The sequence below is a fragment of the Hesperophylax consimilis genome, unplaced genomic scaffold (assembly GCF_061612785.1).
Source record: "Hesperophylax consimilis isolate HC1 unplaced genomic scaffold, BYU_Hcon_1.0 scaffold_37, whole genome shotgun sequence".
Classification (NCBI taxonomy): Eukaryota; Metazoa; Arthropoda; class Insecta; order Trichoptera; family Limnephilidae; genus Hesperophylax; species Hesperophylax consimilis.
Genome location: NW_028301267.1, coordinates 706,586 through 778,674, shown reverse-complemented (window position 1 = coordinate 778,674; position 72,089 = coordinate 706,586). Strand labels below are relative to the sequence as shown.

Here is a 72,089-nt window from a genome sequence, read left to right as displayed (position 1 = left end):
TATTGATGTAGTTTTTCACTACGGGGCGACGGTACCACTACTACTACTACAATTACAACTACAACTACAACTACAACTACAACTACAACTACAACTTCTACTCCTACTCCGACTCCTACTCCTACTCCTACTCCTACTCCTACTCCTACTCCTACTCCTACTCCTACTCCTACTCCTACTCCTACTCCTACTCATACTCCTACTCCTTCTTCTACTACTACTCCTACTACTACTCCTACTCCTACTCCTACCCCTACTCCTACTCTTCCTACTACTACTACTTCTCCTACTACTGCTACTACTACTTGGTACAATTTATAAATTTGCGTGACGCAATTGATGTAGTTTTTCACTACGGGGCGACGGTATCCGTGTCAAATTATTTTTACCAAACTTTATTTTTTTTTTTTTTTTTTGTTTTTTTTTGGGGTGTTATGCCGTGTCGCGCTAACTCCTTCTTTAGCCGACGTTTCGGATCTACTTGATCTGCCCTGATGATGGACACTGCAACGCTGTCCGAAACGTCGGCTAAAGAAGGAGTTAGCGCAACACGGCATAACACCCCAAAAACAAATAACAAAAATGCTTTTGGCCGTGAGAATCTAAAAACTTTCCATTTATTTTATTTCGTTCAAAAGCACTATCGATTTAAAAAAAATATACTGCCAAAGTAAGTACCTACACATATTTTATTGTTTCTTTGAATTCCATCTGTGTAGGTACCTGCACCTACTATTAAAAATTTATCGAAAAAATATTTACATAACGCAATTAGGCACCTACTCGTTAAAAAATAAACAGATGAAAACCTATGAATAGCTTCCAGGCTAACCTCATCCAAGTTCTGCGCTCCTGGTAGAAATAATAAATTAGCGAGAGGCTATTGATGCAGTTTTTCACTTCTGGGCGACGGTATCCGTGCCAAATTATTTTACCAAACTTTATTTTATTTCGTTCATAAGCATTATCGATTTTTAAAAATATACTGCCAAAGTAAGTACCTCTACAAATTTTATCGTTTCTTTGAAGTAACATCACTATGTAATAAAACATCTCTTCGGTGCTTGTCTATGATTGGCTGATTTCTGATTATACAAAAGCCCGCCTGTTGGCATTTTTCGGGTCAAATTGCAAATGTCAAAAGTTTATCCGGTTACTGTAAGACATTTTGAACCGAGCGCCATCTGTGGGACGGCCGAATAACGTTCCTTAACCTTCGGAGGATGATTTTTTTCGATAATTTCACCTGCAGACTGCGTGTTTGCGGCGGAATTTAATCATTAGGATGACCATGTACATTTTATAAATAAATCGTACCACGTGGTTTCGTCGTTACCACGTGACTATTTCTTTTCCAATGATGCCATTATTCAAAGAAAAACATTTAGACATAAATTAAACCCATTACCCTAAAAATCGGGATATTTCGTACAACTTTTCGTGAAATTTAAAAAACAAAATCAACGATACCCGATCAATTCAGACACGACGCTCGATAAAAATCAATCGTGTTTTTAATTTACGTTCGAGTAATGCGAAAAACGCAAAATTTTCGAGCAAAAAGGCGCAAGAAATTTTTTTTTAATGATTTCGCGTTCGGGGTGCGTTCGATGTTGAATAAAAACATAAACGGTGAAGGAGAAAAAGTTTTACAGATCGGTGGCGATCGATGAAAACGAAACATTGAGAAAATGCACCAAAATTTGGCCGTTTCGAAACCGTGCGTGTTGCAACACTCGCTGATTTGTCGCCGGGAAGCTCTGCCGATTGACCGGCCGCGAATTAACTTATTGGAGTGTCGCCGTCCCGGCCGCCGAAGAAGAGAAAATCAGCGCTCTCGTATGGCGCGCCGCCATAGTTCCGGGACGATTTTGACAACATCGATTCCCTAACGAAACCTCTCGAGTTTCCGGGAATTATTTTCATACAAAATTCGGATTACTCGGTATTTCGGGTTTTCCACGCCAAATTGAACGCCGGGCTCTACGCGCGCAGAGAGGCGTCTCGGTCTACTTTTGCTTGAAGCCTGAAACAAATGAGAGGCAACTTTTTCGCTACTTTCACGCCAAAACAAACCTTAGAGTGTAAAGCGACTTGGGGTCAAGTGGTCGATTTTCGCCTAATTTTAAGCGACCAAATAAAAACAAAGAAACTGTGTATTACTGTATATATACTAGCTTTTTGCCCGTTGCAGGCAACTGATGGGTAAATGTGATAAGCGATCTGATGTTTGAATGTAGATGAGACGAAGAGTGTGGGACTACAAAATTTAAAAAAAGAAATGGATATTTTGAGAAAAAAAAGAGCCAAGGAGCTTACTGATCATTTTTTCACCGAGCCGTTCGGGTTGTGTAGGTCGATACGCGTAATTTGATACCCATATCGTATGTAAGGTTTTTGTCACCGACATTCTTCAAAAGTTGTTATTTTGGAAAAAGAAATGCTCAACTAACACGCAAAGTTTAAAAACTTTTAAAAATGTAATATTTATGTTTGCATGTGAATGATGCAATGAATGTGTGACCACAAATGTATTAAAATATATGTTTGTTTAGAAAGAAATGAATATTTTGAGAAAAAAAAGAGCCAAGGAGCTTACTGATCATTTTTTCACCGAGCCGTTCGGATTCTGTGAGTCGAGACGCGTAATTTGATATCCATATCGTATGTACGGTTTTTGTCACCAACATTCTACAAAAGTTGTTATTTTGGAAAAAAAATTGCTCAATTAACACGAAAAATATTTATGTTTGCATGTGAATGAAGCAATGAATGTGTGACCACAAATGTATTAAAATATATGTTTGTTTAGAAAGAAATGAATATTTTGAGAAAAAAAAGAGCCAAGGAGCTTACTGATCATTTTTTCACCGAGCCGTTCGGATTCTGTGAGTCGAGACGCGTAATTTGATATCCATATCGTATGTACGGTTTTTGTCACCAACATTCTTCAAAAGTTGTTATTTTGGAAAAAAAATTGCTCAATTAACACGAAAAATATGTATGCTTGCATGTGAATGAAGCAATGAATGTGTGACCACAAATGTATTAAAATATATTTTTGTTTAGAAAGAAATGAATATTTTGAGAAAAAAAGAGCCAAGGAGCTTACCGATCATTTTTTCACCGAGCCATTCGGATTCTGTAAGTCGAGACGCGTAATTTGATACCCATATCGTATGTACGGTTTTTGTCACCAACATTCTTCAAAAGTTGTTATTTTGGAAAAAAAAATTGCTCAATTAACACGAAAAATATGTATGCTTGCATGTGAATGAAGCAATGAATGTGTGACCACAAATGTATTAAAATATATTTTTGTTTAGAAAGAAATGAATATTTTGAGAAAAAAAAGAGCCAAGGAGCTTACCGATCATTTTTTCACCGAGCCATTCGGATTCTGTAAGTCGAGACGCGTAATTTGATACCCATATCGTATGTACGGTTTTTGTCACCGATATTCTTCAAAAGTCCCAGCGAGTTTTATTTTGGAAAAAAACATCGCTCTACAAACATGTAAAATGTAAAACTTTTATTGGAAAAAATTATATAAAAAAAAAATCTTCAAACTTAATATATTTAAAAAAAAAATTACCAAAAAAATATATTCATAACGCAATTAGGTACCTACTCGTTAAAAATAAAGAGACAAAAACTTAAAATATGAATGGCTCCCGGGGCGACGGTACCCATGCCCGCCTCTCAAATTTATTACAAACACTCATTCTGGAAAAATTTTTGATTAAAAAATGTTTATTTTACATAACAATAACACCGCTTCACCCTATATAACTTCTGCGCTCTGGGTATAATTTATAAATTACTACTACTACAATTACAACTACAACTACAACTACAACTACAACTACAACTCCTACTCCTACTCCGACTCCTACTCCTACTCCTACTCCTACTCCTACTCCTACTCCTACTCCTACTCCTACTCCTACTCCTACTCCTACTCCTACTCCTACTCCTACTCCTACTCATACTCCTACTCCTACTCCTACTTCTACTAATACTCCTACTACTACTCCTACTCCTACTCCTACTCCTACTCCTACTCCTACCCCTACTCCTACTCCTCCTACTACTACTACTTCTCCTACTACTGCTACTACTACTTGGTACAATTTATAAATTTGCGTGACGCAATTGATGTAGTTTTTCACTACGGGGCGACGGTATCCGTGTCAAATTATTTTTACCAAAGTTTATTTTATTTCTTTTTTTTTGTTTTTTTTGGGGTGCTATGCCGTGTTGCGCTAACTCCTTCTTTAGCCGACGTTTCGGATCTACCGGATCTGCCCTGATGATGGACACTGCAACGCTGTCCGAAACGTCGGCTAAAGAAGGAGTTAGCGCAACACGGCATAACACCCCAAAAACAAATAACAAAAATGCTTTTGGCCGTGAGAATTTAAAAACTTACCATTTATTTTATTTTGTTCAAAAGCATTATCGATTTTAAAAATATGAACTACCAAAGTAGGTACTTGAACAGATTTGATCGTTTTTTTTAATTTTAAATCCATAGGTTATATAACAACACTACGAACCAAACCTAAAAAACGGGCTAAAACACGCTCTCGTACCTGCCTACCTAGGACCTCTACCCGGTACCATCTGTGTAGGTACCTGAACCTACTATCAAAAATGTACCGAAAAAATATTTACATAACGCAGTTAGGCACCTACTCGTTAAAAAATAATCAGATGAAAACCTATGAATCGCTCCCAGTTACCTTTTCCAATTTCTGCGCTCCTGGTAGAAATTAAAAATCTGCGAGACGCTCTTGATGTAGTTTTTCACTACGGGGCGACGGTATCCGTGCCAAATTATTTTACCAAACTTTATTTTATTTCGTTCATAAGCATTATCGATTTAAAAAAAAATAAACTGCCAAAGTAAGTACCTCTACAAATTTTATCGTTTCTTTGAGATCACATCACTAAAATAAAAGCACATCACTTCGGTGTGTCTATGATTGGCTGATTTCTGACTGACCAAAAATCCCGATTGTTGGCATTTTTTGTTAAAATGGCAAATGTCAAATTTTAGCCGGTTACTGTGAGACATTTTGAACCGAACGCCATCTGCGGGACGGCCGAATAACGTTCCTAAACCTTCGGAGGATGAATTTTTTCGATAATATTAAAGGCAGACGGCGTATTTGCTACGGATTGCAATCATCAGTTTGACCGTGTACATTTTATAAATAAATCATACCACGTGGTTTCGTCTTGACCACGAAACGGTTTTACTTCCGTTTACCAATCGAGAAGCTCCGACAATTATACGGCCGCAAATCGCTGTTCGCCAGAGTGGGGCCGTCCTGGCGGCGGAAGCGTGAACTTCCTTACTTTAGTATGGCGCAACTCGAGCGCTTCCAGTTTCTGCCGCCAATTTTTGTCTACGTCTTCTTCCGTACGAATCCGGTTGAATTTCCGGAAATGGAGGATACCTCGGTTTTTCGGGTTTTCCACGCAAAATTGAACTCGAATTCTCTTCCCGCAGAGAGGCGTCTCGGTCTACTTTCGCGTGAAGCCTGAAACAAAAGAAAGGCAACTTTTTTCAAGCACACGAAAACGAACCTAGTGTCCTATGCGACTTTAGGGGCGAGTGGTCGATTTTCGCCTAATTTTAAGCGACCAAATAAAACAAAGAAACTGAGTATTAATATATGTATACTAGCTTTTTGCCCGTTGCAGGCAACTGATGGGTAAAAATTAATCGCGCGGTGTAGTATTTGAATGTAGATGAGGCGAGGGTGTGGGACTGCAAATTTTTAAGTAACATATATTGCCCCTTAAATAACGCCTGCTCGCGTCCCCTTAAGAGTTACATCCCAGTTTTCAAATAGTATGTGGGCTACGCTAGGTTTGTATAGACTGGTTTGTGATTTAATTCTAATACATATTTTCTGTAACATAAATTGCCCCTTAAATAACGCCTGCTTGCGTCCCCTTTAGAGTTATATCCCAGTTTTCAAGTAGTTTGTGGGCTCCGCTAGGTTTGTATAGACTGGTTTGTGTTTTAATTCTAATACCTATTTTCCATGTTATTTTCTGTAGCAAAAATTTGCCCCTTTAATAACGCCTGCTCGCGTCCCCTTTAGAGTTATATCCCAGTTTTCAAGTAGTTTGTGGGCTACGCTAGGTTTGTATAAACTGGTTTGTGATTTAAATCTAATACCTTTTTCCATGTTCTAACCTAACCTTACCTCAAAAACACGCAAAATTCAAAAACTTTTAAAAATGTAATATGTATGTTTGCATGTGAATGAAGCAATGAATGTGTGACCACAAATTTATTCAAATGTATGTATGTTTGAATGTATGTGCCTAAAATTAGCTTTTTGCCCGTTGCAGGCAACTAATGGGTAAATGTACTAAGCCATTTGATGTTTGGGTGTAGATGAGACGAAGAATGTGGGACTACAAAATTAAAGAAAGAAATATACTGATCATTTTTTCAGTACGGGGTGACAGTACCCATATGTAAAAACTTTTAACTGAAAAAAGGTTATTTAAAAAAAAAAAAACAATTGAATAAACCGTTTTTAATAGTAAATTACTTTCCCAAACGTCTGTGCTCCTGGTAGATTACAGCGTCACCGAGCTAATTTTTCGCAGAAATGGCTTTATAAGAATTATCATTAATTTAATTAAAAAAAATATATATATGCAAAACGAAATATGTTACCTACTGGTTAAAAAAATAAAGGGATCATGCTATGTATGAATGGCTCCCGGGGCGACGGTTCTCATGACCGCCACCCTAAATTAAATGATTATTATTAATCGCGAAATGCAAAAACCTTTAATAAAAAAAAAAAAATCGTTACTTCAACCTACTTAATATTTATAACGCAAAAAAATTATTCCTTTTAAAAAAAATCAGAATGTGAATGAAGCATTACCTATGTTATTTTTGATTATTAAATGAAAAATCTTTATCATTGTATGTGGACCCAATTTATTGGAATACGTTTTTAAGTTTGATTAGCCTTAAATATTTGTAATAAAAACTGGTTGTTCCAAAGCATCCATCTATCTATCTATAATTTATCTGTGGTTTTAGTATGACATTTGACATTTGAGCCACTGCCGTCTCTGTTAACATTTGAGCTGATGAATGTTTTTTTTGCAGCCAGCATTTATTTATTTGCTAACAGTTCAATTAAAAACAGTTTATCCGATTACACCTCACATTCAACATATTCATAGTTATGACATGAATACATTTAATTAAAAATGAAACAATCAGGATGTGATTTGTCTACATATCGTTAACGTAGCGTATATTTTCTTTTATAAGTCTTAAACATTTTATACATCGACCCCTATAATGGAAGTCTTTACCTATAATGAAATCCATATTGAAAATGGTGGTGGAAAGAAACACGTTATAACATAAATGCTTAAAATATTTTTTTATTGGGTAACAAAACATTCAATATAAATGTACAGATATAGTTTGTTGTTTACAAAGAATATGCAAAACATGTTAGATTTGACAAATTTAACGTCTGATTTACACAACACTTGAATTGTGACGTCTTTGGGTTAATGCACACTTCTCACAATACATATAATATGGAATAGTGGTTTTAAAGCTGTAAAAACTTTGAACTGAACAACGCGCTAAGACACTTGTGTTTTGTTGCCTCGCGTGTTAAAAGCGTTTTAACTTTTGTATGAGTCAGAAGTACACTGGAATATGCCTCGACAATTTGGAATCCACAGTATAAACCGTAGAAAAGAAATATACACATTTCACTCTCTTTACTTAAAAGTAAGACGTTAAAAATATAATTGTTTACTACCTACAACTACTTGAACTTACATAAATACTTTTTTGTTGTTTGTTTTTGGGGTGTTATGTCGTGTTGCGCTAACTCCTTCTTTAGCCGACGCTGTCCGAAACGTCGGCTAAAGAAGGAGTTAGCGCAACACGGCATAACACCCCAAAAACAAACAACAAAAATGCTTTTGGCCGTGAGAATCTAAAAACTTACCTTACATAAATACATTTTAATTTAGCTCACTGATCTAGCTGAGCAAACCTATTTACCTATGTCAAGCTACCGATTGAAATGCCCTAGTGAGATGTGCAGAGTATGCTTTTTATGTAAAACACTGTTTTTTGAATGAAATAAATAAAATAAAATAACAGATTTTGGAAATAAGTAAAAATCAAACAACGTTTTAATTTCATTAAAGTGTATTTATTTTTTTTAAATCTGATTCGATATAAGTATTTTGAGTTTGAACTTGTTTTACTTTTTAAAGTTTAAACAGAATATAAAAATAGTTAAAATGCTTTTGGGAATCTATTTAATCTGAAACTAAATTTTCCTAATGATAAAAATCAACAGTTCCCTCAAATAGTGACAAATTTAGGTTTACGTTATCATCAAATGAATGTATTTAACCCTGTGAATAAATTTAAAATGGGAAGATTAGTCTTAAATAGATTAAATTTACTGGTTTAAATAGATATAAAACGACAATACCTAATCTAAAATTTCCCTGTAAACAATGTTTTGGGTTGAAACTCCGGCCTGATTTACACCTTGACGACTTCCGTCGACTATTTGAATTTTTAATGAATTTATTGTTTTGACTCTGGAGCAAGCTACATACAATTGCCCATGCGTAAAGACGGGTTCTGGTAAATAAACACCAATCTGATTAAAAGTTTGACCCTGCGATTTATTAACTGTCATTTCATAAGCAAGACTTTAACGTTAATTTTACGTGCATCTACATTTTTGGGACACAGTATCGCTCTGTCACTGAATAAATTTGAATCGCTACAGAATGAGAATCTCCGTAAAGTGCGCTAATAACATCTTGGCAAATCGTACTTGACGGTAAAACTATTTCATGATGGTACGCAACTTTGAGGAGTTTGTAATGTTCCATTCCATTCGTCTGTGAACAAATTTTAAATGAACAAATTGGCCGTCCAATTAAAAACCTTGATCGTTTCCGATTTAAGTAGATATATTAACTGGCAAGCTAGTTATGTACAGTAGAACCCCGTTAATTCGAACCCCGATAATTCGAAAAAACGAGTAATTCGAAATTTTCGCAAAAAAAATTTCCTCTGAAAAATTTTTTCATACAAAATTTTTTTTAATTCGAAATTCGTTAATTCGTAATTCGAAATTTATTTTTGTCCGCGCACGAAAATTTGTTCGTGTAATTCGAAAAAATTTGATTTTTGCGAAAATAAATCATAATATTTCGTAAATCCGAATCTAAAAGTCAGAGGTTTCGGTAAAACGCCGAAAAATGTATTTTTACGTGGTTATACATCGTCCTAATTAGTATTATTATTTTGTAAATCTGAATCGATTTACATTGGAATGTCGTATTTTTTTCAAATTTATTTCGAATATCCGAGTTTAAAGGGCCGATAAAATACATTTTACGCGGATATATGTCGTAGTTTTACGAGTTTACGCCAAATATCTGAATTTAAAGGGTCGACCGCGACGAAACTCGGCCGCGTAATTTCGATTTACGCGTAAATATATCGTATTTCGTCACCGCGACGGAAATCGGACGCGAAATTTCAATTTACGCGGAAATATATCGTATTTTTACTAACTTTACTTCGAATATCCGAGTTGAAAAAATACGGCGCGACGGAAATCGGCCGAAAAATTTCGATGCATGCCGAAATATGACATATTTTTACGAATTTACTTCAAATATCTGAACTTAAAAGGCCGGCCGCGACGAAAAACTGCCGACAAAATTCGATTTACGCGGAAATATATCATATTTTTACGAATTTATTTCGAATATCTGAATTTGAAGAGCCGGCCGCGACGGAATACGGCCGCGAATTCTCGTTTTACGCGGAAATATATCGTATTTTTACGAATTCAAATTCATATATTTGAAATAAAGGGCCGGCCGCGACAGAAAATTACCGCGAAATATCGATTTACGCGGAAATATATCGTATTTTTACGAATATCTCAATTTAAAGGGTAGGCCGCGACCGAAATCGGCAGCGAAATCTCGATTTACGCGTAAATATATAGCATTTTTATGAATTTATTTCGAATATTTGAATTTGAAGAGCCGGCCGCGAATTCTCGTTTTACTCGGAAATATATCGTATTTTTACGAATCCAAATTCAGATATTTGAAATAAAGGGCCGGCCGCGACGGAAAATTACCGCGAAATCTCGATTTACGCGGAAATATATCGTATTTTTACGAATATCTCAATTTAAAGCGTAGGCCGCGACCGAAATCCGCAGCAAAGTCTCGATTTACGCGTAAATATATAGCATTTTTACGAATTTATTGCGAATATCTGAATTTAAAGGGCCGGTTGCTACGGTAATCGACCGCGAAAATAAAGAAATAATTGGTATTAATACGAATTTACAACTAAAATACCACCCAGATTTGAAGAGGCGGCCGAGAAAATCGATTTTCGGCGTTTTTTTTTTTTTTTTTTTTTCATAAAATTTCGAATTACGTGGGAATTCGTTAATTCGAAATTTGATTTTTGATGTCCGCTGGATTTCGAATTAACGAGGTTCTACTGTAATTAGTTCCATAATTATACCATTCATGGATGATTAGTAACTTTAAAATATCAAAGCGTTGAAGTGTCATCATTTTCATCACGCCTTTGGAAAGACATAGAGAGGATTGTGAAATTAGTTCCAGTTCAAAGTAACGCCGGCTGAAGTTCATTCATTCTCGAGGACTTGAAAACGCAGACAGACATCCTGCAAACGAAAAAAATTATGCATATTGTTAATTCATTTATTAATATATAGTATTTTAATGTTTTTAACTTGGTACAACAAAAAAATCTGCAATAAGAGACGATTGATTAGAAGAAATGAGCAAAATTTACAGACTCGGCGATAATGGCGATTGTCAAAGTTTCAAATGTTATGTCAAATAGCAGCCAGAACTAACTACACATAATATGCAGATGTCTTATGTCAATACTAATATGTAATAATTTATAACACAGCCGCTCGTATCAAGAGAAGTTGCGTTACTTTTCAAATATCGCTTCAATAATTATCTAGAAAGAAGAAACATTTCAATAATTGTGCTAGAAATTTATAAATCTATAAATAATAATATTTACCTCGAGAAAGTGTCAAAATTCTACGCTGTCCTTTGTTCAGATTGTCGAGGCTGGTAAATTTGACGGTTTGACGTCCTGTAAATGTCAAATATTATATTAATATACAGTATTATAATGATATTCACTTTTAACTTGGTTCTACAAAAAGATCTGCAGAGAAACGCTCGTTTAATGATTAATTTTGTGAAGATATCCATCGTCAATTACAAAAAGCAGACAGTTAAACGTTTCAGTAGATAAAAGTTGGGCTTTTATTTTATGTAACAGTAATATTATGAACAAATTGTTATATTACCTCGAGAAAACGACATAATTCTGCGATGTGTAATCGCCAACCGTCATCATTCTCCTTTGTTCAGAACGTCGAGGCTTCAAAGCGTCATCGTAGAGAAGTTTCAATAATCTGGAAATGATATTTGATAAAACTTAGGCATATTGTATATAGTATTATAATTTTATATTCACTTTTAACTTGGTTCTACAAAAAGATCTGCAGAGAAACGCTCGTTTAATGATTAATTTTGTGAAGATATCCATCGTCAATTACAGGCTAAAGAAAAGATAATTTAGGAATCTATGTAATCTGAAACTGGAGCCGGCTGCGTTTGCAAAGAATGCTCTCGTGCGATGATTAAACGTTTGACGTTGCGATTTATTTAACGTCATCCAGCGAGCAAGTTCAACTGAAAACTTGTAAAACATTCTGAAAAATTCTCAACTATCATACGTGTACATACCTGTCCAAGAAACGCCATCAATTACCATCGATGAAACCGCCTAGGTGTATTTTTAACCGAAGATCAACACGCAACGCCCCGTGAAGGTGTCCATTGTTAATAGCATACAGTGGAGATGTTTCTAAATCCTGTAATGACATTTGATAAGAGTTAGCTATTTGAATAATCATTTATCAATATATATTGTAACGTTATATTCATTTTCAACTCGGTACAGCAAAAAAATAACATTAAATAAGGATATTTACCTGAACCACCATGTTTTTTTCGTCACGTTATGAATCCATATTTCTTAAAGAATCCCATGATCACACTCGTCGATGACACACAGAACTTCATTATACAGAATAACATCGACTAACATCGTGTCCATTTCAGCGGACTTGATAATATTTAAAACACAAAAATCCGATAGTGGATTTTTAGAAAACAGTCCGCCATTTGCCAAAAAAACCACGTGATATGGCGTCTTAATATAATGATACCACTATGAAAAGAAAAACATTTAGACATTATTTAAACCTATTACCCTAAAAATGAGGAAATTTAAAAACATCTTTCGTAAAATTTAAAATAAAAAATCAACGATACCCGATCAATTCAGACCCGACGCTCGATAAAAATCAATCGTGTTTTTAATTTACGTTCGAGTAATGCGAAAAACGCAAAATTTTCGAGCAAAAAGGCGCAAGAATTTTTTTTTTAATGATTTCGCGTTCGGGGTGCGTTCGAAATTGAATAAAAATATAAACTGTAAAGGAGAAAAAGTTTTACACATCATCCCGATCTATAAAAACGAAACGTTGCGAAAATGCACCAAAATTTGGCCGTTTCGAAACCGCGCGGGTGGCAACACTCGTCATTTCTGGCAGGGAAAAGTCGATTACCAATCGAGAAGCTCCGACAATTATACGGCCGCAAATCGCCTTTTCGCCAGAAGTCGGGGGCGCCCGAGGAAGACATGGCACGACCAAGTGAATCAGATACTTGAGTCGGGCCATGTCAAGAGTCAGAACAATAGAAGAGTATGTATGAGACGATGTATGAATGTGAATGAGGCAAGGAGTGTGTGCCAAGACCGAGTTGTTTGGCGGTCCGTCCTCTCTGCCTACCCCTGCGGGGAAACGGCGTGATGGTTAGTTAGTTAGTTAGTTTAGGAATAATTTTTAATAATAATAATAATAATTTTCCTCCTGGCGGCGGAAGCGTGAACTTCGGTACTTTAGTATTGCGCGCTTCCAGTTTCTGCCGCCAATTTTTGTCTACGTCTTCTTCCGTACGAATCCTGTCGAGCTTCCGGCTAAAAACACTGACTGGAAATTCACGTTTTTGCACGCAAAATTGAACTCGAATTCTCTTCCCGCAGAGAGGCGTCTCGGTCTACTTTCGCCTGAAGATCGAAACAAATGAGAGGCAACTTTTTTGCTACTTTCACGCCAAAACGAACCTAGTGTCCTATGCGACTTTAAGTTCAAGTGGTCGATTTTCGCCTAATTTTAAGCGACCAAATAAAAACAAAGAAACTGTGTATTACTATATATATATATATATATATATATATATATATATATATATATATATATACTAGCTTTTTGCCCGTTGCAGGCAACTGATGGGTAAAAATTAATCGCGCGGTGTAGTATTTGAATGTAGATGAGGCGAGGGTGTGGGACTGCAAATTTTTAAGTAATGTGAATTTCCCCTTTAATAACGCCTGCTCGCGTCCCCTTAAGAGTAACATCCCAGTTTTCAAAAAGTATGTGGGCTACGCTAGGTTTGTGTAGACTGGTTTGTGATTTGATTCAAATACCTATTTTCCATGTTATTTTCTGAAACAAAAAATTGCCCCTTTAATAACGCCTGCTCGCGTCCCCTTTAGAGTTATATCCCAGTTTTCAAGTAGTTTGTGGGCTACGCTAGGTTTGTATAGACTGGTTTGTGATTTAATTCTAATACATATTTTCTGTAACAAAAAATTGCCCCTTTAATAACGCCTGCTCGCGTCCCCTTTAGAGTTACATCCCAGTTTTCAAATAGTATGTGGGCTACGCTAGGTTTGTATAGACTGGTTTGTGATTTAATTCTAAAACCTATTTTCCATGTTATTTTCTGTAACATAAATTGCCCCTTTAATAACGCCTGCTCGCGTCCCCTTTAGAGTTATATCCCAGTTTTCAAGTAGTTTGTGGGCTACGATAGGTTTGTATAAACTGGTTTGTGATTTAAATCTAATACCTTTTCTCATGTTCTAACCTAATCTTACCTCAAAAACACGCAAAATTTAAAAACTTTTAAAAATGTAATATGTATGTTTGCATGTGAATGAAGCAATGAATGTGTGACCACAAATTTATTCAAATGTATGTATGTTTGAATGTATGTGCCTAAAATTAGCTTTTTGCCCGTTGCAGGCAACTAATGGGTAAATGTACTAAGCCATTTGATGTTTGGGTGTAGATGAGACGAAGAGTGTGGGACTACAAAATTAAAGAAAGAAATATACTGATCATTTTTTCAGTACGGGATGACAGTACCCATATGTAAAAACTTTTAACTGAAAAAAGGTTATTTAAAAAAAAAAAAACAATTGAATAAACCGTTTTTAATAGTAAATTACTTTCCCAAACGTCTGTGCTCCTGGTAGATTACAGCGTCACCGAGCTAATTTTTCGCAGAAATGGCTTTATAAGAATTATCATTAATTTAATAAAAAAAAAAATATATATGCAAAACGAAATATGTTACCTACTGGTTAAAAAAATAAAGAGATCATGCTATGTATGAATGGCTCCCGGGGCGACGGTTCTCATGACCGCCACCCTAAATTAAATGATTATTATTAATCGCGAAATGCAAAAACCTTTAATAATAAAAAAATCGTTACTTCAACCTACTTAATATTTATAACGCAAAAAAATTATTCGTTTTAAAAAAAATCAGAATGTGAATGAAGCATTACCTATGTTATTTTTGATTATTAAATGAAAAATCTTTATCATTGTATGTGGACCCAATTTATTGGAAAACGTTTTTAAGTTTGATTAGCCATAAATATTTTTCTCAAAACACTGGTTGTTTATCGATCATCGATCTATTTTATCATCGATCTGTGGTTTCCATAGACTGATGTCTTAGTAGCATGATGGAACTCAGGGGCATTTAACTAAGCTTTGGCCTCGAAACTCATTTGAAACCGCCACGCCCACCTCAAAATTCTTATAGAAAACGAATAATATGGCTAAAAGCTCAGATCTCATTGGTGAGAACAGAAGGATTGGTTTGATCTCTCGCTCTCTACCATAATGACTCGTGTAACAGAAAGAGATGACGGAATTTTGACGTTTGACAGATGTTTGACAGTTTCAAATCATTCAAACAAAGTGGTTTATTTATACACGCGGGTTGTCATTTTCTGCCGAAATACTATCATTTCCGTCGAAAATATTGCGTGTTAAAGTTGTTCGTGATAAAAATACAATATAAGCCAGTATAGTGTTAGCGAGTTACAAACATATTATATTCAACCTACCTACGTAAGTTCAAGTTTAAAGTGAATTAACAGTTTTAGGTTATTCGTTCGGTTTTTTGAACAATGCTTCATACTTGACATTATGTCTTCCTCCACAACGTATAAATGTTATTTATTATATCGATAAACTTATTCATGTTATTGATTAGTGTTATCCTGTATTATCTTATTGTTTTGGTGAAATTAAAGATTTTTAATCATATGTAACCATGAGTTCATGAGGCTGAAAAATGTCGGAATTTTTCGTCGTACTGTCGATGTTTTGGAAATTTTCTTCAGTGTTTTTGCAAATTTCTTGTCATTTTGGGTTTCTACTTCTCAGATTAACAAGTTTCATCTTAAGGAAATGCACTGTAAAAGTTTATTTTCTTAGTCAGATGAACCTTTCCCTTGGAAAACATTTCGACATTTTTCTGCTTCAAGGACATTTTTATTTTTATAATAGTTTTTTTGGGCTAGTGAATGAATAGAGTAGGCTGAGAGCAATTATGTTGTCTATGGTCGCATCTTTTTTTAAATGGCCTTGAGTTTCCTCTACCTTGTCTACTGCTTTGCTCCGCACGGTAGGTACTGCTTGTATATCTGTGGTTAAGTACTGTATAATTCTGTTGGATACAAAAAGCCGGAAGATATCGATCTAGAGAGTGGTATATTTATGATGGAACTCATCTTATAACTTTTTGTTTATTGATTGTCTACTCTTCCGGTCGCCTGAAACGCTTTCTGCCTTTTCCAGTGCGTGCTAGTACAACTGGAGAACAAATTGATTCACTCATTTTTGTTTAATTTTCAAAATTACCGTTAATAACTCAAAAAATCACGACCAAATCAACTTCAAAACCACTCACAAAAAACGTTTTCCTTGTTATGGTGTCCATTGCACAGAAAACAGCCCATTGATTGGTTAAAAAACCAATATGGCTGCCAATTCCATGGCCCTTATTGGTTGTTGAGTACGTTTTGAAAACAAACGATTTTGGATTTAAGTACGTTTTGAAATTGAAGACGATTTTTAACAAGCTATAACTAAGGATTTAACCATGTTTTGGCACTGAAATAATATTTCAAACATAGCTGTGATCCAGGAGAACGTGTTGGCATTTAAATCTCAAAAAAAGTCAAAATGGTGGTTAAGTACCTTTTGATTTTCAACTACTCAAGTAACAAGTTGCCTAAAGGCCGTCTAGCGACTTCCAAAGTGATGGAACGAGTGATCAACGACAAACTGCTCACATACCTCGAGAAGAACAAAATTATCAACGACCGTCAATACGGATTCCGGCGGAACCGCTCGTGCGGTGATCTTCTCGTGTATGTGACGCATGTTTGGGGGCGGTGCCTGGAACGTCACGGTGAGACCCAAACGGTCGCACTAGACATATCCAAGGCCTTTGACCGGGTCTGGCACCGAGGAGCGACAGAATGGCTCCTCGTCACCCGGCAATGTAATACGAGTCTGTTGGTAGCGTTCGGTTATGTTCGGTAGAACTCGAAGCTGCCCGAACGCAAACACCAAACACCAAATATCAAAATATCAAATAAAAAACGGGCGCCCTGCCGAAGAAATATGCGCAAATATGTGATAATATCTCAAATATCTCACCAAACACAAGAGCATTGTCTCTTTATAGTGAGGAAAGGCTACTTTCATTTCTATTGTTTTATATCTTTTTTTATCCTGTATACTTATCTATGTAAAAATATATGTTTTCAAATATTAAATAAAAAATAAATTAAAAAATATGTTGTGTTGATTGCGGAATCCATTCCGTACAGGCGCCGAATGATGTAACGAACAATAATTTTCGGCCTTTGAAGCTTGAATAATGAAGCTTGGAGTTTTGAGATTTGGATGAGGAGGTAAGAAATACTTTTTATTTTTGCACTGACGGGTATTCAATAAATGCATTTAAATAAACAACAGGAAATTAAGAGCTTGGAGAGGTAAAATATTATCTTTAATACGCCTGCTGTGTCTCATTCATGCAATCCTCATTGTAAATTGCAAAACATATTTAAAACGCGTTCAATTTGTACCTTGATATACTACCTTGGACATCTTAGTTTCTGTTTTACACAATGTCGCTTATATTATAACACCGCGTATCTCAAAAAATACGAAATTATCTTTTTCGACTATATTTTATATTTCTTAATTTTTTAATTCTTTGATACGCGTTGTTACCAAACTTCGTACAAAAGGGTTGGTGATTGATAAAAAATTGTTTGTAGTTTTAAAATAAAGTCGGAAAAAAATAATTTCGTATTTTTTGAGATACGCGGTGTTATAATACAAGAATCTGCTCGACAGAGATAGCAGCATTGATCTCCTACACGGCGTGAGACTCGAGGAACACGAGCGGAAAACCCGTTTACAGTTGATTTTGCTCACTGCCGGCATCTGTCTTTCCTCCTCCCCAAAAAATTCAAAACAGATAAAAGCTTTTATTGGCCTATGCGCTTTATCGCGGATTTTTCTGCCATAGCCGCACCCTTAACAAACTCACTGGCTCTAGAAATAAAATAAATAAATAGAGAGTAATATTTCTTGGTCTCCGGAGGCGGACAACTCTTTTAAGAAATGAAAGAAGGCTTTAATTTAATTGCCCTGATTTTTCACTGCCATTTACTATTCACTGTGATGCAGGTAATGTGGGCTTAGGCGGTGTACACACACAATTTTTTGAAGGAGAGGATCACCCGGTTCCATACTTTTCTAGGTGCTTTAATGCCCATGAGCCAAACTGCAGCGTGACGGAGCGCGAACTCCTAGCGGTTTTAGATTCGGTATAAAGTATTTGAGCCTGTAAGAATGATGATTTTACAAAAATGTAATATTTTGTTATTGATTCAGGTTCATGCCATAATTATTAGTAAGATTCCGAAATTTCAGTCCGTTCGGCGCAGTAGAGCGTGAGAAAAACGCTTTCAAAGTTCGGACCCAGGTCTTGCATTTGTGCCCGTAAGTATGATGATTGTTCCAAAAATGCTAATTTTTGCTGATTTTGTAATTGATTGGACTCAAGGGCGGATCCAGCTTTGGCGCCAGGGGGGGGTCACGTAGTCGTGGTCAAGTTTTTTTTTTTTTTTAAGAAAGACAAACATTCCCGGGTTACGAATAACCCAACAATAACTCCTACCACCACCACAGAAAGCCGAAAATGCTTGCTTGTGTTGTGATGGAGGACTTAGGTCCGGTCAGTTACAGTTACAAGAAGTTATAATTTAATTTTGATAATAATATATACAAGTAAAAAGTAGGTATTGTTGGATATGGTAACTCTAGATATATCATTAAGATTGTCTTTTGCTCCGCAAGCCCGGGCGGCGTAGGCTCGTGTAATGTCAATTGTCAACCAATACAGTACAGATTACAATTATTAATCGTGTTCTTATTTCACCACAATATAACATGGTGTCAGGTGTGTCTTCAACATAGTATTGTGTGTAGGAATCTTGCAACTTTTTGAATTTCCTTTTCCTCGTTGTAGTTATTCGCCATCATATATAAAAGAAATGATTGCTTAAAACGTTTCCACTCGCCAACCATATCCGTAGCATTCTGCATTTGCAGAATTTGACTCGACATTATTATTGTAACACTTTGCTTGTCACGACAAAATAGACAAATAATAACAGCTTGTTGACCGTTATTTCTTTGCTTCCTGGTAAAGAATTTGAATCGTTCCACTGTAATATTCACTGTAGGTATAAAGTGTCTATCCAGTCTATCGAAGAGTAGAATAATGCCTTCCAGCGTGCTCTTCTCAATAGTGAGGCCGAATGAATTAAAAATTTGAACTCCTTTAGGACCAATCGTGTGCAGCAAATGTTATTAATAAATGTAAGTACTGTACTTCCATATTTAAGAGGAATATAAACGCTGGAAATATTTCGATTCTTGTGCTTTATAAATTTTAAAACCGAGCGCCTTGCACCGTCATATTTTGGCCTGATTTGCACGAGGCAAGTAATTTGAAATAAATATTGTTGCCATGACGCGGTGCTTGCAATACGTAAGAAGCGCCCAGCGAGATCTCCGTTCGCCGATGCTTCCATACGCTTGTTAATACCTTGTTACCTGGTGGATGAATACCATCCATTCTATTTTGCCAGCAGCGGCCGAGCCGGCAGCGTAGTCAATATTATCGACAATCCTCAAACTATGGGGAACGCTAATAAAAGTAAATATTTATAAAATTTGAATTGATTTTATTTATTTACAATCCAAACAAAAATATTCTGAAAGTGAATTATTAATAGGTACATATAAATATTAATAAAAAGAAACTTGATTAAGTTAAATATAATATGTATATATATTAACAAAATGTAACTAATACGTTCTTTTACAAAACTAGGTATATGTACTTTTATCAAATTTACATACACTTTATCAAATTTCCACATCTAAATTTTTTGTAAAATTTATTTACAAATAAATTTTTTGGAAACAAATCAACAAACCAATCTCAATATTAGAAATGATGATGGAACAACTCACAGCTAGGTTTAAATATATTCTACAATAGATGCATCAATTTATGGATACATACACTTAAAAAAAGGTTAAAATAAATAACTTGCATCTAGCTATTCTGAATTTATCCTAAAAGAGCATAATTAAAACAAATACAATAGATATCGCGGGTTCGAACCCCGGCAAACAAATCTCAGTATTAGACATTTTCAAGGAACAGCTCACAGCTACATATATTTAAAAATTATTCTTATAAAATATTAACTCTGATCTACCAATACTGAATTTACATAATCGGAGACGGAACATTTTCATGTAAATCATTCAAAATCCATCATTAAAAATAATATTATGCATTTCTAAAAAAAATTACTAACGTTTTCGTAATCTTAGTAAAAAAATCTATCCACACTTTTAGCCTTCATTTTAATTGATTCTGAAGAATTTGTTACAAATATTAAAAATGTGTCCACTTCCGAAGTTATTAATTCATCATCTAGAAAAATAAAATCTGGTACTTACCGCTAAGTCCGCTAACTTTATAGTTATACACGGGTTATAAAGTTTTAAAATCGTTGAACGTAAAATATAGTAATTGTAAGGTATTGTTTTATTAATCTAAAATATAAATAACTTGCATCCCTCGTGCGGCATAATTTTTTTTTTTTTAAATTCAATTATAATTTCGCCGAAATAAATTAAAATGTTAGCCTTGGGCAAAACCTCGATGAACGAGGTTGTGTCTCGCCTTAAGAATTGCTTTAGGAAGTATAGGAAGGCTGGTAATTCGCGCGGGCGCGTTAGACCTGTCCAGACCTGTCAAAAAACTTCCGAAAGAATAAGTTCTGTAACTTACTAAAATTACGTTAAGTGACTTTTGGTGTCATTTACATTTGGGAATTTGGCCAAACTCGCCTTCAAGAGCGATTTACAGGAAAAAAACTTACGAGTCTAACCCCAGCCTTAGAACATTAACAAATAACATTTGAGTTTAAATACACATACACTGGCATAATGAAGAAACTGATTAGATTACTTACCATTTCTTGTAATGAATTGAATTTGCAGCAACAATTTTTAAGAACACTATTACTTATATTGGAACTTATTTTTTTTAACTTAGTAAACAAATAAAAGTAAACACTTTATTAATAAAGTTTAGTCGTTCCGATTGAGGTTAGGTTTTGCTAGACGCTAGACGTTAGTCGAAACAAAGCGCGCGCAAGCGTCACACGTGGTTACACGAAATGTGTCATAATAATATGAAAGGTGGCGGCCGAAGCGCGCGCCGGTGGCGGTGCGCGGTGACGCAACATTCGAATTTTTGATGTGTTCGTTCCCGAATAATGCGTTTGCCGTCAAAAAAAGTATTATATTAAATTAATTAAATATTGAAAGTACTTGAATAAAATTTATATTGTGACAAAAAATATATAAAAACATTATGTTTAACAATTTTAATTAGTGGTCCACCTAGGTCCTGGATGGGCCCAGGACCTAGGTAGTCATGACCCCCCCTGGGCTGGGGCCCAGGGGGGGGGTCATGACCACCGTGACCCCCCCCCTGGATCCGCCACTGATTGGACTTCAGACCATAATTCTTAGTAAGAATCTAACATTTCAGTCTGTTCGGCGCAGTCCCCGAGAAAGCCGCATTTGTGCCCGTAAGAATGATGATTCAAAAGATGCTACTTTTTGCTGATTTAAAAAATATTTTCTCCTATTAAAAAAAAAAGCCAAATAAATAGAGAAGTTATTGGTACAAGCATGCATTCTTCGTCCGACAGTTCTCAGGAAAAGTAAAACGTTTTTTTATTAACTACATTCTATATTAGGTGTCCCCTAAAAGAGTCTACCTATATAACTCTTCAAACTCGTGGCAGAATTGCTACTTGCTTGCAATGCTGACAAGGTTTATTTGTTTTTATTTATTAATTTTACACATTAATTTTTTTGTGATTTTCTCAACTAATATCATGCCCATATTGCATTGGTAGGTATCACGATGTATTAGTTGAGTAGTGGGGAGTAAAAATGAAATTAAATTATTGTCTTGAATCTGACAAATTGAGGGAAGTATATTAGAATACTCTGCATAGACTAAATTAGACTAGACACGGCATAAAAATAAAAATAACCCCAACACAATTTTAGTTTGGTTCACGTGCACATTTATGAAAAGGCCCACGCACTGTGTCGCAATGCGAAATGGGCACTATGCATTGCGTTTTACCTTTTGTTGGTCTAGTAGACTCTTCTAGAGTAAGCTATTTTGCTTCTCAGCTATGCTGGGCAGGTTCATTTTTTCAATCACAAAAATAGCCCAGTTCCAAATATTTAAATTTGAATTATGTCCATATTACAACACCTCTGACAACAAATTCTCCGTGGTTTCGCTTACGAGTTTGAACGCTTGTACAAGGAGTTTAAACAGAGTTGGGTTGTTAAGTTCATCTCCATATTTGTGACGTACGCTACGTGGCGTTATTTTTAAAATGAATTTAACTAGACAGGGCTAATCTAGATACTCTGCCATCCGGCCGTCCTTTCCCCATCCCCTTTTCCATCCATTTCGACTTGTTTCCTTCTGCCACGACCAAGACCTTTCGGTGACATTCTTTAAATATTTCATTCAACCTCATTTTTATCAATTATTTCTGATTATGGCAGACACTAGTGTGTTTGTGCCCAAAGCTCTAATTATATGGCTATTGCGCTAGTACTTCCAAACATAAATATAATTTGTGAAAGTGTTTAGCAATCTGGCAATACTTCATTTACTGTCAAAAATGTGAGAAGACAATTTCTGTATATTTGACAAATGTCATAATACTCAAACTTTTTTCCTTAATACACTAATTTTATGCTATATTGCTTAGGAGAATATTACTGGACAATTTTTCTTTAAAATAGACAATTTCTAACAGAATTTGGGTGAGTTTGAATTCTTTGTTCAAAATTGTTCGAACACACGTTTTGTCGGATTTGGTCTGTATAACAACAAGAAAAAATACGATCATTTATAGCGATGCAATAAGGATAATTTTAAAACAAGCCTTTACACTATCCATTTTTTTATGGACCCGAGCGATGTGCACGACTACAACTAGGGTGACTGGTCACCAGAGATGTGCTTTATTTCAAATAAATCCATTTCAAATGGTTTTGGGTACCCATTTTGCACACCTCTGCTGGTCACTGACCAAGTCTCAGGGTTCTAACACCGCCTTCGAATAGTGGGTAAACTTGTCGAATTCCGCTGAATACCAAGTGCTATTTATAATTTTTGTGCATATTAGCATGAATGGAATTCGACAAGTTTATCAAATTTTGTTATAAGTTCTCCAGGTTTTGTAATATAGTGTTGAGGATGTGTATTTGCAGACCTTTACGTAATGATAATTATTTACCTCGTAAACTATCGCTGTCACACTTTTAGGTAAAGATTATGGATATTACACTTTGTTTCAACAATGACTACAGAACACAACATAGGTTCTTAGTTTGGATTATATTTAAATAATTTATGCATATTTAAATTGAAATTATACTTTCACCTAACATTAATCCATACTAAAAAAAGGCCAAGATGGCGGCAAAGGAATAGTTTTATAAGGGAAACTTTGAACTTTGATTGAATACAAATGGTATTTTAATGCGTCTTTTACCATCTCTCCCGACGTATATAGTTGTTTCATGTAGGAATTAAGTTGAAACGAAGTATAATTTATGGAAATTATACTTCGTTTCAACTTAATTACTACATGAAACAACTATATACGTCTGAAATATAGATTATGGAATCTGTGCCTATAAAAATTAAGGTAATTAGGTGTCTATTTACCAAACATTCGAACATCGCATCGTACGCTGGACCGAAATCAGTATTTTTGATTATTCAAAGCTCAATTCGATGGCATCATTTTTTGGCTAAAAGGATTATGAACTACTCTATAATAATACCGATGAGAACACAAATTTGTATATGTAAATATATGCCAAACTTATCTAAGCCATACCATTCAAATGACATTAACATTGACGGCCACCGTGGTCAATGGATAAGGCTCTCGAACCAGGTAGCTAGAGGTCTCGGGTTCAAATCCCAGCTGTGCAAGTAAATTTTATGTGATTAATTTGCGTTATTTCACAAATTACTCATTTAAAATAGTATATAGAATATTTGCGGCAAGTTCCAGAGTGGAAGATACTCTCAGTGTCGCCCAGGTGTAAGACCACAATTCAGAATTGTTGCTTGAAATGGCTTTGGCCGTGTTTGGTGAACAGATCTGAAAAGCCAGGTACTTCCCCACCTTCCTCTTCCAACCCCAATTGGGGATGCCGTATTCCACTGGCTCCAGACGGTTGGGAGCAGTTTGGAATCTTGCGAGATTTCAAATTTAAAACATGATTCAATATCTTAAAATCAATTTTGAAGAGATTCAAAAAAAAAATCTTTGTTTGTCTCGAAATAATGGTTTATGGATAGTCTTAGTTTGGTTTTAGTATTATGTACTTGCTGTGTATTGCACACTGTAAAGATATAAAATGTTGTTGTCCAGGTTTGAGATGCCATGACTCTGATCCAGACGTGCCCGGGACAGTACTGCGGGCGCTCGCAGTGGGAGAATGGCACGTGGGGCGAGTGCGGTGCCTGCCCGCGGGGCTACCGCGCCAGCTTCTCGGGCCACTGCACCCCGTGCGTGGAGGAACTGCTGCTCTACGACTGGCTTTACCTCGGATTCATGGCCCTCCTGGCCCTAGTGCTGCACTGGTTCTTCATCGACATTGTTTACAAGAGAGAAAGGTATTGTCCATTGCCTAACAAATTATTGTAAAAGTTTTACTAAAACGGAGATTCAATAGATTTAAGCTAAATCTTACTAAATTGGAGATTCAATAGATTTAAGCTAAATCTTACTAAATTGGAGATTCAATAGATTTAAACAAAATCTTACTAAATCGGAGATTCAATAGATTTAAGCAAAATCTTACTAAATCGGAGATTCAATAGATTTAAGCTAAATCTTCATAATTGGAGATTCAATAGATTTAAGCTAAATCTTCATAATCGGAGATTCAATAGATTTAAGCTAAATCTCACTAAATTGGAGATTCAACAGATTTTAGCTAAATAAATAAAAATTCTAAAAATGTAGCTCTTCTAACCTAACATAAATATATTTTAATTTCCATTATGATGTATAAATTTATATCATTCAAATTGTAAGTATCTACCTATCAGTAGAAAGATAAATTGTCTTTAAAATAAAAATAATGTAAGTATGCAAATTTACATAGTATGGTATAAAAGAAAATAATAATATTTTTATTAATAGATGTATTTAAAATTTTTAACAATAGCCAAATTCCAATTGGGTAGGATCGACATTTATTGAGTATATTAACTGCTGTAATGTCAATTTCAGAGAAATGCCTATATGTCCGATTGTGTGAGTGATTGCCACTAGAAGATCATAGAATGCATTGTCATCCACAACGAGTTTATTTGCCGAGGTTCAGCTCGATTGGAAGTCGGAAAGTGGGTTAGTTTCCATATCATTCAAGAAAACAAGAGTGAAATTCAAATAAATGTACAATAGCGCCTGTTGCTTTTACGTCCAACAGATTACCCTGTTTTTCAAAAGGCATGTTTTTACCTATTACAGGTGACATCTATATAAGATAGGTATATAAAAACACACTCGTACTCAAATGCAACGTTGTGTCAAAACTTCAAAGCAATCGGTGTAGAACTTTAAGATTTAAGATTTTGAACAAACGAACATTGATATTTTTTATTTATATAAATAGATTATGCGGGTAAATAAAACTTAGAAAACTAAAAATTGTATTTTAATGTTTATATTTTAGCTTTCAAATTTGTAGTATCTCAAAAATGTGTGTTTTGGTTTGGTGAGTTTTGCCCCAACGGCGATGAAATCATGTAACTGACAAACAAGCAGTATCAATGCTTACCATTTATGTAGCAGCATTAGCTCTGTCTGGATAGTCCACGCAATACGCACGTTTCATACCCAACTAGCAAATAAATGATTAAGCAGTCAAAATAGCAAAATAAAGTGTATGAAATCAATTGTGACTCTAATAACACATTTGGACCCTCCCATCAATGTAATTAACTTTCTAGCTAATTGGGAACAGCTCATGCACTAGCTTCTTGGTATCTGGACATAGTTGTTAGCTCAGAACTCGCTACGAAGCCTTCAACGCATGACGAGTGCAAACAAGTATTGAGCAATGGTTTGAAATATTATTATACATAGTTACAATTGATTTTGTTGGTTGGGAACTGCCTCGAAAGCTAGGAGCACAGTGTGTGAACAGGGCTATTAATGCAAAATATGTCCACATTCCAAGAGATTCAATTTAATTGATTTGATGAAGTTCCACTCCCAGCTTCAATCGCCACCTGATAGCCATGCACGTGTGTGCGCTGTTTGAGGTGGCCATGGCCTGTGTTATCACGCTGCTGTTCTCCGACCCGCTGGGCTCGCTGAGCGTGCGTGCCTGCCGCGTGGGCGGTCTAGCTGACTGGTACACCCTGCTGCACAACCCCACGCCCAACTACCAAACCACGCTGCACTGCACGCAGGAGGCTGTCTATCCTCTGTGAGTACTTCTATTAAGTGTTTTATTTAAGTGATCTTGGCTGTCTGATGTTCTCCGACTGGCAGACCGCGCAAGAGTCCAACAGATCCCAACCGTCTGTAGCCAGAGACTATGGCATCCCCAATTGGGGTATGTTGTGAGGCTGAAGGTGGTGGAAGGGAAATGAGATGGGGAAGAGGAAGGTGGGGAAGTACATGACTATTCCGATCTGGTCACCAAATACAGCCAAAGCCATTTCAAACAATGTTTCAATTCTGAATAATGGTCTTATACAAGGGCGATACTGAGAGTGTTTTCCACTCTGAAACGTGCCGCAAATATACTTTACGTTATTTTAAATGAGTAAATTGCGAAATAACATAAATTAATCAAATAAAATTTACTAGCGCAGCCGGGATTTGAACCAGCTTGCTAGTCGAGAGTCTTATCTCTCGACCACGGAGGCGGGTCTTACAATATATCAAATGTGGTGTGTTACAGGTACACTCTGGTGCTGATAATGTATGCGCTGTGCATAGCGCTGCTGCTGCTGTACCGCTGCGTGGTGTTCGCCACCTTCCTGCCCACCGTCTCCATCCTCGCCGTCTACTGCGGTCTCTACTTCCTGCCTATCCTCATATTCATTCACGCCGTGGGAGCGGGACTCATCTGTGAGTAGCATTGCAATCAATGTTGGTTTCATATTTTCAATGAAATTACTTTTTTATTTATGGAATAAAAAGCTTTGTACCCCCAAGTTACTTGAAAAAATCCTTAATAAAAAATAACTTAACCACTTTGTGCGGAAAAGGTAGTTCTACCCATTCCATCTACTGGTGTTTGATAGTGAGAAGGGTAGATCTATATTTAAAATAAACATTACTATTTCTAAATAATTAAATTTTAATATCAAATGTGAAAAATGTTGTCAAAAATGCTAACCAGATTTTTACTTAATTTTTTACTCCAATCATATAAAAATTGTTTTGTTTGGGGAATTTGTAAGACAACTGTAAATTCACTTTTATCTCGTTCATTTAAAAAATAATTTTTAAACCGATTGTTACGATAGCGGTGTGAAATATGAATTATTAATTTTGGCAATTTTTAGGATTTTATTAATGGATTTCAGTATAAAATTATTATTTCTCTATCTAATGTTAAAAAAATTACGTGTTTCTGCATGAAAAAAAGATAAAAATATTTTTATAAAATATAAACGCCCGGTCATTTATGACCCTCAAACGCTGGAGGGGTTAATAGCGTAAAAGATATTGCTATCCGATATTTCTATATGAATATTGTATACCAATCTCTTTGGAAAGGTCCCAACTATACTTTCATAGCTGGGTATGGTTAGTAATACGTAGAAAATTACATTCAAATTTGTACATTATTTAAAGCTAAATCTATAATTTTGTACGTAACCTTTTATTTCACCCGCTACACATTGCCGTCAGCGCATGAACTGCCCGCTTAATGTGCGTTAACAAACGGATTGCAATCTTTTGAGAACAGGCGTCAGGTGGGAGTGCTGTCCTTGTTCTACCGGTACTTTAATGGAAGATCCTACAAGGACGGCCGGCATAGTCCAGTGGTAACGCATTGGACTGCCATTCCGAAGGTCGCGAGTTCGAACCCAGCGTGCGCAAATAAATTTTATTTGATTAATTTGTGTTATTTCACAATTAATTAATTAAAATAATATATAGTATATTTGCGGCACGTTCCAGAGTGGAAGATACTACCAGTATCGCCCTGGTGTAAGACCACCATTCAGAATTGAAACGTTGCTCCAAATGGCTTTAGCCGTGTTTAGTGACTAGATCTGAATAGCCAGGTACTTCCCCACCTTCCTCTTTCCCTTCCCCACTTACCTTCAGCCTCACAACATCCCCCAATTGGGGATGCCATAGTCTCACTGGCTCCAGACGGGAGCAGTTGGGACTCTTGTGAGGTATTCACTATAAAATAAAAAAAAAAAAAAAAAGGACCTAGTGTCATTGATGGCTTCGGCACCGGATACACGCCAAACATGCATTGACATTTCTACACGGTTTAACATTTGTCAGATGAGAATGGGAAATAAATCTATATCACAAAGTCACTTAATGACAATGAATATTGTAAAATTGCAATGATTACTTTCAGATTACTCTTTCCCCTACATCATCATCATCTTGTCCATGATGTCGTCAGCGTCGCACTTCTCTGTAAAGATCGACCAGTCTGTCGTGGCCATGCTGGTGTCCTCGGTGACGGAAGTGCGCAACGTAGTCATCCTGCTGGGCCACTGGCTGCTGCACGCCTACGGCATCGTCTCCATCACCGGCCTCAAGGACCCCGTCTTCCACGGGGCTCTGCTGACCCTCGTGCCTGCTCCTGCTGCCTTCTACATCCTCACCTCCAGGTTCACTGACCCCATGAAGATCCACAATGAGTGACGGTTACCCAAACGGAAGCTCAAACAGCCGCAAATCAATTGTCACACTACCAGGCTCTTGTTAACGCTCTTTAGTTTGATGTGAAGGAAGTTGTTTATAATATTTTTCTTTGGTTTGATGTGAAGGAAATTATTAAGGATGGATTATTTCTCAGAATTTGAACAATTTGTCAAAATTAAACGAGTTAAAATTCAGGTTATTATTTCATCATGGGCTTGTCGTTTTACAGTACTTAGATAATAACAGAACTTGAATATTAACTTTTAAATTTGATGAATTGTTCAAATTCTGTGAAACGACATTATAAAATAGTTTCTTAAATAAATAAACCCTTGAATGGACTAATCCTACTTATGACGTTTGTAAGCTGTTAAGACAAGAAAGTGAATAGTAGGATTTACACATACGCTTCGGAATGAGCGTTCCGTGCGCCCCTTCAGGCGTGTAGAAAAATCCCACGATGGCAGCGCTGTAAACCGTTATACTAATGTAACTTTATTTTTCTACACGCCTGAAGCGGCGCGCGGAACGCTCGTTCCGAAGCGTACATGTGGGAGAGCCTAATATGTAGATGTAGTTTATGGAATCCAGTGTTTCTCCAATGTTAAATGTACATGTGTAAATATTTTATGGATAATAAAAACATATTTTTATCAAAAAGTGAATTTAATTTAATGCTAGCCGACGGCGTTGCTTGACTTTTCTCTACTTTCTATAAAAATAATATGCATGTATTATATTTATAAACCTTCTGGTAGAAATTCTGTAAATGATACTGAAAATCAGTTGTGTAATTGAGAAGAACTAAGCGCACAAACAGACACGGATAGTGACTTTATTTTAGTATAATAGAGATATCATATTCACTCCCTTGCAATACTGATAATGACAATGTAGTGTTAGACCCTTTTTCTACAGGGATACACAAGTATCTGATACTCAGTGATTTAAATATCTTGGCGACCACTGCCATACAACATGTGTGGAGGTTTGTTCACAGACACACGTCGGTGATGCCAGTCTCTCGAGACCAGCCGGCTAAAGTCGTTACCACTCGTGTCATCGAGACTTTAAACATAGCGGAGCAATGAATATGATAGTCTCTTCTTCAGTTCATTCAAGTTCTCATTGCTTGTCAGATATTTTATAAAAATGCGTGTGCTTTAGATCACATGCTAGGAACAAAATGCCAGCATCAGCAGAGGAGCGAGTGAGGTTACGAAAGCTAGTTATGACGTTTTGAGAGATGGTGGTGATGAGGGTCTTTTGATTTCAGTAGCGACGTGTATGAACTATGCGTGTCAAGGTGTTTGCGACGTGAATACACAACATTAGTATCGGATACTCGAGTATTACTGAGGAAGAAAGGCCTAAAATAAAACAAAAAAGAATATTTAAAAAAATTCTTGCGGGTTCAATTCTCTGTTAGCTAAGTCCTGCAACAATTTCATTTGATGGTAGTAGGAGGAATTTAAATATATATTGGTTGGGCAGCATTGTGAGGCGGGTTGAGATAAGGTCTGTAGGAAGGAATTTATTAATGCGTCTTAATATGGTCTTGACGAGGCCCGGATTATATGAAGGAGGAAAAACAACGAGAAAATACGAGTCGACCTGCACAAAAATGAGTCGAAGAAACTGCCCATTCTAATGAAGCCAATTTCAACTGTGTTCCGCTCATGCCTGTCGAATTTCACGCACTAGTGCTCCGGGGATCAATGGCTGTATTAGAATACCTGTAGAACAAACTCAGCATGCCCACAATGCGTCTGTGCAGTAGAGATTACCAGGTTATTTGTATCTTTCTCTAAAATAAAGTGTATTAAATTTCCTTGTATTTGGACCATAGTTTTTGCAGGTGTACATAAATATTCATACAGTAAGTAGGATTGAAATAAGATACTTTTTTTACTACCCTAGTGGCAGACTTTTAAGTGAGAAGAGACAAGTTATCAAGGAGAGATTAAAAAAATGTATCAGAGAGCCATATATCAATTAGGCATCCACGGTGACTTACTCCAGTGGATCACTTCATACCTTAGGAGTAGAATTCAATGTGATTCAGTTGAAGGAACTTAGTCCAGCTTCTTTTCAGTGCCCTTTGGCGTACCTCAAGGTTCTCATTTATGGCCATTATAATTTAATGTGTGTATTCATTATTTTAGTAGTATGCAGAACAAATTGAAGTTATAGACTACTTGCTACAACACGGCCCAAGTAGGACAAATCAATAAAATATTACAAAAATGTAATCTTCTAATATATAAAGGAGAGTATCTCTTTGTGGCGGACAGGCGCGGGTGGCGTGGTTTTGTTTTTTATACAAATCTACAGTTTTATTCCGAGGTTAATGAAATTTAGCACACTAGATCTTTAAAACGGTGACCGGATAAATCATCAAAATGATAATTCATCTCATCTTTAAAGTCATGGAAAGTGATGAAACAAAAACTTTATTAACTGGGTTAAGTAGGTTAGGTTAGGTTAAAATTTTATTTTTTTTCATCATTTTTAATGACTTTATATCACGTTTTAAAGGTGTGTTGAATAGTCACTGTGTTGAGTTAGCATGGAACCCTTTAAAACAGTTGGGAGGCCACTGTCTACATTAGATTTCGAAAAACCACCCCATCCCCATTCCCCACCCCTTACAGCAGGCGTTCAAAATAAGAAGAAAATTACAGTCTACACCTGATTTTGAAAAACTTTACATAAATCCCGGGGACTTCAGTTGTATATTATCTATCTAGAAGTACCACGTTCTGGCTATGTTTTTTATACAAATCTTGTTTTATCCCGAGATTGATCATACTTTACACACTTGACCTTCAAAATAAGAGGACGGTCACTATCTACATAAGATTTCAAAACACCACCCCTATGAAATTGGATGACATTACAGTGGTTAATATACAAAATAAATTTCAGTGCTGTATATTACATATGAGGAGAGAAATAAAGCACACATCGAGGCTGTTGAAAACCTACGATAAAGAATTTCAGTGACTATCATATACAAATAGGTCTCATAGCAGAAAATACAAGATTTGACAAATACAATAAAACAAAAATATTTGGTTATCCATTACATTGTTTAATTCAATGAACACAATAATAAAATTACATAATAGAATGAAAATTACAAAAATATAGCAATTAATCTTAATCTTTTAAACACAGTTCTGAAATCTGTGCAGCAATAAATTAACTAAATTCAAAGATATTATCTTACATAAAAATAACTATTTCATTTATGGTAGGTATCAAATTCTATAAAAAGACTCTAGCTTTAAAAAATTACAAAAACTATTTAAAACCAAATACAAATTAATTGAAAAATAATTTATTGACTTAGAAAAGTTTAAATTTAATTGAAATTTGTGCAACAAGTGACAATTTAATTCAATTTACAGAAGACAAAATTAAATAAAGTTAATCTAGGAAAACAAAATGTTACATACTTAAAATAAATTGAAAAGGTACATAAACAATATATTATGTAAATTAATCATCTAAAATAATGAGGCTATTAACAAAAAACTTATCCTGGTATTTCAGTGTTGTGAGAATGTAATGTTAAAATAATCTTTCACAGTGTAGAATAATGGTGATTGGTTGGTAAAGGAACTGAAAATATTTAAGCGCAGGAAGCGTCGCAAGAAGTTAATAGCCCTCAGTGTTTTTTTAATTTTTTTAATGGTAACATTTCAACCATCGCCCCTCACATCAAGTAACAAAACATAACAAGTCAATATTATACATATCTCTCCAATATTATCTTTTAAATCTCTACTCTAATTAATTTCCGAAATGTATCAAGAATAACTATTTTCACAATATTTCAAAAATGATTCTGTTTGTTAATAAAGTAACAGAATTTTTCTCAGTATTTTCCCAAGTAGATGGCACCATATTAGCCAAAATACAAATCATTATTTAATGCAATGTTAGATAGGTACAGAAATAAGTGTGTCGCATTAAAACCAAAACTTTTTGCAAATACAACAGTCCCAATCGTTTGAAGCCAGTGAGATAATAGCATCCTCAATTGAGGTACGTTGTGAGGGAGAGGCTGTATGATGTTTTGTATACTCATTTGCTTCTCTGTGCACATTTATATTGGTATTTACTTGCGCTATTTTCTAATCAACTAATCTCATTTATTAATGGGGGCATGATATTCAGGCTAATATGGTGGTAGGTAGTATTTAATTTTGATGAATTGTTTGTAAAACTTTGAAAAAAGCATATTTGCTTTGATATTCTAAAATACACATGGAAAAGTCTTCTTTTAAATTACATTTCGACGGCACCCTAAGAGGCCTTACACACCTCCCTGTAATCGAATGCGATTTAGGGAGTGGTGGTGGGGGTAAAATTGGCATCTTTTCCACACACCCGTCCCTGCCCCAGTGTTAAACTGATCATGCAGCAAAGCAACAGCGCTTTCTTGAGTGCAATTATGTAAAAAAAAAAAAAGATTTGGGTTAAGAATTGATTGGTGAATCGCTCGCAAGAAAACTAACAAAATCAACATGATTTTACTACACACTGGGTGACTCAACACGGTCCCGATTTTGGAGTTAGTGCCGATTTGTCTCACGCGATGATCAAGGAAGCGATCTAGGGTGCTCCCCACCACTGCCCGATATTGCCTCCGATTGCAGGGAGGTTGTGTAAGGCATTTAAGATCCATATAGTCAAAAGTTGACATTCTTAAAAATTTGTAAGTGCACAGTTGGAACTATGCATAATAATATTTCCGAAATGCTGATATGTTAAACTTACTCTTACACATATTATGTAATTAATGCCTAAAATAAATAATAACATACATTTTTATGAACAACATAAGTAACGCAGCTGACGGCAAAACTATTGAAGAATGTCTGAATTATTATATACAATTGAGAACAATCATAACTATTGTGCTGTGGGAAAATATTGTTACATTTTGGGAAAAACTAAATCAGTTTGGAGTCCAAAAAAAAAACCTAATAAATTGCAATTTTGAATTTTTGCCTTGTCTTACTCTATACATGCCGTGATCTATGATTTAAGGCCTGCGCTAATGTAAATGTCAAATTGTCGTCATTTGTTTTTCTACAGACTAATCAATGATCAAATAGCGTTAGGTTAAATTGAAACAGTTATAAGATAGATTTCCATTATTACAAAGATTTCCGTCACCAATCTGAATTTTTGATGTTTGCAAGCAGAAAATTTGTTTTAATATATGCATATCCTCATTTGAGTACTTTATTTTAAAATATGTTATTTTATATTGTTCTTTAGATATCTGTCTACATTTCCTATACATGTACACTAAGGTAGAAATGAAATTAATATTGTCACCTGTATTTTATTTTTTACCAAGAATATAAGTGAACAAGGCAGAAAAAAAAAAATAAATATGAAAATGTATCAAAAATATAGAAAATTAATGTTTCTATGATAAGTTAGTAAAAACATGGCATGTTGATTCCTTCCTAGCAGAAGAAAACAGAAATTCGACTGTGATTCTAAATACAACTTTAATCACTTTTATTTCTAATTTCTTTTGCCGAATAGAAGAATAATTATGCTTATTTTTTAATAGAATAGTTAGTATTCTGCCATCATAAGCAAAAAGGCAGCTGGAAATTTGCAAAGGTCACATAATAATAATAAGTATATATTAGAATGTGAATTTTGTAGATTCCCAACTATTTTTTTGCTTATGAAGGCAGTACAACTATACTTGGATGCAGTTTCAACAAAGTGCATTAAATATTTATGTTATTTATTGGTTGAACAACAGAAGATATAGGTCTAGGATTAGGGCAGAGACTGACTGCGGAGGATCGGAGCAGGACGAGAAGGACGAGAGACTGGAGGCGAGTGGTGCGGAAATTGACTGCAGTCGCAGAGGACATTTGTAGTGGAGGTTAAACCCGACCCAGACCCCGCAGTACCATGAAGCTGGATGATGATGGTTCATAGAACAAGACATTTACTTATACTATTTTACTATTCTGCTTAGTGCAATGTAAAGATTTTAAAATGAATTACAGATAGAATGTAAATATAACTTTTTTTAAAGTAAATAAATCTCAGATTAATTATACATATTAAGACAAAATTTTTACATTAATTTAATGTCTACATTGGACTCTCACAACATTTATTCTATTTCCTGTAGTTTTAAAGCAGACTATAATCTGGTTTCTATTAAATATTTACAAAATACTATTCAAGAAAATAAATTTGTTAAAAAATATTTTCCAACAGTATTTTAACCGAACCACTTTGGACATTATTGATCATAAAGTTAAAACTACAAAGAAGAATATAATTTTAGAGTGTCATTCTAAGTAAAACACTGAAATGTATCGAGTATCAATCTGCAGAATAAGTAAGCCAAAACAGATATAAGATTGGTTAAATTTAAATAAACCCACATGACTTTATTTATATACATTAAAAATGTTAATTAGGCTATTATTTGCATTTTAGATTATTAAAGAATCCATAAATTTTAAAAACTTTTTTGCAGATGATGTAAGAAAACTCTTGGAATTTAAAATGTGTAATACGACAAGTGTGTAATACCAATTAAAGTGTGTAATACCAATTAAAATGTGTAATACCACTTAATATGTGTAATACCACTTAAAATGTGTAATACCACTTAATATGTGTAATACCACTCAAAATGTGTAATACCACTTAAAGTGTGTAATACCAATTAAAATGTGTAATACCACTTAATATGTGTAATACCACTTAAAATGTGTAATACCACTCAAAATGTGTAATACCATTTAAAATGTATAACACCACTTAATATGTGTAATACTACTTAAAATGTGTAATACCACTTAAAATGTGTAATACCACTTAAAATGTGTAATACCATTTAAAATGCATAACACCACATAAAATGCAGTTTTGCACCGGTTAATGAAAAATGCATCTTAAGGGGAAACTATTAAAATATATCAGTATTTTTTGCATCTATTATTATATTTGAAACGATTTACGTAGTTAGTCATGTCATTGATAAACACTTTCACAAAAGTTGTATTTTTATTATTGTTGGCTATTTCCTCATACTGCAGAATGATCCTCAATTTGTCATACAATAGTGTAACATGCCACCGAGCTTCAAGCCTTATTCACCTGTTTAGAGACTTATATAAATATGTTTACCCTTTCAGTTCATTTAGCACTATTCATATTAACATCACAATTTTAAAGCTTTTTTTCACAAAATCAACTGTCGCATTGTTTAGTCATTGCAACAGCCAAAATAAGTAATAAAAAAAATATAACAAAATTGGAATCACTCCAGTTCAATTAAGTTCCTATCACAAACGTTACATTCAATCATCGATTCACTAATCAAACATAATTATTGCGGAATCAAATTCTCTTTATAAAAAGTTAAACATACACACCTAAGGAAGATCCCTCTAGTAAAATTAAAAAAAAAAAATGCTTTCAAATCGTATAAAGTTTCAAAATTTAGGTCTATTTGACCATTTTATTTGTTAAATTATAAATCAAAGGGAATTTTGGTTTGTTACCATTTTGTATCAATATAATTGCGTCTTAGATTAAGCCTTTACTGCTAACTTAACTATGTTTTATGACATGACGATATCAGCAGAATTTAAAAGCTGCACCTATCAAGTTACGCCAAGCGTCTGAAGCGAGCAACGTGTTGCAATCGCACCGATAGCGCACTAAAGTTCTCTGGAAAACTTTTTACCATCTAGTTGTGAGTCCAGAAAACTTAGCTAGATCTGAAAGCAGCATTAAATATTCACACAGACAGAAGCCAAAATAGGTACCTATCGCATAGTCACACCATCTATGTCAATAGGTACCTATCGCATAGTTACACCATCTATGTCAATAGGTACCTATCGCATAGTCACACCATCTACGTAAATAGGTACCTATCGCATAGTCACACCATCTATGTCAATAGGTACCTATCGCACAGTTACACCATCTATGTCAATAGGTACCTATCGCATAGTCACACCATCTATGTCAATAGGTACCTGTTGCATAGTCACACCATCTATGTCAATAGATACCCATCGCAAAGTGACACCATCTAAGTGTTTTAGACTTTATAAAATTCAACGGCAATAATTTTGAGAGCAAAAATAGACGATTAATTTTCTTGTGGCGGGAAGCCTAAAAAGATTAGCTTTTTTTTAGTAACACCTTTTCCATCTGGCACCTTTAAATCTTAAAACAAAAATGGATAAATTGTAATAAATATTAAAAATCCATTTAAGCTATAAAAATGATCTTGAAACGGCGCCGCTTATCAGCTTTTTTTATCAGAAAGTAAACAACCGGCCTAATTCAATATGGTTTAATGTCTGTGAACCGTAAACCGTTAAATAATAATATCTTCATTTGTCAATTGTTGAAAATATTCCAGGTAATATTAACACTAACTGGGATAACATAAACCAAAAATGAAAGAATCAATACAAAAGCTGACAGAAATATAAGTAATAAGTACATTCGTTTCTAATATTAGGCCGGAATTTCGATTGGTGCAATATGGAGGCTTCTTTTTTATTTAAAGTATATTACTAATTTTCGATTTTCTAAATTGTAAAATGTTATATTATAGTGACATCTCTCAAGGTGTTCTCTTTTTGGTAAAAAAAAAAAAAAAGAATTTTTCATTAATTATTTTTATATGAAACAACAAAAAGTGAGGTGATAGTAACATTTGTAATATATGTATTTAATAAAATCCGTGAGTTTTTGCATATTTTTTAATTATCACTTTAGTCATAAAAAAAAGTTAGGTAAAAAATGGAAATTTAATATTTCAATACTCATAATGTTTATTTCTGATCATAAAATTCGAAAGCGTATTTTATCACCTTTCAAAAACAGTTTTTAGTTTTCGGATACAATCATTTTATTTGGATATTATCGCAAAACGGAATTACTCCGACCTTCTGACAGTATTCGCCAGAGGCCTGAGGGGTTAACATAATATTTATCATAAAATGTAGTTCCAAACAGTTTTTGCGAGTATCTCGAAATAAACAAATATTTTCAGAGCAGGTTTTGTAACTCCACAATTCATTTCAGACCTCTAAAAGAAACAGCAGCTCACAACGTGATGAAGATGTAAAAAACAGATCTTACCGCTTGGAAACTTGACCACCGCTGTCATCGGATATCAATAAATATTGTCATTCTTTTACTAAGAGTTACTTGAAAGTTAGAGAGAAATGTTCATTTGTTCTGTTTATGGTAACGTTCACTTTTGTAAATTATGTGGCATTTAAGCTTACCATCCGTAGGAAATGAAAATTGGAAACAAGATTTCAGTTGTGTTGCAAGTTGCAACCTGCCAATATGTATAGTGTTGTCAGACTGCAATATAAATTCAAGCTGCCGGTTGAAAATTTAATTGCGAGTAAGTTTCAATGTAAGTAGCATAAGTCGAAAGTTTAAATATAAGTTGAAAGTCAAACTTCAAGTCGAAAGACCAATTGCAAGTTAAAAGGCAAGTAGAAAATATTGGATTGGCGTCAATAGGTTGGTTGGGATGACGAGTATGGATGGTTGCTTTCTGCGAGTCAGTTATTGGGTCTCCCGGCAGTACCTCTGACGCTGCACGCTGCGGAACTTCCTCCTCTCGGCGGGTTGAGCGCCGGGCAGCTTCCGCATCACATCCGTCCGGGTATCCAGGTTCTGCTGCGGGTCATACGCCGGGCAATCTGACTGCAACACACACACAAACTACCTTTATTTATATTCAACACACATATGCAGAACATCTATATAAAGCCCCAGTCTGATTGTGAACACCATAAAAGAGTCACAAATGTCAGGACTATGGTGGCCCTGTTTATTTTATTTATCTATTATTATCTTTACCTGTTATTTATGGAAGTGGTGGTGTTGACTGGGAAGTGGGCTCATCCATCTTATCTAATACACTCACTATCTCTAACCTTTGTTTATTTTTCAAGACTTGATAAATCAACATGTATTTCAATTTTAAATGTTATCAATTGAACTATTTAATATTGTTTAATGAAACAATTCTCTGTTCTAAATTTTGTATTAATTTAGACTGGTGATATGTAGTGAGCAAAATGTGTGCATTTTTAGTTAACTTCTTACATTTGTTAATAACAAAATAGTCCATTTAATATATGTTTAAAAAATATAACTCAATGTTATTTATGGCTTTTGTCAGGTCACATCCGACTTCAAAAACGACAGCTTTAATTTTTATTTTATTAGATTGTTCAAAAGTCAATTTGTCCGTTATACAAAAAATGCAAGTGTTAAAAACTTATATTTAAATTTTTTCAATAAATTGTGCTGTTCTTTTAAAAATACAATTAAAACGTTTGAAAAATACCAAAGGTCTTGGAATACGTTCTGAACCAAAAAAAAACTCTATGCAAGTTTAGTAGTTAATAATTTAGTAATATTGCGGGGTAATTTTATTACTTGTAATTAATTGATCTGAAAGAAAACTGACCATAAGACTCCTAGGCCCTAGATTTTCTGGTCCAAGAAAGAATTTTGCACTAAATATGTCCAAAATATGCAAAGTTAAGCAATAAAAAAAGGCCTGACGGGTGGAGGGGGGGGTGGGATGTTAAATTCAAACATGGTCATCTCTACTACTAATAGTAAAGACTAATCTTTTCAAATTTCCAAATGGAACTCATTCCAAAAATAGCGTGTTTCCTCAGAAACACACAAATATCCATTCCTAATTTGAACAGCTCATATTTTGAACAATTAAATGACTATATGCACTGCCATCTTTATTAAGACAGACCAAGCTGTAGAAACTGCACCGACCATTAAGAGGTTTTGGTTAAAGCGACTTCTTGCACTGGATTTAGCAGATTTAATTTATTTATTTAGTCATTTTCGGGAAATAGACAGTTTACATTTAATCAGTTTGTACATAAGTATTATATAGTAAAATAAACTAATTATGGATTTCCTCCTTGTGACTTTAACTGAGACAGCATAATATGGAATAAGTTATTGAAATTTGTGAGAAAGGAAAATTAATTAAAAAATTTATACAAAACAAAAGATAATATAAAACGAAAAATTTACAAAACAATACATTTATAGCCATGGAGAGAGGTTGTAGATATAAATCAAATCATAATAGAGATATAAACATTATTCACAAACCATCAGAGAAATATTCTTTTATGGAGTATTTTTTGGTAAGTTCGAAAATGAAAATATCAACCTAGGATAATACGCTATTGTAATTAGTGCATAGTCTGTTCAGGTAAGAATTCTGCTTTGAGTTCGTTTTGCTTTGATCAACCCTGAACAGGACACAAGAGCGTGTTGAGCGCAGGTAAATTGAATGGAATCTTGTTTAGCAACTCTGGGCATTGAATATTATTGTTAACTACTTTATACAGGAATAGTGCATCCTTATGATGCCTCCGTACACTCAGTGAATTTTAGTACTAAATCCTGCTAAACCCAGTGCAAGAAGTCCGAAAACAGGTCTCTTTATCTGTCAGTGTAGTTTCACCAGCATGGCTTGTATTAATAAAGATGGCAGTGCTATATGCATAAATGATAAAAAAAAGGTTCAAATATGCACTAATGACCAAAAGGTTAAAATATTATGCATTTATTGCCGGCGTTTATTGACGATTAAAATAGGCACAAATGCAAGTACATCACCTGCCTCACGAGAGGATGTCTGTTTTTATGCATACAATCTGGCTAATATTATCTCTTTAGTGTTTCCTTCAAAGGATTTTTTGATTTAATGTCAAATAAAAAAAAAACAAGATTTCTAGGTTAGCTTACGTCATCCCAGTTCTCGTCGGATGGGGGCACGTAGGGTGCGGGCGGGGGTACCACAGCGGCCGGGCGGCTCTGGTCCTCCACGGAGTAGGCAAACTGGTCAAACCCAATGCGCTGCGGGCATACCGTCACGTGGTACTGGAATAACATCCATCATTAGTAAATACTAAGCATCCTTAGGCGTAATATACAGTCTAACAAACAAATTGCTGTACATACATAAATATTAGTAAACATGTCAAAATCAAATGGAAAAATTGGAAATGGCTGAACACATCTCAAAACCAGAACTTCTACTATAAAAAAATAAGGCAGATAGGTAATACATAAACAGATTTTAGATGATATTTTCATAATCAAAAATATTTATTTTATATTGTTATAATTGTGAATTTCAGAATACTCTCGAGGTATCTATAACGATCTAAATATTTCTTATTTTTGAGTTGACGCAAAAAAATATATTGTTTTAGAAACTAGATAAAATTATCTTTGAAATGTTTTTGTTTTAAAACTCCATTTCCTTACCCATAGTTTGTGAAGACTCAACAATGAAGGTTTTTCTACTAACAGCCTGACTAAAAAACGTGGTGTAAATATTTCGCGGCGCTTAAGGTCAGAAAATTATAGACCAATCTCTAAATTAAATGAAATGGGTAAACTTTTTGACATAATAGTTTTTGATAACATTTTTCCTTGTAAACGACCTCATATCAAAAAATCAACAGAAACCAATCTGTACGAGTTTGTTGATACAGTCCTTGTTGCTATGGATAACGGATATCAAGTGGATGTGGTATACACAGAATATTCCAAAGCCTTTGATAAAATTCCCCACAGTATCTTAATTGAGAAAGTCGAAGTAATAGGTATATGCGATGACCTCCTTCTTCGGTTAGCCTCTAATCTCAGCAATCGCACGAAAGCAAAGGTTAAACAAACATTCAACCTTACAAAGGTTCTGCTCTAGTTTCGTCCCCGTTACCTCGGGAGTTCCCCAAGGATCTCTTCTTGGCCCCCTCTTATTAAATATTTTTATGAATGATGTTAACAAAGCTATCAATAATTCTCACCTGTATGATTGTCAACATCATTAACTCCGAGACGGATTGTATAGAGCTCAAGGACGACCTGGACTTTCTGGTCAATGTATTGTTTAAAAAAATTACCTTCTTTTGAATACAGATAAATGTAGCATCATATCTTATTCTCGAAAGAAAAATACAATATTCTATCCCTACATAATTAAGAACAAACTTAAATAGGGTAAATGTTACTAGAGATCTTGGAGTTCTATGAGAACTTATAATCTCCTTCCATTTAAGGAAGGACATTATTTTCACTTGTTTTTTTTAAATGTAAAGCCGCACTAGAGTCCCAACTGCTCCCAACCGTCTGGAGCTAGTGAGACTATGGCTTTCCCAATTGGGGTATGTTGTAAGGCTGAAGGTAGTGGGGAAGAAGGGGGAGAGGAAGGTAGGGAAGTACCTGGCTATTCAGACCTGTTGACCTGGCTAAAGTCATTTCAAGTTTCAATTTTGAATGGTGGTCTTACATCTGGGCGATACTGAGAGTATCTTCCATTCTGGAATGTGCCGCAAAGTGCTATATATTATTTTAAATAAGAAAATTGTGAAAAAACATAAATTAATCAAATAAAATTTACTTGCCCACGCTGGGATTTGAACCTGTGACCTCTGGCTTGCTAGTCGAGAACCTAACTCTTCGATCACGGAAGCCTCTTGACCTTTTTTTGATTAAAACAGTTGGAAAGGAACACTTGGAAGGTAGGAGTACCTAACTGAAATAAGTCAATAACAAAATAATGTAGAATACTTATAATGCCTTTAACTTCTCACATTTCCTATATATTCTGATGGCAGTATGCTACACTAGCACCTCCTAGGGGTGCGAGTTTCAATCATACATTTGAATGAATTTTATGCCATACTACACTAGCCCCTCTAGCGGCCAAAGTTGCCAACCAAAAGTAAATACTGCTAATATTTTACTGGAGTTGGGAGTATTATTAACATTCTGACGGCCTTCGTCAGTAGTCAGAGAATAATATAATGAATTATAGCAACTTACCTTCAGTTCCGGCTCATTCAGCCAGTGGGTCCTGTCGAAAGGGCAGTTCACCTTTGGTAAGTTTGGGTGCGCCTTGCGACACTTGTCCAGGTGAAACTGCATCCTGGCCGTTGCAATGGTATGGTCACTGTTATACGGGCACTGCATATAAGATGACGTGTCGTGGGGCTATTCAAAACAATGCATAATTACCAACCCATCATTTCAATTTAATTTTATAATGTTCTGAAAAATAACAGTCTTACTTGTGAAGATTCCCTAATACGCCGTTGCAGTGTTGGTATAGCTAAACAAACTCGTATAGCTCGGGTTAAAATTGTTACACATAATAATATTTCGCTAGATTTTTTTAGACTGGAATCACTTTTTGTTCTAAACCTTAGAAACACAGTCATTTTCGCATTTCGTTCCTAACTTCACATGGTCTATTTTTATTTGAATCGAAATCCGGCCAGTTCGATTATGCGTCCATTTGCTTTGGTAAATCGATTTAAAATATCCCACCGATAGTGCTGCAAATGAGTATTACTGCTTTTTTACATTTTCATTATGTGATCAGTAAATTAGGTCAGTAAATTTATGCATTCTTCATATTGCCGGTGCTATCCTGACACTATAGTAAGGGGCCAGCCGGTATAAATCTGACAGTTACGGCCGTAATACGCACGATTATGAGTAATATTTTCCACTATCACAACATTATATGACTGTACAGGGTGCGCCAGAGAAACTTACTTATTTGAAAGTTCAATAAAAACAAAAGAACTGTAGTTATTGTTGTAATTCTTTTTTTATTTGAAAATGCAATGTACCAAGTTTTTTTTCATACTGTTTTAAAAATTACATCTTTTAAATGGCGACCCTCATCGCGCATACACTGGTTAAGTCGTTTTTTGAAGTTTTCGTCCACTCTTCTCAGCATATCAATCGGAATATTGGCAATAGCATCAGGAATGTTGTTCTTCAGGTGATCTATGGTCCGTGGTCGATCGACATAAACAAGGGATTTCAAATAACCCCATAAAAAAAATCACATGGAGTCTCGGAGAGAGATGAGGCGGTTGGGGAAATGTTGTCGCAGCAAATTCATGCCCGCTGCTCTCTAGACCACAGCATAATGGCAACTGACGAGAATGGGAAACAAACTTGGGGACGTCCTCCTCCAGATGCGCCCCCTCCCGCTCCTCTACTTGCCCAACTCAACGGTCGGGAATTTTTTCAAATAAGTAAGTTTCTCTGGCGCACCCTGTATAATATTTATACCGCAAATATGAATAAGTCGGTAAAGCTTTAAGAGCAGAATTCCCCGCTCGTTGTGCAAAACAGCTGTTTTCATTTTGATGAAAATATGTTACAATGTTTAAAATTATCTATCTATCTATCCCCCATCCGTGAAGAAGGTTTTTACCTGAAGGGCGTGCTTTTGAAGATATAAGGACTGGAAGATGTTTCGCCCTCTAGAGATTTCTAGAACAAGTATTCGAGAGCATTGCACAACATTCCGGAACATTCTGGAATATTCGCGAATAGTCTAGAACGTTCGGGAACATCCCAGATCATAATGAACTAAAAATGGGATTAAAGGCCGTTATAAATTTTATCATAAACTTTTAGTAAATTCGTAATCGTGACAATACAATGGTATCTCTAAATATTATAAAACAAAGTCACTATTCGCGTCTTTCTGTTTGTGCGCTTAGTTCTTCTAAACTATACAACAGATTTTGATAGGGTTTTCACTATCATTTAAAGAATTTCTTCCGGAAGGTTTATATATATAATATACTGAAAGTAGAGAAAAATTGAGTAACGCAGGGTACATATCAGCTAGTTCTAAATATAGGAGAATTAACAAAATACTCATTTTAACAACATCAACGATGTCTAAACCTCGTATTAGTAAAGAGCTTCTCGAATAATTTCCAGTCAGTGAGTGAATATCAAAACGGGAGGACGTCCGTTTTTGCAGGAAAAAAGTTACATCAGAAAAGGGCTCATACTAACGGCATCATTGCATTACAAGTTGATTTTTTTACAACTACCTAGCAAGTAAGTTCTTCAATACCTGCCTACTAATTATTAGAAACCATATATAAGTAACATTTTTTAAAATCAAATAACGAAATATTTAATTTGTACAAAGAAACATCTCTATCTCAATAAATTTTAAAACTTTCTTCGGGTAGTTACCTACCATAATATTGAAAAAAAAAAAAAGTGAGTAAGTCCGATTTATTAAACAGGACGATTTCACATTTGATAAAAGAATATTGACTGCACCATTATGGGCCTCACAGACGACTCAATATGATTGAGCGGTATATTAATTTGGTCGAGATGAACGTAAGTATGCAATAAGGTTAAAACTAAATGGTTGACACAAAACAGTTAAACCAACCAAATTGAGCGGTCTGTATGTAAAACGGCCACACATTTAAAAATCGTAAATTGGGGGAATATTTGTATGCGAATGTACGAAATAAATTATGGTTTGATGAATTAATATATTAATAAATTATATTGAATGAATTACGGCTTTTTAGCGTAAAGATGGGAAAACGTGCATTTTTTTCATCGTTGATTTTGTGGCGATACACCGATTAATTCGCCAAAAACATCAAACCAACAGAAAACATAATTATTTTGGTATTTTCCATTACTAGAGGGTACAATCTATAGTATTTCGTCTCGCACAGCCGGCAGCACTATTTTTCGCTTCCCCGTAGCAAGTAACCTCATTTCTTTCACCCCCGAAATATTATCCCAATCTTCGTCTTTTTGTTCTCAAAATATAAAGGTACAATATGTGTCAATTGGTATCAAAACTGGTCAACTCCACTTTAGGTGAATTTTCAGGAAACACCAAAACAAGTGCTGGATTTGACTATTTTTCATACAACAGCAGCTTTTTAAACCGGTTTCTCTTACAAAATATGCGGATATGACTGCTTTTGAAAAATAAGAACTGTTCTTTTGTTAATAATGAATACAGTTCAATACTTAGTTTATTTTTTTTTAATTTTGGATCTGACCAGTTTTGATACCAAACAACTCATATATTGATGACACCACATTATGGCAAAATAAGTAGATATATTTTACCTACCTACTTTTCAAAGCATATTGCAATAATAACGCAATCGAAAATGTTAATAGTGAAAATAATACCAAAAAACATTTGTTTCATCAGTAATATGCATTGTGGCAAATGTATTTTGCATTGCACATAAAAATTATTACTTAGTCAACAAAATAATCATAGCTTTGGGTATTTTCGGCCAATGAATTGAAAATAATTGCGAATTTGAAATTATCATTTATTAACATACTTACCACGTTTGCGGATCCTGTGCCATCTGTGAAATCCGATAAACGGAATTCCATGTTTGTGACAACTTCTTTGTTGGTGGACTGACTGGAAACGAAAAATATTTAACCTTGGGTTCAAGAAATCAAGCAAGGTAACATAGGATAAAAAATTTCATTTAAAGTTGTCAGTGCCAGCCTGACAAAAGCAACTGTCCTGATTCCGATTGGAAATAATAAGGTTTGCTGAAATTGCACAAAATATTGCGAAGACGAAAATTTATAATCTTATAGGCATGACATAAAGCACTATACAAAATTAAAAGGTATATTTTAGTCGAAGTGTGGAGTCAAGATAAATGATTTCTTTGAGAATAAACAAATTCTAAATTGAGATAATAACAATGTTTAAAAATAAAACTCACAAGAACAGAAACAGAAACTCCGAACTTCCAGCGAAACAGCTGAAAACACACCGGTCACAGAAGCAGTCAGTAAAATGCTTAGAAGAAAAATTACTGAAGAAGTCCATAGAAATGTCGAAAGAACAAAAGTAGACGGGCTTTCAACTTGGGAGTCGGGATTCGAACTTTGACAGTTGAAGAACTCACTTGTCTTTTTTCCGTTCGAATACGAAACAACCTAATTTTATTGCCTTTTTTCGGTTAAAACTATATTTTTTGTCCTCTTTGAGTGCCTTTATTGCTGACCAAGTCCAGTAAGTGTTATTTTATATTAATATACATTCCTTTTGCCCCAATGGCCTTTGCCATGGGTAAAAAACCACCAGATCCCGTCCCGGGTGAAATGCAGATCACGCCAAACTCTGGGAATTGAATAAAAATGCACTTTCTAGATGAGAAAAGTGTGTAGAAACTCATTAAAAAAAGAATTAAGGCGCGGAAGAATAAATTGAGGGAGATACAGCCGATCAAAGTTTAATAAAATTGCACTTCGCGATCTGAGGGTAATATTCGGTTTATGGGAGTATAACCGAAATTGAACTTGATTTAGACTAATTTAGGGCTGGGGAATCCGAATCTGAAAGAATTAGGTGGGGGTCGGCACTATTAACTGAGTTATAGGGTTTTGAAACTTCGTACGCGATACATAGGAACCATGTTTTATTTGTCAATTATGACTTAAGAAAATCAAATTAGCAACTATTTACTTTTGAAATTTCAGTAGTGCCAACCAAAAAAAAAAAGTGTTGCCATATAATAATAATATTTTTTTACAAAATAGGTTAGGTGTTTAGTTTGGGTTAGAGTAGGCAGAAGAACATGGGAAAAATGTATTAGAATTAAATCACAAACCAGTCTATACAACCTAGCGTAGCCCACAAACTACTTGAAAACTGGGATATAACTCTAAAGGGGACGCGAGCAGGCGTTATTAAAGGGGCAATTTTGTGTAACAGGAAATAACATGGAAAAAAGGTATTAGTATTAAATCACAAACCGTCTATACAAACCTAGCGTAGCCCACAAACTACTTGAAAACTGGGATAAAACTCTAAAGGGGACGCGAGTGGGCGTTATTAAAGGGTCATTTTTTTGTTATAGAAAATCACAGTTAGGTTAGGTTATATATATACATAAATTAAGTATTTACAAGATTTTAAATAATAAACTACCAATCTGGCAACACTTTTTATTTTTTGGATGGCACTACTGAAATTTCAAAAGTATTAAAAGTTTTTAATTTGATTTTCGTGACAAAATATGGCGGCGGACTGTCCGAATATGGTGATAATATCAGATCGCGAAGTGCAATTTATTAAATTTTGATCGGCTGTATCTCCCTCAATTTATTCTTCCGCGCCTTAATTATTTTTTTAATGAATTTCTACACACTTTTTTAATCTAGAAAGTGCATTTTTATTCAATTCCCAGAGTTTGGCGTGATCTGCATTCCTCCCAAATTGCACTTCGCGATCTGAGGGTAATATTCGGTTTATGGGAGTATAACCGAAATTGAACTTGATTTAGACTAATTTAGGGCTGGGGAATCCGAATCTGAAAGAATTAGGTGGGGGTCGGCACTATTAACTGAGTTATAGGGTTTTGAAACTTCGTACGCGATACATAGGAACCATGTTTTATTTGTCAATTATGACTTAAGAAAATCAAATTAGCAACTATTTACTTTTGAAATTTCAGTAGTGCCAACCAAAAAAAAAAAGTGTTGCCATATAATAATAATATTTTTTTACAAAATAGGTTAGGTGTTTAGTTTGGGTTAGAGTAGGCAGAAGAACATGGGAAAAATGTATTAGAATTAAATCACAAACCAGTCTATACAAACCTAGCGTAGCCCACAAACTACTTGAAAACTGGGATATAACTCTAAAGGGGACGCGAGCAGGCGTTATTAAAGGGGCAATTTTGTGTAACAGGAAATAACATGGAAAAAAGGTATTAGTATTAAATCACAAACCGTCTATACAAACCTAGCGTAGCCCACAAACTACTTGAAAACTGGGATAAAACTCTAAAGGGGACGCGAGTGGGCGTTATTAAAGGGTCATTTTTTTGTTATAGAAAATCACAGTTAGGTTAGGTTATATATATACATAAATTAAGTATTTACAAGATTTTAAATAATAAACTACCAATCTGGCAAATGATATTTAATTTTTAGAATTTTCCATGCATTGATATTATTATATGGCAACACTTTTTATTTTTTGGATGGCACTACTGAAATTTCAAAAGTATTAAAAGTTTTTAATTTGATTTTCGTGACAAAATATGGCGGCGGACTGTCCGAATATGGTGATAATATCAGATCGCGAAGTGCAATTTATTAAATTTTGATCGGCTGTATCTCCCTCAATTTATTCTTCCGCGCCTTAATTATTTTTTTAATGAATTTCTACACACTTTTTTAATCTAGAAAGTGCATTTTTATTCAATTCCCAGAGTTTGGCGTGATCTGCATTCCTCCCCCCGTCCCCCCTGATCCTGACCCTGTTAATTTTGATAATGACATTGCTAGCGAGGTTGAAATAATGACTGATTCCTCTACTCCCAAAAAACGAAAAGTTAGCGTCCTTCCGAAAAAGGAATCTTCTCAGGTTACAGTTCCTGTAGAGACTGTCGCTCCTCCACTCGCTTCACTGTACCCGACTTCAGCAAAAGCCCCCTTCATCGTGTATGTGCAAAACAACACACAAGGCCACTCACTGCATCCCCTTGATTTCGGTAAATTTGTTGGAAAAAAACCACTTGGCATTTCCCCAGGTGGTATCAGATCCGAAGGAAGATTCCGCATTTGTGTAGAGTTCACAACTGCACTCAATGCCAATAAATTTATAAATTCCATTGACTACCTCTCTGCCAAAAAATACAAGGCTTACATCCCTTCATTTAATGTCTCCCGCATGGGTCTAGTGAGAGGTATCCCCACAGACCTATCCGAGGAAGAACTCATCACGGAACTTATTATCCCAGCATCTTCGGGGAAAGTTTTAAAGACTAGGCGGCTGAATTATAAAGATAGAACTTCCGATTCTATAGTTTGGAAACCCTCCCAAACTGTAGTTCTTACATTTGAAGGCCAATCTCTTCCCTCTCATGTGTACCTTTTCCACAACTCTCTCCCAGTGGAAATTTATTCATACCCGACAATTCAGTGCTTTAACTGTTGTCGGTTCGGCCATTCCAAGCAATCATGTCGTTCTTCTCCTCGCTGCTTTAAATGTGCAGAAAGTCATTTAGCAGAGCAATGCCCCTCCCCTTCCAACCCCCCTACTTGCATCAACTGCTCAGGCTCTCACACAGCCATAAATCCATCCTGCCCCGAACTTTCACGCCAAAAAAACATTAAAAGTTATATGGCTTCCAATAGCGTATCATACTTCCATGCTTCTAAAATAATAGCTCCCTCTAAAAAATCTTTTGCTGAAGTCGCCTCTCAACCCCAGTTAACTCAAAACATTATTCCTCCAAACTCGTCATACAGGAAGACTGTAATGACAAAATCTGCTTCTCGTCCTCTTAAATCCCCCGGATATGATCATCTTGGCCATAACTCCCAGCTCTTGTTCCCAAATGGTAACATCAGCTCCCCATTTCCACAAAATACCGTCTTTCCTAACACCAATTCTTTGAACTACAATTCCTTTATCCCTGATTCAAATCCCAATTCCTCAAACAACATCATTTCTAATGACAATTCTAATATTATTCAAACTCTCATCATGTTACTTATTTCTATAATTAATAACAATAATTCCCTACCGTCCAACGCTGCCTCTATACTCTCCTCCTTAAATTCTCTTGTTTCCAATGGCTGCCCTGACAGCAGGGATTCTTCAGTGGAATAGTAGAAGCGCCTTCTCCAATAAGGCTGACCTCATCCGCCTTCTACAATTACACACAATTTCTATTGCTGCCATCTCTGAGACTTGGTTTAAACCATCTCAGCTCTTCAAGGTGAGTGGCTACCAATGTCTGCGGGACGACCGCATTGATGGGAAGGGTGGTGCAGCCCTTCTAATCAAAAACTCCCTGTCCTTCACCCCTATTTCCATTAAACCCCCAGATTCATCCTTCCAGTTAGTGGCAGCTACTGTCTCTAATATTACGTTTGTATCCCTCTACATTCCCCCTTCTACCCCATTTGACATTTCATTATGGATCCACATGTTTAGAAAAATATCTTCTCCCCTGGTCATTCTGGGTGACTTCAATGCCCACTCCCCTCTCTGGGGTTCTTCATCAACGGATCCCTCAGGAATCAAAATAATTGACTTTATGGACTCCTTGAACATGTGCCTTCTAAATGACGGATCCCCAACAAGGTTAAGTCTACCTGGGCAGAGCCCTAGTGCGGTGGATATAACTCTTTGTTCCCCAAGTATATATCCAATAATTCCCTGGAGAACTTCATCAGACCCCTGCGGCAGTGACCACTATCCAATTATTATAAATCTGGCTCAAGGGTTAAATACTAACCTCTTTAAAAGAAAGCCAAAATTTATCACAAAAAAAGCCGACTGGTGCCATTTTAGAGAATCTGTCCAGGGTCACACCCTTTCCCTGCCTACACCTTCTTCAGATAACTGCACCTCCTCTTACAAATCTTGGTCTGATTCCATTCTAAAATCTGCAGACAAATCTATTCCCAAATCATCCCCTGTAAGCACGAAGGCTCACCCTCCCCCCTGGTGGGATGAAGAATGCCTTCGAGTGCTGAAGGAGAGGAAAGCGGCCAATAAGATATACTGCCAACAGATGACAATGGAAAATTTCTTGAAAGCCAAGAATGCCCAAGCTGTTGCTAAACGTACATTCCGTTTTAAAAAAAAAAACAGCTGGCGTAATTTCTGCACTAATATATCCCCTGCTACTCCAGCGGGGGAGGTTTGGTCCATGATTCGCAGGTTTAGGTCTTCCTTTTCCCTGCCGAAGTCATCTCATAATTCTGGTATTTGGATTTCTGACTTTCTTAACAAAATTGCTCCCCCTTATGTACCTAATCTTGACGAAGTGCCTGTTTTATCTTACTTCCCAAATTCTTCATCTTGGCTAGATGCTCCATTTTCCATAGACGAGTTAAAAAGAGCCACGGAAGACCTAAAAGACTCAGCTCCGGGCAATGACGAAATCTTGAACATATTCATCCGCCACACTGATGACGATTCCCTTTCCTACTTTCTCTCTCTCATCAATATCTTTCTGGACTCTGGTATTATTCCCCCGGACTGGAAAATTCAAAAAATCATTCCCATTTGCAAAAGTACCAAAGATCCAAGTCTAGGCTCAAGTTACAGACCGATTGCTCTCTCTTCAACACTTTGCAAAGTAGCTGAAAGAATGATTAAGAATAGATTAGACTGGTTTGTAGAGAAAAATCATATTCTTCCCCCTTCCCAGTTTGGATTTAGAAAGGGTAAAAGTACCCTTGACAACCTTTCCTCTCTTGTTACAGATGTCAAATTAGCGTTATCTAAAAACGAATATTGTATTGCAGTATTTTTAGACATCTGTGGAGCATACGACAATGTAAATATACCCATTCTTAAAGAAAAGTTACTGGCGATTGGCATTCCTCCTAAATTGGTTCAATTCATTATCAATTTGCTCTCCGAAAGAACTGTTTTTGTAGATGGATCCGAATCCTCTCCCCACATAAGACAAATATTCAAAGGACTCCCGCAAGGGTCTGTCTTAAGCCCGATTCTGTATAATATTTACACATACGATCTGGAAAAATCTATTAATTTTATGTGCAACATACTCCAATATGCTGACGACTTAACGTTTTACAAAATATCCGCCAATCTTTTCATCGCAGCATCAGCAATTAACAACGCTCTTAGAAAACTCTTGGCTTGGTTAAATAGTAATGGTCTTGAACTTTCCCCTGCCAAAAGCAAAGTTGTCATCTTCACTCGTCGACGAAAGCTTCCGGATATTCAGGTAATATTTGGCGATGAAGTGATCCCTATCTCGAAGGAAGTTAAATTCCTTGGAATGTTTTTGGACTCCAAGCTTACTTGGAACTCTCATATAAATCACGTTGTTACAAAATGTGAAAGCAACATCAATCCCCTCAGATTTCTAGCAGGAGTGTGGTGGGGATCCCACCCAGCTTCATTAAAACTTCTATACAATGCCCTCATCCGAAGCCATCTCGATTACGGATCTTGTCTGTTTGATCCAATGTCCACTTCAAATTCTCATAAATTAGATAAAATCCAGTCAAAATCACTTCGCCTTGTCTTAGGAGCCATGAAATCTTCTCCAATCAACGCAATGCAAGTGGAATGTTGCGAACCTCCCTTACATATAAGAAGGCGATGCCTAGCAGAAAAATATGTTTACAAAACATGTTCAATAACATCCCATCCCTTGATTCCTATACTTCAATCCTTAAAGTATGAGGTTAATTCAAATCACTTTTGGAAAAATCATACCCCTCCCCTTTTTTATGATTGCTACAACTCTTTCCTGGATTTATCTACAAACACCTATCTCAATGAATCTCTTCCCTTATACTCATACCCCTATGAAAGCCTTACTTTCTATCCGAAGGTCCATCAATTTATAGGAATAAGTAAAAAAAACATTAAAAACTCAACTCAATTAAATAATGCAGAATTTAACACAATTATTGAAAACAACTGGCCAAACTACATAAAATTTTTCACAGATGGCTCCAAACTCAGTCAGGACTCCCATTGCGGGGCCAGTGTCTATGTTCCTCACAGAAAATTGTGTTTCCCACACAAACTTCCCAAAGAATGCTCCATTTTCTCTGCTGAATGCATAGCTATCATAGAAGCTCTTCTACTCGTCAAATCATTAAATATTAAAAACGCACTCATCCTTTCAGACTCGCTTAGCTCACTACAAAAAATAAGCGCATCCCCACTCAATTCCAGTAGCGACTCTCTAATCTGCTCGATCAGGGACCTACTGCATTCCTTGTCACTGGTTCATGCATCAGTGGTCCTAGCCTGGATACCGGGACACCTCGGTATTACTGGGAATGACATGGCTGATCATATAGCTAAGGAAGCCACTGCCCATGGTCCATTAAGTGATATCCCTATTCCGGTTAGAGACCATTTCCCTATCCTAAAAATTAAGTACCAACTCCAATGGTCTTCTGAATGGAAAAAATCTTCTTTGATAAAAGGTCACCAGTACTCATTAATTCAACCTTCTATTCCTGTTAAGCCCTGGTTTCACAAATACACTACCATGCCTAAAAAATATATTTCTTCCTTAACCCGAATGCGGCTGGGTCACACTTGTTGTCTTAGCCATCTTGCCAGGTTCCACATAGTCAGTTCGCCGTACTGTGATTGTGGGTCAGAGGATACTCTGGACCATAATTTTTTTGAGTGTCCTATCAATGACCAATTTCCAAACTTCATGCATGAATTGGTAAAACTTGATATTAAATTGCCTACCAGTATTCCCTGCCTGCTTAGTTTAAACACTCCTGAAATTTACCATTTGTTGGCAAAATTTATTTATAAAAATGGCCTTAATATCTGACCATAATAATAAATATAAACCAAATTTCTTTCACTTTCATTTGTATTCACTTGTTCAGGTTCCTATTTTCATCTATTTTTACTAATCCCAACTCTGCATATTTTGACTGAGTTAAAACACTATTCTTTATGCATTTGTATATTTTTCTTGATTCTTTTATTGTATTTGTTTATATTCATATCATAGAACTGTTTTAAAAAAAATAATGCTTCTAATTTTGGAAAAATCTGTTCTTTTAAATAACAAAAAATGCCCACTACTATTGTGCACAGGTTCCTATTTTTATAATTTAGTAATTACCCATTATTACCAGCTCTGTATTGTTTTTGTCAAGTTATGTTTATGTTACACCCATGTTATGTTTATGGTAGGTTTATGTTTATGATATGTTATGTTCATGTTATGTGCATGTTATGTTATGATATGTTTATGTTATGTTCATAGTATGTTTGTGTTATGTTTTTCTTTATGTTGTTAGAAATTGGAGTTTGGTTGGCTTTGCATAGATGTCGCTGTGTGTATATGCTTGCCTTTCCAACGGACTGAAGTTAATAAATAAGTTGATAGTTTTTTCAATAGATGTCGCCATAAATGCTCCCCTGCTAAAAGTCAATAAATAGGTTGATTTATAATTTTCTTCCTCTTCTGCAATAAACATTTCTGGCGAAACAAGTGGGTTTAAATTTCTACCTGGATCCAAAATTATACATTGGACCTTCGTGCCGCATCCGTATTATCGATTGAATCGCGGATGATAAAAGAACCAGCAACCATCTTCAACATCCAACATCAGAGGGGATCTTCAGAAAAACGGGCAAGTGACCATATCCCATATACCTACCTTATTTTCCCAGGCAGGAGAGCATGATTTATTACACAGCCGTATTTCTTTGTTTGTTTTAAAATTGAATCGGGCTGATTGTTACCAAGTGTTGTTTGAATTGATTTCATACCCATCATCGAAATTGTAGTAAGCAATAATAATTGTTACAACAATATAAAAAGAAGTTAGAATACAAAGCAAGTATTTTAAATTTCTTAAAAGATTTATTACGAGCGGTTATATTTGAAAATCCGTTAGTTTAAATTTCGAAAGTTACCGCGAGTCGGTAAAAACACCAACCCAGCCGCGAAGCAAGCTGACGCATGCGCGGTGGAGATTGTGGAGAGAATAACAATAGTGTCAAATTGTTTTCTTTTTGACAGCCATCGAGCTGTTGCATTTATAAAATTCAGATAAAATTCATTGTTTATCGGTTAATTAGTAAAGTTCTGTGATCAAGGACAGTGCACGTGTAGTGATTGATTACAAGTGATTATCATTTGACAATACGTTCTGTGAATACCTCCTTTCTTGATATTTAAAAATGGATCTCAAAACTTTGATTAACCAGCGTGGAATTTGCAAGACGAAATTAACTAGGTTCAATGAATATATAAACGGTGATAATTTGTCGCAATCTGAAATTGAAGTCAGATTGAAGAAACTTGAACCAATTTTAGACACTTTCGACTCATTACAAGATAACATAGAAGCAATTTCGCCGGAAGAATTAACCAAAACAGAAAGGCAAGCATTTGAAAATTTATATTATAATCTTGTTGCTAAGGCTAAAGATAAATTGTTAAATAAAGTTCAGAATACAACATCACATAACATACGTTTGCCTATACTTGAGTTGCCAAAATTCAATGGGAGTTACGAAAATTGGTTGAATTTTCGGGATACTTTTGTTGCCTTAGTTGAAAATAATCCATCTTTAGAAGTTATTCAAAAATTGTATTATCTGCGATCATGCCTCGAAGGTGACGCAGCTAAATTATTAACCTCACTTCCAAATAACCAGGAGAACTATCATACTGCATGGGAGATGTTAACTTCTCGCTATCAAAATATAAAAATTATTATACATAAGCACGTTGAAGCATTATTTAAATTGCCTGAAATAAAATTTGAAAATTCCGTAGCATTAAGGAATCTTATCGATGAATCCGAACTACATTTAAAATCGTTAAATAAGTTAAATATACCCACCGAAAATTGGGATATCATGTTAATATATTTATTGTCGCGAAAACTAGATAGTGAAACTCGACATCATTGGGAAGTATTTGCCACAAAAGAAAATCTACCCACATATAAAGAGTTTATAAAATATTTATCAGATCGAGTTCAGATTTTAGAATTTGCTGGAATTACTGAAGGAAAATTTAATCAAAATAAAACTTTTCCTTTCAAATACCGAAAAGAAGCTATGATTTCTTTAACGCCTCAAATGGCAAAATGTATTATTTGCAAAGGCGATCATAAGGTTTATAATTGTAAAAAATTTTTAATATTAAATACTAAGGATAGAATTATAAAGATACGTCAAGTAAATGCGTGTTTGAAATGTTTGTGCTTGGGTCATAAGCTAAAAGAATGTAAAAGTAAATACAATTGTCGTATATGCGAAAATAACTCGCACAATACTTTGTTGCATTTAAAAAAGGAAACAGATAATTCGAAGTCTCAGGATAAGGATTCACCATCAACATCAAATAATGAACCTTTAGTTACAAATCACTCTACGAAAATATCTAATAGTTTTGTTTTGTTATCTACCGCCGTTATTAAAGTGTTGAATAATAACGGAAATTTGATTAAGGCTAGAGTTTTATTGGATAGTGGTTCTCAATCCAATTTTATAACAGAAGAATTTGCAACAAGGTTGCAATTAAAACCCAAAAGGGCAAACATACCGATTACCGGAATCCAAAACAAAATATTGAATATTAAAAATAGCATAAATTTAAGAATTTTCTCGAACTATTCACCGTATGAAAGAGACATAGAATGTCTCGTTTTGAAAGAAGTAACAAGTCATCTGCCGCAAATTTCTTTACAGAAAAAGGATGCCAACATACCTGATGGTCTTCAGTTAGCGGATCCTGCCTTCTATGAAACAAGCTCCATAGATATGCTACTCGGAGCGGAAATCTTTTGGGAAATTATGAAGCAAGATCAACTTCGAAATGGAGACTCAGGACCCATATTACAGAGAACTGAATTCGGATGGCTGGTGTCAGGACCCATCGTCACAACAAAAATAAAAAGGCCAGTAAAATCTTGTCAACTATCATTAAATATAATCCATAAACAGATTGAAAACTTCTGGAAATTAGAAGAATTCCAACCGGTGAAGCACCGGAGCCATGAGGAGCGAGCGTGCGAGGAGATTTTCAAGGACACTTATAAAAGGAATGACAATGGTCGTTTCATGGTAAGCTTACCACAGCGCCCCTGTGTTAAACAGTTGGGAGAAACGCTGCCCATGGCGGAAAAAAGACTTTGCAATTTGCAAAGGAAATTTTCTTCAAATCCTGACCTGATGAAAAAATATAAAGAATTCATGCAAGAATATATAGACTTGGGTCACATGACCCGGTGCGAAGCACCTTCTAATGAAGATTGTTATTTTTATTTGCCACATCATGCAGTATTGAAAGAATCGAGCACTACCACTAAGACTCGAGTGGTATTTGACGGTTCAGCAAAATCATCCAATGGTATATCGTTAAACGATGCTCTCATGATAGGACCTGTTTTACAGAAAGATTTAGCCGCACAATTGATATGTTTCAGAAAACACCAGTACGCGATAACAGCCGACATTGAGAAAATGTACAGGCAAGTATTGGTGCGACCCGAAGACAGAGATCTACAGCGAATAGTATGGAAAAATTTCCCGGAGGAGGAAATTCAGCATTATCGACTTAACACCGTTACCTACGGTCTGGGGCCGTCATCATTTTTAGCAACTAGATGCCTCCAGCAGCTGGGAAATGAAAATATATCATCAAACCACAAGGTCAGTCAGATTATAAAGAATAATTTTTATGTGGATGATTTAATTACTGGAGATGAAACTGAAGAAAACTGTTTAATAATTAAAGAACAACTAATATCTATCATGGCATCCGCTGGGATGAACTTAAGGAAATGGCGGTCGAATTTGCCCTCGTTATGTTCGAAGGAAGAAAACATGTCAGATATGATTATTAGTACAGATTCAAATGACAACAAAATATTAGGCCTGTCTTGGAACAATCAGCAGGATAATTTCCTATACACAGTGAAGTTATTAAAAAATCCAATTAATAGCAAACGACAAATACTGTCATGCATTGCGTCCATATTTGACCCATTAGGATTAATAGGTCCTGTTACTGTTATTGCTAAATTATTGATGCAAAAATTGTGGCAGGCAAAGCTTCAATGGGATGAGCCTATTCCATATGATATGTTGAAGACATGGGAAGCATATGTGAATGAACTGCCTCAATTAAATAATTTAAGAATAGGTAGAAAGATAATATGTCAAGATCATGTAAATTTACAGCTACATGGATTTTGTGACGCCTCAGAAAAGGCATATTCGTCCTGTGTTTATATGGTGTCTACTGACAAATTGGGTAAGAAGTACTCCAATTTGATAATGTCCAAATCACGGGTAGCGCCTTTGAAAAGTGTATCTCTACCCAAGTTAGAATTATGTGGAGCCGTATTACTGACAAGACTGGTGAACTACATTAAAGATGCTCTATGTACTCCGGATATACCTACTACATACTGGTGTGATTCCCAAATAGTACTGTGCTGGATCAGGGATCAGCCAGTAAGATGGAACACTTTCGTTGCTAATAGAGTGGCGGAAATCCAGGAAACCAGTCAGCCGGAGCAATGGAACCATGTACGGTCAGAAGACAATGCAGCAGACGTGCTTTCCAGAGGAATCGGCGTTTCACAGTTATTAATTTCCAACATTTGGTGGCATGGTCCAGATTGGCTGACGTTGGATTCAGCGTGCTGGCCAAATTCCAACTCATTTTGTATTGATCCACCAGAGATCAAAACAAGCTCGGCACTGTTGTCTGCTGTGAAACAGGACTGGGACATTTTTGATAGATATTCCAATTTTTCCAAATTACAGAGAGTAACAGCATACATTAATAGATTTAATTTTAATTGTAGAAACCCTTCGCAGCGCCGCTATAGTAAATTGACAGTGAGTGAGTTGGAAAATTCAGTAAACAAATTAATATCTCGGGCGCAATCATACTGTTTCAGAGACGAAATTCGAGCTTTAAATAATGGAGGTAATATACCTAGGAATAGTGCACTAAAGTCATTAGATCCTTTTATTGAAAGGGATCTAATTCGTGTGGGGGGAAGGCTCTCCAAAGGTAAAATGGTAACCGAAGGCCAGCAGCACCCAATTTTGTTACCTTCGCATCATAAATTAACAGAGCTAATTGTAAAACACTATCATTACTTGAACTTACACTCGGGAACGCAGTCATTATTGGCGTTGATTAGAATGAAATTTTGGCCGATTAAGGGAAGGAATGTTGTAAAAAAAAATAATAAAAAAATGTATAATTTGTTATAGATGTAATCCCAAATCCGAACAGCAGTTGATGGCCGACCTGCCAGCTGAAAGAATAACTGAATGTAGGCCATTTCAGATAACAGGAGTGGACTACTGTGGACCAATATTAATAAAGTCGGGTATTCACAGAAAATCACATAGCGTTAAATCATATATTTGCTTGTTCGTATGCATGGTCACTAAAGCCGTGCACTTAGAAGCTGTGCTGTCCTTGAGCGCAGAGAGTTTTTTAAACTCTTTGAAACGGTTTATCTCGCGTCGTGGTAGACCAAGCAAAATGTTCTCGGACAATGCAACCAATTTTAAAGCGGCTAATAATGAACTAAGAGAAATTTATAATTTTTTAAATATGTCTAATGATAAAATTGATAATTATTTATCCACATTAGGAATACAATGGCAATTTATACCAGCTCGTGCGCCGAACTTTGGGGGGCTCTGGGAGGCTGGGATAAAGTCAGTTAAGCATCACTTAAAAAGAATAACCAGTATCGCTTCATTAACTTATGAAGAGATTAATACGGTGTTGTGTCAAATTGAATCTTGCTTAAACTCCAGGCCACTGTCTCCCTTATCAAATGATCCTTATGACCTTAATCCCTTGACTCCCGGTCACTTTCTAATAGGAACTAGTTTGGCGGCGATTCCAGAACAAAATTTGGAACATATCACATTCAATCGATTAAACAATTACCAAAAACTAATCCAGATTGTACAATTTTTCTGGTCGAGGTGGCGGAAGGAGTACTTAGCAGAACTTCAAACCAGAAGCAAATGGACCAATAGGAATCAAAGGCAGATGCGGTCTGGCGACATGGTCGTAATAAAGGAGGACAACGTCCCTTCTTGCTACTGGAGGCTGGGACGTGTGAGCGCCGTTCATCCTGGCGCTGATGGAAGAGTTCGCGTGGCGACCATCATCACGTCGAAAGGCATCATCCAGAGGGCCATATCAAAGATCTGTCTGTTGCCAATAGATGACAACGAGGAGCTGAAAATGTCGACACCCCCACCCAACGGACCAGACGCTGAGTAAGCGCAAAATAAAAAAAGGTTTTGTGCAAAACAATATAAAAAGTTTCGTGATAAAAACAATATAAAATTTTTGTGTATTATCATAAATAAAAATAAAAAATAATAATAATAAATTAAAAGAAGATAAGGAAGAAATAATAATAAATAAAAGGTAAAAACAGTGCATAAAAAAGTGGATAACAATAAAACTTGCGAGTTTGATAAAAAATGTACAAAATAAAAAAAAGGATTGTAGATCCGTATATACCAAGAAAAAAAAAAAAACACTTTAAAAATGAACGCTTATAAACCGAGATAGCCTGCTGGCTATATGTAATTTCAAACTACACAAATACATCTGAAGAAACTAATTATAAATGTGGTAATGAACTATAGAAAAACACAAACCCTTAAGAAGGATGACCAGGAAACCAGCGCTCCATGTTGTGTTGTCTATATTATTTGTTTTATGTTTGATTATTGTTATGATTTCTGTTAGAACAAGGTTATTGGAATTATCTTAGTTGTTAAATTATAGTATAGAATAGCTTAGTGAATTGCATGAATTTGATTTGAACGAAAGTAATAATTTTAATCTCATAATTAATTTGTATAATTTTAGTTAGTTTGAAATTGTCATTTCGTTTTTAGAGTAGTCTTATGTTTAAACTTATGCTTAGAAATAGGTTACCTATTATTTCAAATATTTATTGTTAATCAATTTTTTTTGTATTAACAGTAATAGTAAATAATTACTATTTTTGTTTCTTCCAAATTAATTTTGGCATATATGTAGATATTTAGCTGCTTAATTTTTATTCTTATGTTTTGGGGTTTGTTTCAGAAAAAATGACCTCCAATCCTTTTTTCGGGGGGAGTTTATGTTAGAAATTGGAGTTTGGTTGGCTTTGCATAGATGTCGCTGTGTGTATATGCTTGCCTTTCCAACGGACTGAAGTTAATAAATAAGTTGATAGTTTTTTCAATAGATGTCGCCATAAATGCTCCCCTGCTAAAAGTCAATAAATAGGTTGATTTATAATTTTCTTCCTCTTCTGCAATAAACATTTCTGGCGAAACAAGTGGGTTTAAATTTCTACCTGGATCCAAAATTATACAATGTTTTATAATCACATTTGTTTACTCCCATATTCTGTGTTTGTTTATAAGATTGCCAATTTCATAATTCTATTTTTAAAAAACGCTACTAATTTTAGAAAAATCTTTGGTTTAATAACGAAAAGCGCCCACTTATATTGTACACAGGTTCCTATTTTTATAATTTTGTGATAATCTACTGTTACCAGCTCTGTACCGTTTATGTTAAGTATGTTATGTTTATGTTATGTTATGCTTATGTTATGTTTATGTTATGTTATATTTATGTTATGTTATGTTTATGTTATGTTTGGTTTATTTATGTTACGTTATGTTATGTTATGTTGTTTTATCAATGTTGTTTTGTCAATCATGTCAATTTTATCCTGTAATTTGTTGTATTTATTAATAAGAAAAATGTTGTAATGTATGGCCAAGATCACTCTTAATGGGTGAAAGCCAAAATAAAGAATAAAAAAAAAATAAAAAAAAAAACTTGGGAGTCGCTATATGCACAGCGACTAGTCGACAGGGGCGTGGCCAACATATCCGAGCATACCCGAGTGTGTTCCGAGTAAATTGTTTCTCACTGCCTGTAATGCAAAATCAGAGTGGTTTATTTATGGCAAAATCAGTGAAACGCGGTGGGCAGGGGCATTTAACTAAGCTTTGGCCTTGAAACTCATTTGAAACCGCCACGCCCACCTCAAAATTCTTGTAGAAAACGAATAATATGGCTAAAAGCCAATGATATATAACACCCATAGTGGACTAGATCGCCAACCTGGCGGCCATTGCCGTAGGAATTTGAAGCCATCTTGAAAGAGTCAGATTACGGCGGGAATTCAAAATACATGCATTCTATCGTACATTAAGAACATATTTTTATGTAGTATATTATCAGTTATAATATACTACATTATATTTTTATTACTATATTATTAGATTCATGTAGTATATTATCAGTTATAATACACTACATGAATATACATTAAATAATGTTAAATTAATACCAGTATCACATATTCGTGACTTGGGTGTAATATTCGATGAAAACTTGTCATTCATTGAACACATCAACTACATATCTAATAAGGCTTTAAAGATGCTTGGCTTCCTTTGCAGAACTTTAACTAATATTAACTTAATTTTAACCCATGAGACGTTGTTGATTTGCACGGATCGAACCTTCTACAAGCTTCCATTTTTTCAAAGACAATAACAAGCACTATTTCGTTCTCTTTCTGACATAAAAGAAATAATTAATTTTTAGATGAGAGGAAGAGAGATATATGCATTTTAATAATGTGCGGTCGTTCTGGGACAAATATGGTCTTAGGAGAGTATAATGCGCGCACGGCATTTGGGACTGTTTGGGTCTTAGAAGGTCCCAAGGGTTAAGTCCATAGATTGTATGAAAACCCTCTATATTTCATTAGTCAGAAGTCAATTGGAGTATAATTCACCTATTTGGTCCCCTTTATATAAAGTTCACTCCAATAATATAGAAAGAGTTCAGCACAAATTTCTTAAGTACGTAAATTTTAAGCTCGGAAGTCCTATTGATTACATTAATAATGTCAGTTTGATAAATCAATTGCATCTAATAACACTGTCTGACAGGAGAATTATTTCAGACCTGGTTGTGTTACACAGAGTCATTAACAACTTAATTGATAGTCCTGCCATCTTTGCCACTATTAAACTACATGTGCCGACTAGGAATACAAGACAAAATATAACATTTTTCTGTAATACATACTCGACCAACTATCAGACACACTCACTGACCAATAGGATGCATGATCTGGGCAACAAGTATGGGGGCGCTATTGATTTATTTATTGACTCCATATATAGAATTAAGCATAATCTACACCAACACTTTGTTGAATCCTACAAATTAGAGTAGCGTTGGTAAATTAGTTTTAATGTTTTGTCTTATATGTAGTGTTGTTGTAATTTCTTTTTTACTTTATGTTACTCTTACGTTTTACTAATATTGCTTCATATTTTTTAATATTTTCTTATTATACTTGTAATCACAATTTTACAAGTGTGTATTTTGTACCTTCTTTAAAATGGATTATATCTATTTACTGTCAATATCTCCTGTATAATACATATTCTCCTATGTACACTGCATCATGTATCACTTCTATGTAAAAGCCTTTTTAGGCGTATATATATATATATATATATATATATATATAAATAAATAAATAAATATTTGTTTAAACATCTTTTTATGAAATGTATACTATATTTCTAATTAAATTCTAATTTTCTCTTCTTGTCGCGTCTGTTGGTGCAACCCCATGCTGCACACGCCACAACCATGGTTCAAGCAATCCAAAATATTTAATTAAACTTGATAAACTTGCAATCAATTCTCTATTATACACAAGCAGGCAAATCACGGCTGACCTTTACAAGATGGCGGATCGGCTCTTCAAATCACTACGGGCGCTGCTATACGGGAGGTAGGGTGATTGGCGATCTAGTCTACTATGGGTGTTATATATCTATGCTAAAAGCTCAGATCTCATTGGTGAGAACAGAAGGATTGGTTTGATCTCTCGCTCTCTACCATAATGACTCGTGTAACAGAAAGAGATGACGGAATTTTGCCGTTTGACAGTATCAAATCATTCAAACAAAATGAGAGTGGTTTATTTATACACGCGGGTTGTCATTTGCTGCCGAAATACTATCATTTCCGTCGAAAATATTGCGTTTTAAAGTTGTTCGTGATAAAAATACAATATAAGCCAGTATAGTGTCAGCGAGTTACAAACATATTATATTCAACCTACCTACGTAAGTTCAAGTTTAAAGTGAATAAACAGTTTTAGGTTATTCGTTCGGTTTTTTGAACAATGCTTCATACTTGACATATGTCTTCCTCCACAACGTATAAATGTTATTTATTATATCGATAAACTTATTCATGTTATTGATTATGTCATGTGTTATCCTGTATTATCTTATTGTTTTGGTGAAATTAAAGATTTTTAAACATATGTAACCATGAGTTCATGAGGCTGAAAAATGTCGGAATTTTTCGACGTACTGTCGGACAATCATGTTTTGGAAATTTTCTTCAGTGTTTTTGCAAATTTCTTGTCATTTTGGGTTTCTTCTTCTCAGATTAACAAGTTTCATCTTAAGGAAATGCACTGTAAAAGTTTATTTTCTAATGGCCTTGAGTTTCCTCTACCTTGTCTACTGCTCTGCTCCGCACGGTAGGTACTGCTCAGGGGGGTATAACTCCGAGAAAAAAGTGGGTCAGAAAAAAAAGACACGGTAATCTCTATGGGTGACTTGTGACGTATATTTTCCACAAACCAATACGAACTTCATGCATGTTTATAGGCCGCTGTCATTGGCCGATTTTAGGCTAGCCAATGGGTTGGCTCCGAATGAGAATTATATTGTCTATGGTTACGCCTTTTTTATAGTTTCTATCCTAGTCGATGGTGAGTATGTGTAGTAGTGACGTATATTTTTCAGTTACTGACTTTTATCTTTGGCAAACATTAGGACCCACGGGCTCAGTACTAAAAACCCAAAGATATTGATCTAGTGAGTGGTTCATTTATGGTACTGCTTGTATATCTGTGGGTACTGTATAATTCTGTTTGATACAAAAAGCCGGAAGATATCGATCTAGAGAGTAGAGGTGAGTCGTACTAGCTCTTCTTGGTACTTGGAACAATTGGTACAAATATGAATAAATACCTAGTCCAAATACCTGTTCCCTAGTATTTCACTTGCTCATTACATGGGGGGGGGATTGTTAAAGAATTTCTAAAAAAGTAATTCCCGTAAAAAAATGTGATTCCCACAACGACTTTTCAAATCCATTATGGGGGGGGGGGTTGCTAGAGGATTTCAATTTCAATGGAGCAAAATAAAATAAATTTTTAAAACTTTATTTATTTCTCTCCGAACGAACCGGTTTCGGAGATTCTCATCTTACCTAACCTAATTAATTTGATAAATGAGTCTTAGCACGGAAAACTTGCTACCTAAATAAGAGGCCCCAAGATGTTAAATTATTAAATGACTGTCATCCCGTACAACGAAAGCGAATTTTCATTTTATAATGAAAATTAGAATGTTAAAATTTAAATTTCCTTGATATCTAATGGATTTTTTTTCCGAGGTGCAAAGTCTCTTGTTATGATGCAGATTGGTTTTATAGTAATTGAGGTGAAACAAAAGGACGACACAGTGGTACTAATAAACATGGACGGAAATAAACAACATGGCCAACACAGATACATCAAAGAACTAAAAGAAGTGGTTTGACATAAATTTACTTCTTAACGCTATGTTTAAAAAAAAATTATTATATACAATTCTGCATAAAAAACAAGGAACACTAAAGAAAAATAAATTATAATCTACTCTAAGCAAATACACAACAACATATCTGCAATATCTTGTGTTTAGTGATAGAAAGCCAAACAGAAATAAAATACCTATACATTACAGTAGACAAATTAATGGATAAAATCGTCCACACACATTAACGTACTCAAAGACAGAGTGAGGAAACTAAGATACATCATAGATTCAAAAAAATAATAATTAAAAAATAATTCCACTTAAATCATATAGGTACATATATTCATCAGAATTTCTGTTTAAAGAATTTAAAGTCAGAAAACTAAATGCATTATTTTTATATCACGTAATTTTACAAATTTACAATAGACAAGAAAATAGTCTAAATAAAACTGCACCTTTTAAAATAATAGAAACCCCAGATAAACATCAACTCTCACAACTCGAAAAAGTAATTAAAAAAACAGTGCAATTCAACTATAAATATCTTGGAGTGATTTTTTTTAATACACTATCAGAAAGTATTAGAAATAACAATAAAAATTTTAAATACCACCTTAAAAATACACTGAAAATATAAACAGAATACTCATAGTAAAAATAACGAACATAATATTACACCCCCACATACACAAGCCAAGCTTTATTATGGTGGTGCATCTCAACAACAAAGATTTTAAATGCCAACAAAGAACACAGTGAAAATATTTTTATTATAATATTTTATTTCTAGATGGCGCCACTTTCGTTCACAGTTCGCACAAGATAGCTTCCAATTTTCGAAAGCGAGAAATAATACATTAGCCGTGCACTAATTATGTACACTAGGTAGGAAGCGCCCGGCCGGACCTCGTCTCCGGCGATGCTTTTGTACTCTTGCTAAAACCTTTTTTAACTGGTGGACGCATACTGTCGGAATTTATTGACAATACCAGTCAAGATCGCGATCTACTAAATTCAGTATCATATCCTTTCTCGCTTACTCACCTACATAAGAAGAGTGTTTCCCTAATATTCAAAGATTAGGGAAACACTCTTCTTATGTAAGCGAGTAACGAGATGCCTATACATATGCCCCGCCCTCGGATGAATACGCGAGACGCGAGACTCGCAAGACTAGCAAGACGCGTAAGACGTCCAATACTCGCAAGACGTGCAATACTCGCAAGACGTCCAATACTCGCAAGACGTGCAATACTCGCAAGACGTACAATACTCGCAAGACTCGCAAGACGTGCAATACTCGCAAGACGCGCAAGACTCGCAAGACGCGCAATACTTAAGAACAAATACTAAGTACGAAAGTCTCTTTGAAATATCTGTTCCAAACATCTGTTCTAGTAAATACGCTTCACCTCTAGTCTTGAGTGTCTTCCACTAATCCACTAGAGGTGAGTCGTACTAGCTATTCTTGATACTCGGAACAATTGGTACAAGTATGAATAAATACCTATTCCAAATACCTGTTCCCTAGTATTTCACTTGCTCATTACAAGGGAGGGGGGGGGGGTTGTTAGAAAACTTCTAAAAAAGTAATTCCCCCAATAAAATGTCATACATGTTATTCCCACAACGATTTTTCAAATCCATCATGGGGGGGGGGGGGTTGCTAGAGGATTTCAATTTCAATGAAGCAAAAATAAATTTTTAAAACTTTGTTATTTCTCTCCGAACGAACCGGTTTCGGAGATTCTCATCTTACCTAACCTAATTAATTTGATAAATGAGTCTTGGCACGGAAAACTTGCTACCTAAAGAAGAGGCCCAAAGAAGTTAAATTATTAAATGGCTGTCATCCATACAACGAAGGCGAATTTTCATTTTATAATGAAAATTAGAATGTTAAAATTTAAATTTCCCAAATGCAGATTGCCTTAAGTAATTAAGGTGAAACAAAAGGACGACACAGTGCTACTAATAAACATGGACGGAAATAAACAACATGGCCAACACAGATACATCAATGAACTAAAAGAAGTGGTTTGACATAAATTTACTGCTTAACACTATGTTTAAAAAAAAATTATTATATACAATTCTGCATAAAAAACAAGGAACACTAAAGAAAAATAAATTATAATCTACTCTAAGCAAATACACAACAACATAATAATATCTGCAATATCTTGTGTTTAGTGATGGAAAGCCAAACAGAAATAAAATACCTATACATTACAGTAGACAAATTAATGGATAAAATCGTCCACACACATTAACGTACTCAAAGACAGAGTGAGGAAACTAAGATACATCATAGATTCAAAAAAAATAATAATAAAAAATAATTCCACTTAAATCATATAGGTACATATTCATCAGAACTTCTGTTTAAAGAATTTAAAGTCAGAAAACTAAATGCATTATTTTTATATCACGTAATTTTACAAATTTACAAAGAAAATAGTCTAAATAAAACTGCACCTTTTAAAATAATAGAAAACCCAGATAAACATCAACTCTCACAACTCGAAAAAGTAATTAAAAAAACAGTGCAATTCTACTATAAATATCTTGGAGTGAATTTTTTTTAATACATTATCAGAAAGTATTAGAAATAACAATAAACATTTTAAATACCACCTTAAAAATACACTGAAAATATAAACAGAATACTCATAGTAAAAATAACGAACATAATATTACACCCCCACATACACAAGCCAAGCTTTATTATGGCGGTGCATCTTAACAACAAAGATTTTAAATGCCAACAAAGAACACAGTGAAAATATTTTTTTATAAAGCCCTAATATTTTATTTCTAGATGGCGCCACTTTCGTTCACAGTTCGCACAAGATAGCTTCTAATTTTCGAAATCGAGAAATAATACATTAGCCGTGTACTAATTATGTGCACTAGGTAGGAAGCGCCCGGCCGGACCTCGTCTCCGGCGATGCTTTTGTACTCTTGCTAAAACCTTTTTTAACTGGTGGACGCATACTGTCGGAATTTATTGACAATACCAGTCGAGATCGCGCTGATCGCGATCTACTAAATTCAGTATCATATCCTTTCTCGCTTACTCACCTACATAAGAAGAGTGTTTCCCTAATATTCAAAGATTAGGGAAACACTCTTCTTATGTAAGCGAGTAACGAGATGCCTATACATATGCCCCGCCCTCGGTATGAATATGAATACGCGAGACGCGAGACGCGCAAGACTAGCAAGACGCGTAAGACGTCCAACACTCGCAAGACGTGCAATACTCGCAAGACGCGCAAGACTCGCAAGACGCGTAATACTTAAGAACAAATACTAAGTACGAAAGTCTCTTTGAAATATCTGTTCCAAACATCTGTTCTAGTAAATACGCTTCACCTCTACTAGAGAGTGGTATATTTATGATATCGATCAGGGGGGTATAACTCCGAGAAAAAAGTGGGTAAGAAAAAAAGACACGGTAATCTCTATGGGTGACTTGTGACGTATATTTTCCACATTCCAGTACGAACTTCATGCATGTTTATAGGCCGCTGTCACGAACCTCATGCATGTTTATAGGCCGCTGTCATTGGCCGATTTTAGGCTAGCCAATGGGTTGGCTCCGAATGAGAATTATATTGTCTATGGTTACGCCTTTTTTATAGTTTCTATCCTAGTCGATGGTGAGTATGTGTAGTAGTGACGTATATTTTTCAGTTACAGACTTTTATCTATGGCAAACATTAGGACCCATGGGCTCAGTACTAAAAACCCGAAGATATTGATCTAGTGAGTGGTTCATTTATGATATCGATCTAGAGAGTGGTATACAGCAGTGGTATATTTATGGCGGTGGGCAGTGAAACCAGTGTTGCCAAACGTACGAGGTTCCTCGTACAAATACGAGATTTGTGGCCTTCCGTACGAGGTACGAGGAGACTATCAACCTCGTACAATTGTGTACGAGGTTTTGATAATACCTTTGGCCATACGAACATTTTACATCACTATTATATAACAGTAAAAACTAGTGCCATCTATCAGAACTTGTAGTATTTAGTAGGAAACTGGCAATACTTTATTTCACTGAGTAAAAAGTCCTAAATCCTACCCCCCCCCCCCCCCCGAAACGGGTTTTGTTTGCCAAGATCTTGTTTTGTTCAAGGTTTGCGAAATGTAGGGAAATTCTAGGGAAATTTCGCCTCGAAATCTGGGGAAATAATTATTTTGGGCATACCATCCCTGTTTCCATATGTCATTTGAACTCAATATTTATGTTTGAAGTGTAGGATGCGCATTTTTTTGCAGGTTAATAATAATTATTTCATAACACTTCGATTTATTTTATAGTTTCTATGAGGCTGTGCAGTTTAATGTTTATTATACCATAATTTGCAGCAAAAGCTTACGGGAAATGCACTGTGTTTCAGTAAACTCTTTGATACAAAACGTCAAATTCGTGCACATAAGGAAGTCTTTTTAAACTTTAATTTAATAAAAATAGAATTGAAATGCATCTTTTACAATGTATTCAAAATTAATTTGTCGTTTCGTGTCATAATTACGTTTTAACGTAGTGTGTATTCCAAAATCTGAGCCATTTTAAGGTGGACAATATTTACGAATAATAATAATCCTTGTTTCGCGAATTAGCGATGAACAAACTTGTAATATATTTCTACCATCTGTCTTACAGATTGCATTCACCGACTTGTCGATCATTAATACAAAACTATATGTAGGTACAATGTATTTGACCAACAAATCTATGCTGTGTTAAGATTTACACGCTACTTGTAAAAGTATGGATTGTTTCACAGGACTTGAACAATTCATCAAATGTAATTTTTTATTATTATTTCACTGGGAGAACGCAATACTTAAATAATAACAGAATTTGAAAATTATCTTTGAAATTCTTCAAATTGTAATTAAAATAATGGGTCGCTTTTCCTCCCTCCTACAACATGAGTCTCTTCAAGGCCTGTATTCACTCTTTTCTTTCCTCAAAAGACCCTCCTCACTGCATCCCCAAAGATGCCATAAGCCCCGAGGGAAATTATTTTCATTCAGGCCTCCTGTGCATTTAGTGTAAAAAGGGGGAAAATAAAATAACAGATTTTGGAAATAAGTAAAAATCAAACAAAGTTTTAATTTCATTAAAGTGTATTTATTTTTTTTAAATCTGATTCGATATAAGTAATATGGGAAGAACCAGAAAGAAACCCATATATAGCATATTAATTGCGTTTCATATATTCATATTTCATGTCAAATATCAGCTAGAATAATAATATATAATATAATATGTAATCTTACTTCAAATTATTTTTATATTTATTAATTATTGTAAAAAAATTGTATTTACGTATATTGTACAATTATTTTTGTGTTATAACTAAAAAAATAAGAATATGAAGTACTCTCAAGGTATAGAATGTTAAAATTAACAGAGAAACTTTTATTTAAACATATTAAAAATATGTTAAATCGTTAACACAAACTGTCCACATACAATTTTATTTGTAAATCGTTGAATTCTAGGAATTGTTTTATAAATAAAGTAATATTTATTGATCTACCTTCAAAATTATCTTTGTAAGGAATTTACTGTGCAGGTAAATTATTGGAAATTACCTATGTTAATTCAAGGCCATCTGTTAAATAATAATTTATCTGATCTGACAGCGTATTTTTTCATTTAATAAAGAATTTAACCTTTGATAGAGATAAGCATTTTAAAGTTTGCAATTTAAATTTGATTCAATCTCTGAATATAAAACATTATGCTACGAAAGCTTTCTTCCTAGAAGAGAGAAGGCCAAATGAATTATGAAGGTATCGCCAATATCGTTTTTCAAATTCGCCACAAAGGCCTGTACCTTCAAAATTCTATTCGAGTAACACTGCTCCCCGTGTCAAAGGAAGTTGCGTTACTTTTCAAATATCGCTTTAATAATTATCTAGAAAATGATGAAAAAACATTTCATTAATTGTGCTAAAATAAAACACACTCTCGGGAGATCTTTTTATCTTTCTTCTACTTAGTCTGATAGGTCAGTATGGAAACGA

The 72,089-nt window shown here is 35.1% G+C and overlaps 3 protein-coding genes and 1 long non-coding RNA gene across 8 annotated transcripts; 2 read left to right on the top strand and 2 right to left on the bottom strand.

The window, feature by feature from the left end:
• Window positions 1–7,419: 7,419 nt before the first annotated feature.
• Window positions 7,420–12,343, bottom strand: LOC149409054 (uncharacterized). The gene is made up of 5 exons (XR_016305290.1): window positions 12,126–12,343; window positions 11,878–12,005; window positions 11,436–11,543; window positions 11,141–11,215; window positions 7,420–10,766 (listed from the first exon to the last, which is right to left on the bottom strand). It is a non-coding gene; the product is annotated as an uncharacterized LOC149409054 (long non-coding RNA).
• A 10,331-nt stretch (window positions 12,344–22,674) lies between these two features.
• LOC149409053 (JNK1/MAPK8-associated membrane protein-like) lies at window positions 22,675–29,602 on the top strand. Of its 2 annotated transcripts, none has more exons than XM_089650180.1 (5): window positions 22,675–22,820; window positions 24,449–24,693; window positions 26,307–26,519; window positions 27,000–27,169; window positions 28,650–29,602. In XM_089650180.1, exons 2-5 carry the CDS (start codon window positions 24,461–24,463, stop codon window positions 28,940–28,942), a joined length of 909 nt encoding a protein of 302 aa, XP_089506306.1. In that variant the 5' UTR covers window positions 22,675–22,820; window positions 24,449–24,460; the 3' UTR covers window positions 28,943–29,602. The 2 variants fall into 2 exon arrangements, with proteins under 2 accessions (XP_089506306.1, XP_089506305.1); XM_089650179.1 differs by having other exon boundaries at window positions 26,295–26,519.
• Window positions 29,603–32,176: 2,574 nt separating this feature from the next.
• Window positions 32,177–46,837, bottom strand: LOC149409052 (uncharacterized). Of its 2 annotated transcripts, none has more exons than XM_089650204.1 (5): window positions 46,606–46,837; window positions 46,208–46,289; window positions 42,875–43,042; window positions 40,787–40,921; window positions 32,177–38,695 (listed from the first exon to the last, which is right to left on the bottom strand). In XM_089650204.1, exons 1-5 carry the CDS (start codon window positions 46,710–46,712, stop codon window positions 38,555–38,557), a joined length of 633 nt encoding a protein of 210 aa, XP_089506330.1. In that variant the 5' UTR covers window positions 46,713–46,837; the 3' UTR covers window positions 32,177–38,554. The 2 variants fall into 2 exon arrangements, with proteins under 2 accessions (XP_089506330.1, XP_089506331.1); XM_089650205.1 differs by having other exon boundaries at window positions 46,208–46,285; window positions 46,606–46,664.
• Window positions 46,838–54,559: 7,722 nt separating this feature from the next.
• Window positions 54,560–64,762, top strand: LOC149409051 (uncharacterized). Of its 3 annotated transcripts, none has more exons than XR_016305283.1 (2): window positions 54,560–55,765; window positions 57,084–64,762. XR_016305283.1 is itself a non-coding variant. In XM_089650201.1 (2 exons), exons 1-2 carry the CDS (start codon window positions 55,563–55,565, stop codon window positions 60,661–60,663), a joined length of 1,239 nt encoding a protein of 412 aa, XP_089506327.1. In that variant the 5' UTR covers window positions 54,974–55,562; the 3' UTR covers window positions 60,664–64,762. The 3 variants fall into 3 exon arrangements, 2 of the variants coding, with proteins under 2 accessions (XP_089506327.1, XP_089506328.1); XM_089650201.1 differs by having other exon boundaries at window positions 54,974–55,765; window positions 59,628–64,762; XM_089650202.1 differs by lacking the exon at window positions 54,560–55,765 and having other exon boundaries at window positions 56,486–58,046; window positions 59,628–64,762.
• The last annotated feature ends 7,327 nt before the right edge of the window (window positions 64,763–72,089 follow it).

Excerpts from the sequence above, each read along its gene's own strand:
- LOC149409051 (XM_089650201.1), top strand. The coding sequence starts at position 55,563 with ATGGATCTCAAAACTTTGATTAACCAGCGTGGAATTTGCAAGACGAAA. Across the intron at positions 55,766-59,627 it reads GAATTAACCAAAACAGAAAG|ATGTAATCCCAAATCCGAAC; the intron begins GCAAGCATTTGA and ends AATTTGTTATAG.
- LOC149409053 (XM_089650179.1), top strand. The coding sequence starts at position 24,461 with ATGACTCTGATCCAGACGTGCCCGGGACAGTACTGCGGGCGCTCGCAG. Across the intron at positions 24,694-26,294 it reads ATTGTTTACAAGAGAGAAAG|TTCCACTCCCAGCTTCAATC; the intron begins GTATTGTCCATT and ends GATTTGATGAAG. Across the intron at positions 26,520-26,999 it reads CAGGAGGCTGTCTATCCTCT|GTACACTCTGGTGCTGATAA; the intron begins GTGAGTACTTCT and ends GGTGTGTTACAG.
- LOC149409052 (XM_089650204.1), bottom strand. The coding sequence starts at position 46,712 with ATGGACTTCTTCAGTAATTTTTCTTCTAAGCATTTTACTGACTGCTTC. Across the intron at positions 40,922-42,874 it reads TGAATGAGCCGGAACTGAAG|TACCACGTGACGGTATGCCC; the intron begins GTAAGTTGCTAT and ends ATGTTATTCCAG. Across the intron at positions 38,696-40,786 it reads CCGACGAGAACTGGGATGAC|TCAGATTGCCCGGCGTATGA; the intron begins GTAAGCTAACCT and ends TGTGTGTTGCAG.